At 37.5% G+C, this 52,438-nt stretch overlaps 1 protein-coding gene and 1 non-coding gene across 2 annotated transcripts; both read right to left on the reverse strand.

Moving 5' to 3' along the window:
- Nucleotides 1-14,223: 14,223 nt before the first annotated feature.
- Nucleotides 14,224-14,295, reverse strand: Trnap-agg. Its single transcript has one exon. It is a non-coding gene; the product is annotated as a tRNA-Pro (tRNA).
- Nucleotides 14,296-18,356: 4,061 nt separating this feature from the next.
- On the reverse strand, nucleotides 18,357-21,981 carry LOC6576957 (zinc finger protein Noc). Its single transcript, XM_002002897.4, has 2 exons — nucleotides 21,406-21,981; nucleotides 18,357-20,179 (listed from the first exon to the last, which is right to left on the reverse strand). The coding sequence occupies exons 1-2, from the start codon at nucleotides 21,493-21,495 to the stop codon at nucleotides 18,695-18,697; spliced, it is 1,575 nt and encodes a 524-aa protein (XP_002002933.1). The 5' UTR covers nucleotides 21,496-21,981; the 3' UTR covers nucleotides 18,357-18,694.
- Nucleotides 21,982-52,438: the final 30,457 nt, after the last annotated feature.

The raw sequence follows: 52,438 nt of genomic DNA on the forward strand, positions 1-52,438 counted from the left end.
TGTGGCTCTGGCTCAGGCATTCTGTTTGCCCACAACCAGTAGCAATTGCACCCAGCATAATCTGGGGTATTTACACCTCGTCCCCAACTGCCTCAGGCGAAGATTATTATAGTAGTATGTGCTGCGGGCTTTTAAGCTAGTGCCCTTTTACAAGCTCCATTTAACTCTGTCGCTCACTGCCTCCCTCTCTCCCCTCTACCCACTCTCTTGTTCCTTTTCCAAATCTCTTGTTGGGTATTTGCTCATAGCGCTTACTACAGAGTTCTTAGTTGTGGTCAGTGGCCCAGAGCAGCGTTTGTAGAATGACATCTTTGGGCCTTATACTATTAAAAATATTCCATTTATTACGCTTGGGCAATTCAGTAATAACATAGACTAACCAAATTTAATTAACCAAGAAAAAGACTATACGGAATCACAGTTTGAGGAATTGCTCAGTATCAAATTTTTAGAGAAATTCAAAACACTGCATCCGAATATAAGACGAATATTAATAGTCCTATCTATCTTCATAAGTAGCGCTAGACCTTCTCAGTAATAAATAATAACGCTAACCAAATTTAATTAAATCTACTAGCCAAGGCAAGAAACAGGCTAAATCACAATTTGAAACTGGAATGGCTCAATACTTTATAAATATAATCCCTATTTTTATATATATAAACAATTTTTATTTGTCAAGAAAAAAAATGTCTTTTTTATGCATGACAATAGTGAAAATAAATAAGTAAAAGTTAGGCATAGACATTCTATAATATATTATTTAATTTAATTTTATATAAAATAATTTTTGAAATTAAATAAAATATTTGATTTCGCAAACTTAATAAATAAAAATTATTCATTTTCACTAAATTTAATAAGTATTTCCATATATAAATATATTCCACATTTTAATTTAAGACTTTTTAGGTTTCATGTATTTTTTGTAGATATTACACGTTGTATATTTATTTATATTTTGTGTTATGTAAAAGACACAAATTACAGGTGGATTATGAGATTATGGTATTATTTATATTATTATTAAATTATATCATTATCTAATTGCCGTTGGAATGAGTAAATATGTTAAAAAATTATTATTAGCTAATCTATCTAGCATGTTGACTACAGATTTAATATTTGCTTTTTGATGTAGAACTACTGTGGAATTTTACCTGTCATGATTTTATATCATCAGCATAAATATTTTGTAGCTTACTTATAATTTGCTTTTGTGAAATTTTTTTTGCATAAATAGCTTCTTATTTTCATGCATAAAAGTTTTTGGATAGTAGATGCCTAAAAAAAATATGATGACTGATTATTAATTTGTTGGATTTATTTAAAAATAATACACTTTCCGCATTCCTCTTAATTAAACTAGGCCAAGTCATGTAATTTAAAGGATTAAAAAACTCTTTAAAAAAAACTAAAATAAATTCCTTAAAATATTTGTAATTTGAAATATAAGTAGATAAGATTTATTAATATATTATTTAATGTAAAATTAATTATTTAATATTCAGCATATTATTTGAACATTTTTTAATAAATATATAATATGTATTTTAATAATTTTTTAAATAATTTTTTTATTAAAAATATAAGTTAATAAATAAGATTTATTAAAATATTATATTATGTAAAATTTACATGTAATATTCTTGAATTAAATAGAATATCTTTCAATCAATATAGAATATGTATATTATTAATTTAAAAATTCCTTAAAGTAATTAATATTTCAAGATAACAAATGAGATTTATGAAAATATTATTTAATATTAAATAATCGGCAATTGAATTAAAAATCTTTCAAATAATATACAAGAATATGCCAAACAGCTGACAGCCTGGCTACATAAAAGCACCATCATTCTATGGCTGTGAATGAATCTAGGAACCAACAATTTCTGAATTTTTTCGCAATGGCCTCCAGAACATCGCTATATCATTCGATTTTCCAAATATGGCTGGATATGCCCACAGCGCCCATCGTTAATTGAAAAGCCATTGAAATCCAGCGCGTTTTGCTCGCTCCCAGTACGAAATGGACCTTTTATCGTTTATTTATTGCCGCGTTTCTTTTCTTTTTTTTCCATTTCGTAATTTTGATTGATGACTGACTTAATGTCAATTTTTTGCCGCCGTTGCCGTTGCCGTTGTTGCTGTTGCTGTTGTCCAATGATAAATTAATAAAAACAGACGACTTTGTTTATTCTCTAGCCCCAGTCGCAGTCGCAGTCGGCGTCCCAGTCCCAGTTTCAGTTCCAGTCCCAGCCCAGGCTTCAGCGTCAGCTCCAGTGTTGGCTTTTTTTCGGCTCTTGTGTAACTGTGTGTAGTCGTCCCCCCTTTCGTATATAATTTGCTGTCATAAATCGTGGAGAACGTCGCTGTCGCTGTCGTCGTCGTCGTCGTCGTCTGTGGCGGCCATCTTTTATTGTTTATTGTTTATTGTTTGCTTAACAAATTTTCAATGTATTTTTGTGCCCACACAATTTGCTTGCGTGCCTCCAACGACGCGTCGCTCGCTCCCCGGGCCATAAATCAAATTCCGACAGCGCATTGTCATTTAATCAATAATTTATAAACAATTTCGCATTGCACGTAGCCCGACGAAATAAGTATACACATATACAATATTTATATATATGTATATATATACATATAAATTAAAACGTGGTGCGTGCATTTTCGCTTGCCATTCAACTAAATGGGAGCCTTAACCCATTTTAATGAGCACTGATTGAAATTAAGTATATAAATCATTTGAATATATACAATTATACAATTATACACATATACAAATTATCGAATCCAAAGGGAAAACCCTTGTTAATACTAACGAGGGAAAGCCCACTGATGATGCCCTAGTCAATATGTAAGTGGATATTGCGATTATTCATTATTTATTTACAAAGACAGACTTTTGTGCTCTGCTCAATTTCAGCTGCGAATCTCTCAAATGGAATTTTCAATAAGGCTGCAATTTGCCATTACAAATATCGATTGAATGATTATATGACATGATGTATATGAGAATTTATCAAGACATATTGGCCTCAGAGGAATGCGTTTATTTATTATTTTATTTAGAATATGCTTTAATCATCAATCGGGAGGCATTTTAATGTTAATAGCTTTTTCTGCATCTCTCAATCACTCAGTCAGTTGTCAATTATTCACTAAGCCTATCGGACTAAGCTTATTAATTTAATTTTATTTTTTTTTTAATTCGGCATTCAGTTTTTCAATCAGTCAATCAGCTATTACCTGTCTTCATTCGTAGATTAACAAGTAGTCAATCATTCTTCTTCAACCATATAATTATAATTTAATTTAATATAATTTAATCAATGCGCTCTAGCCAATTGTATGCCAATCAAACAGTCAATCAGTTTCTCTATATTGTTCAGTCAGTCAGTTATTCGTACTATCACTGTTAGTCTGTCAGTTGGTCATTCAATCAATTCCTTTCAATCTGTTTTATCGGCCAATCACTCAAACTTTAATCTAACAGTCAATCAGCTTTCTAATCTTTATCTTTCTTATCTTCTAGTCAATCAGCTCATCAATCTATCAGTCAATTAGTCAGCTACTCATGCAGTTATTTATTTAGTCTAACAGTCAATAGTCAGTCAGTTTTTTTTTTGGTTTTTTTTTTTTTTTTTTTTTTAGTCAGTCAATCAGTCTAAGTCAATCATTTAAAAAGTCAATCAGTCTTTCAGTAAATCTGTATTTTATTTGCACAGTCAGCCAGCTGACGAGTCTGCCAGTCAATCTGCCATCGTGCTAACTATCAATCAGCCTGGATATCTGGATATTTCTCTTTTCATATGATAAGACCTGCGATACCCCTAGAACGTTCCGTCGCTCAGCCATCACTCGAGCTCGCAAATCGATCATTCAATTTGAAATTTGCTAAGCTTCTTTCGTGTAGTGTGGGCCATACTGTCAACAATTCAAATTTTTTGTCGGGATCCACACGGGGCCTACGCTGCACTTGGGGCCGTCGAAAAGTACGTGTCAACTGACCGAAGAAGAGCCAAAGCGGAAAAAAATGGAATGTCAAAATCCCGCAAGCGCCCAGGAGCTTTTGTCAGCTTTTAGAAAGCAGTTAAGGGTGGACAGTAGCTGGAATTGGTGAGGGCTGAGTGAGAGGGCGGGGGGAGGGGCACCTCGTTGGAGGTGCTGACGGCGACGTTGACGTTGACGTCGACGCAGACGTCGGCGGCGCTTTTTGATTTTACTTCGCTGCTAGCGCAAAATCACTTTTGACGTTTTTTCTTGTGTCCGTTGGGGATTTTGTTGTTGCTGTTGTTTACATTTTTTTGTATTTCATTTTTGTCTTTTGCCTTTTCAGTTTCTGTTGCTGTTTCTGCTTCTTTACTTCAATTTTTTGTTCGCTTCGTTGCTGCTTGAAGCGCGCGCCTCGTTTCGTTTTCATTATCCGAAGCGCGTCCAAATTCATTTCAAGTTTTGCCGCCGACGTCGAGTAGAGGCGTCTTTAGCTGTCCAACTGTTGGCTTTTGCTCGCCAGTCGCGTTAAGTCCAACATAAGTCGGCCTAAGCGTTTAAAAGCCTAAACGAATGCAGAGACACATGAGTGCCTCTCTCTCTCTCTCTCTCTGTCTCGCGCTCGCTCTTTCTGGTCAGCAAAGCCAAGAAACAACAAAAATACAAAATACATAATAATCATCAGCATCTGGCGAGCGCGAAGGCGGCCGAGGGGCAGAGCACTTGGAGCGTGGGCCATGACAAGCAACGTCCAGAGCCACAGTCAGAGCCAGCTGTCAAGGCGGCTTTGTATTTTGTATTTTGCGCTCAAAACTTATACCAACTTGACAGTTGGAAGACAGTAGTATTTATAACGTCGGCCGTTGGCTGTCGTCCGCTATGCCTGCCCCGCCCTCCCCCCTGGGAGCCACGCCAGCTCGGCAAATAAAACAAAAATGAGACAAGACTGACAGCGGCTCAGCGAAAGAGTTAATACTGTGATTAAATGACCAGAAGAGTGCCACTGTCAGACAGATGGCCGATGGTGGGCGGCTTAAATGTTTGACAGCTTGATGCCAGCTCCGACTACGTTGCCGTCAATCGAGAGCCAAGAGGCGAGAGCTGAGGGCCTCTTGCCAGCCACTCTCTCTCTCTCTCTCTCTCTCTCTCTCTCTGTCTCTCTCTCTCTCCGGAGAGCTTGTTGAGCCTACACACGGAGACAGTCAGCGCAGCCATATTGATAGCAGCAAAAGTTTCCGCTCGCTAACGATACAATCAATAAGCCGTCATGAAGACACGTCAATCAAAGTAGTGCTAAAAACTAAAAAACTAAAAAAAAAATTATAATAATAAAAAATTTTAAAGATATATCAACAAGCCAGATGAATAAAGAATTTAAAGCTTTGTTTACAAATTTATTATTTTATTTTGTTCTCTTTATTTATACATAGTATATTACAATATATTGTTTCATCTATTGTATTATTTTGGTGTATATTATTTCATATACATATATTATTTTATATTGTTTACAACTACAAGTCATTGTCAAAACTAATAATAATAATCTAAATAATACGCTTAATTTTTGAAATGGTATATAGTATATATTCATATAAATATTTAATTTCTAAATATCAATTATAGAAACTGAAGATATAATACAGAGTACTTTGACATGCTGTAATTAATATTGAGAATGAAAAAATTGAATTGTGTCAGAAGAAAGAATTCGCAATCAGAATATTCTAGACAGTCTCGAGATCGTTGATGAAAAGATTCCAGAGCCTTAGAAAAACTTGTTAATATGCTATGCAATATTTATAAAAATGCTATTTACATATGTGGTCAAGGCAAATACTAAAACCAACAGCTAAATGTGAAATCTCTGTTGAATCTGATTAACAACGGCTTCACCTTATGGGTTATGGAGCTGTTAGCACTTAGCCAATAACTCAAAGCAGAGATGAGATACTTAGAATATACATATTTCTAGAAAATATGCCAGATCGCTTAACTTCTAGGTGTTTACTGTTCCTAATTGCATTATATTATTTCAATTTGCTTTGCTCATAAGCAAGTCTTGTCTTACTAAAAGGCCTCAAATAAATATACGATTATAGACTTTATCAATTTACACACTTTGATTAGCAGCTTTTAGCACCTCTGTGCTTATGGGACTAAAATATGCAAATGACCAATAAATAAAAAAAAATATATATACATTTGTAATAATAATATTTACTTTGCATTAAGTAATTAATAACAACAGAGCTAATATATACATAAATCGGAAAGAATTATCACGAAACGATAAAAATGCCAATAAAGATAAATATCTCGACGTGCTGTGTATGCCTAGAGTTCTGCTCCATATATAAGCAATTGGATGGATAAAAGCTGATCCCTGCTTTGACTTGCTTCTGGTATAAGTTTTCCCTTAAGAAGAAGTTAAGCTGCTAGAGGCGGCTTATGCCATAAATTCATGGGTTTAGGGGGGTTATGGGATGTGTGTGCGTGTGTGTGAGTGTGTGTGTCATAAAGTCTATGATAAATCGCTGGGATCTGCAAACAACAATCAGGCAGCTTAAATAGAATGCTGCAGTGATAATCGTGTGCCAGCCGGCAATCAACGTCAACGTCAACAAACAGATCTTGCAAATCTCAAGATCACAATCAACCGACCGGGTTATCTAAATGGCAGCCCAACGGAGCCCAAAGCAAACTAACCAAATGTCTGTATGAACTGCTCTAAAATTAGACAACCAGCCAGCCAGCCAGTCAGCTAGCCAGTCAGCCAGCTGTCAGGGCAGCACGTTCACGAGACTGGAGATGAAAAGAGTCTCGGGACACGGGAGTCGGAGTGGAAGAGGGTCGGAACATCGGAACTCGCGCGTTACGGCAATGTTTTCCTCCACAAATCCATGCAGATGCAAAGCTGTTTATTATCTTTGCCTCTACACTAAGTTGATAGTATATGGTATTACTTAAATTTACTATAGCGCTTGTCACTTGTTTTCAAATGTTTCAAAAGAAAACACACGCCGAGACTGATGGGACACTTGTCAGGGGGCTTTTGCAATGCGTTGCCGTTGTCTGTTTATCTTGAAAATGCCTCAAATGCTACGGACGGAGTCTATTTTTAAATGAGATAGCTCTTTACTTAGCGATGAGTATTACACATTTTGTTGACGAGGACAGCTTATTAGTTGAGCTCTCGAATCGGCAGTCAAACAAATTTTTAATTGCCCACACAAATTATCGCTGGGGTCTTACACCCGAAAATGGCATCGTAAAATTCTATAAAATATAATGCCATAGCTGGCGGACGACAGGCGCGATCTTAAGCCCTCCGAGTATGTGGCACATTAGCGTCATAAATTTCAATTTTAATTGCCATCGTATTTAGATTAGAGAGAGAGAGAGAGAGAGAGGTGTGTGTGAGGAGAGGGAAAGGGAGATAGGGAGAGAGACTACTGAATGGACGCATCTCTATTAAAACCTCTGCCATTAGAATCTATTCCCGAATGGCACCGAGAACAGTTCCATTACTGCCCTCCAGCCGGTGGCACGACAAAGTGTCAACGCAAACAAAGAAGAGAGGGGGGCTTCACCAGAATTTATTAACGAATATGCAATGCGCTTTCTTTACACAGAATCTTTAAAGTTTTTTGACAAATTAGTTTCAGTTTATCTATAAAAATTACAATTCTTCCAAGATTAAAGTCGCTTACTTCATTTAGTAAATCCCATAACCAACTGAAGTCCGAGTCTTAATCAAATAGTATTTCTTATCAAGATTCTATTGTTTCATCAAGCTGTCAAATTGAATAGAAAATCCTATAATGCCACATAAAGCACGCAGAGTATCACAGATCTTGGGACAGAACATAACAAAATCGTGTCGAAGTGTTTAATAAATAACAAATCACCCAAAAGACCTCAGAGACAGGCAGCAACAACACGGAGAGAACTCGAGTATTCAGTAATAAACAAAAACAGGCCGCGGCCAGCGATTGAAATTTATGTGACTTGATCTGTTTTCAAGTGGGACGGACGTCTTATCAGTGGGTATTCCAGTACAGATTTACAATTAATTGCGAGCAATTGTGAACAGACGTTCCTCAAGCATACACACACACATGCGCATACATGCACACACAATCAGTCAGTATGTGTCGATACGTTGTTTTATTCAGGTTCATAATTAATGAAATATCTTTGTGCAAATCATTTGGGAAACTACTCAACTTCATTAGCAGATCGTAAATAATGTCAGAAAGCGCAAGGCCTGAAATTTATGTGGCTGGCTAACTATGCATGCTGAATAATTTACAAAATTTTGGAAAAAATAAAAATAAATAAATAAATAAATATATGGAAAGAAAGTCGAGCACAAAAGATACAAAGCAAAAATTAAAAATAAAAACAAAAAAGAAAATCCAACACAGAAACAATAGAATTTTAACAAGAAATATAATTTATAGCCACTTAAGTCATAAATTTATTTTTAATTTCGCCCAATTCACATTTACAACGCGCAGCGCAAACAACATCGCTCAACCTCGCCAAGCCCCACATTTGAATACCCTATAACGGAGGTTGAAGTCCCAATCAGGTAGATTGATCTGGAACCAGATAAACTAAATGAATCTTTTATTATACGCACAACAATTGCCAGAGGTGAATCGCCTTGTGATTAGCTAACATTATCATATTGTTATTATTATAATTATATTTTCTGTTGTGGATATTATTATGGTGATACTTATCTAAATTGCTATTGTTGTTATATCTGTTAATATCAATATATATATCTCATTATTACTATTATTATAATGTATCAACATCATTATCATAATTAATATTAATATTATTAATTACATATATATAACTAAAATAATTATGCATATAGAGTGATAAATACGCAGTACTTAAAATTATTGAATTGTTTTATATGATTATTATCAATATTATTATTGTAGCTAATATTCTAATTATTTATATTATTATTATTAGTATAATACATAATTATTATAATTAATTTCTAATAATAATACTACCTTTATTATAATCTTTTTTTTTATATATATATATATATATCACCATTATTGTACTCATTTTCCGGTCAAGTATAAATTTACGACTTACAGTTTGGTTCATTAGCCTAATTTGTTTATAATTTTGTTAGTACACAACTTTTTATTTTTTCACATTAAATTCCATTATATATTTTTTGTGTCCAAATATTTTACTCAATCTCAGAGCTCAGTGTTTATTGTCATCATAAATTAATTTTTATGACATATACATATTTCGAGAAAATAAAAAATATTTTTGTTGCAAAATATATACATCTACCTAAACAGTATAACTCAAAATTGTTATGCAAAAAATATCCCTAGACAAGTTAAGCTATATGATTTTATGCCTTTAAAAAACGGGAAAAATGCTTTTTCATCGGTTTTTTAGTGGATTAATTGGATTTAAAAGTGGGGTATTAGTTCTAATTTTTGCTTAAGTTTGCTTCGGTCTGCCTTTCTATCTCAACTGAAAGGCGACAATTCGAACTTTTATTAATCTAAAAATTATTACAAAAAATAACAAAAATAGCTTTAGCTTAGAAATCTTCTAGTAAGAGCAAGGGCAATCGGGCTTCGTAGTTGTACAGTGAAACTTCTATTTCTTGGCTTGAGATAGTTTGCGTTGGGGCTACAAAAGAAATGAAATACTGAAAGACCAAGATTTACGTCTTTTTGGCTGTTTATTTTTCTTTGCCGCTTTCATGAATCTTCAAGTTTATTATTGTTGTCTGTTTTGTTGTTGCTGCTGCTGCTGTTGCTGTTGCTTCTGGTAGCAACAAATTTAACACCCAGACAGTAGTAAATAAGCGGGTTATAAAAGGCAACTAATTACAAGTTGCAGCCGCCAGCTCTCATATGCTAAAAGCTTAAATTTGAATATGTACTATATGAGAGAGAGAGAGAGAGATATGTATTTGTATTTATATATATTGGTCTATGGATATGGAATACCTTCCCTCGTTTAAATGTATGTAAATGTTTTGTTTTTCGGGGACCCTTTTTCTTTATTGTCTTAATGAACAAAGGCGACGGCTTCTAGATGAGACAAATGTATCTCGTTTGAGCGCAAAACACAAATGTTTAAAACAATAATAAATTATCATTGTTGTTGCTGCTGCCTGTTGTTGTTGTTCCCTTGCCTTTTATCGCTTGATAATCGCTGGTCATTAGTCATTTTGGCCTCAACCTAAAGTATTGTATGTTTTCTATATAGCAATACATCTGACTCTGACTCTGTTGCTGTTATTGTTGTTGTTGTTGTTGTTGTTGTTGTTGTTGTCGTTGCCACGCCAAAAAGAGTAATGTGAGCAACAACGGTGGCAGCAGCAGCTGCTGCTGCTTTTGCTGTTGCTGTTGCTGTTGCTTGTTATGTCTGTCTCTTCATTTGGTCCGCAGCACCAGCAGCAGCAACAACAACATGAGCTGGCTCAACGTTTAATAAATCGTGTACTGTCGCCTTTTATTGTTGCGGCGATGTTTCAAATTTTATTTATTTATCTGCTGCCGCTGAATTGGCTTAATAATGTGGCCAACAACAGGCAGCGACAACGACAGCAATAGCAACAACAGCCGCAGCGGGTCAAGCACATATTTAGCTACTTCTGGCGATATAACACTTTGGCTATCGGCTATCTTGACAGTGCATGAAATATTTATGCTCTTTAGATTATTTGGGGTGTATTAGGCCGGCACCAACGAAACCAAAAAGTATTCGCCACCATATATATATATGTGTATATATACATACACTTTTATACTTGTATATCATTATACAGCTACCGAATTTTGTATATGCATCTGTATCTGTATCTGTATCTGTATCTGTATCTGTATCTGTATCTGTATCTGTATCTGTATCTGTATCTGTATCTGTATCTGTATCTGTATCTGTATCTGTATCTGTATCTGTATCTGTATCTGTATCTGTATCTGTATCTGTATCTGTATCTGTATCTGTATCTGTATCTGTATCTGTATCTGTATCTGTATCTGTATCTGTATCTGTATCTGTATCTGTATCTGTATCTGTATCTGTATCTGTATCTGTATCTGTATCTGTATCTGTATCTGTATCTGAGTGTTTGTATCTGAGTATTTGTATCTGAGTATTTGTATCTGAGTATTTGTATCTGAGTATCTACATCTGAGTATCTACATCTGAATCTGAGTATCTGCATCTGAGTATCTGCATCTGAGTATCTGCATCTAAGTATCTGCATGTAAGTATCTGCATCTGAGTATGTGCATCTGAGTATCTATATCTGAATATTTGTATCTGAGTATTTGTATCTGAGTATTTGTATCTGAATATTTGTATCTGAGCGTCTATATATCTATATCCATATCTATACTGATTATTAGCCAACTCATTGTTTATAGTATATTTTTAGTTAATCAGTCACATCAAAATCAATTCTAAAACTGACCCGATTTCCAAAGAGCTGTATAAATTACAAAACCATTTAATGCAAAGTAAGCCTATCGAATCTAAATCCCTTAAGGAACTGCATAAGCCCCCGAGGCCTTGCGCTGCCATATTATTTATGATGGCTAAATGTGTGGACAGGCAGGCTGGCAGTCAAAGCAAAACAATTTACCCACTGACCAGCAGCGATACGGGCTTATATATTTATCGACAATCCCTATCTGTGCATCTATCAATAATATATTACGGAGGCAGTTCCAAAAAACTGTCGACGGCTCCTTTGAAGTGTATGCTAGAGCCGCCAACTTGGCCGAAAGTATTTCTCGCCTGAGGTGGGTGGGTTGTGGGTGCCAGCCGTGGCAATAATCACAGCTGCTGAAGTATTTATGTCGCCGTAAAGGCCTTGCAGAGCCCTAAATTTTCCTGCCTTACCCACAGCCAAATATATCTTAATGTGTGTATAAATTAATGTTATATTTTATTCCGTGTTACGTGACAAAGGCTGCACTCGCCCTTATCGGCATATACCTATATATACATATAAATATTATATTATTCAGATATTCAATGCGGATTTTTATGCACAGGAAACCAAGTATCTCTATCTCTCAGATACCTCGCTGTGGTAAATATATGAAAATAAATGCCTGCCAAGTGCTTGTTGACAGTCGCCGCTGTTGCCGTGTCAGCTACAAATGTCACTTGACAAAAAAGAGACAAAAATGAATATTAACATCGGCATTAAACATCGAGCGACCGCCCATACGAACGCCAGCTCCGATGCTAGCCAAAAGGGAAAGTGTCAAGCGAAACATTATAAAAATGACACGAGGAAGCCATAAATATTAAAAACAACAACAGCAGCAGCAGCAGCAACAATGTCACAACATCTTCACAGCGGGGGTGTCTCTCTCAAGAATTACACAGAAAAATGATCAAGGAGTTGACAGCGGCGGCAGCATCGCCAGCATCGCCACTTGAGCAACAACTAAAAGATACAAATGTATCCGCTAGTCGATTAGCTGCATGCCCTGCGTCTGGCTGCTGCACGCAAGATTGACGCCCCTCCAGGAGGGCAAACACGAACATTTTAATGACTTTGACGTAATTTATAACAAAGCTGTTAATTAGCTGCGACGACTATGCTGACATCACTCATCATCTGGCCGTATAATTTATGGAGGGCTCAGGCTCCGAACAGGGGCAACAGCTGTCAATTGAGCCAAGGATATATGTCCTTGGTTACATTTATATAATCATAGAAATGGGATTGTGTTTCGAGAAGAATGCGAGTTAGATGAGCCAAGCCAAGCTGGAGCTATGGCAAAAGTAAATATGAATATGAAAAGCAATTGGGTAGGAAGTGATTTAATCCAGTTCTTTATAATGAATTACTTAATTCATTTAATGATCATTAGCAGTAAGACATTTTATTATTATTGTATATTATTTAAAATTAACAAAAACATTGGCAGCAATTCAGAAGAATATAATATATGATATAGACAGACTTTCCTATAGCTTTTTCATGGAATCTAACTCTATTTCCGTTGCCCATTTCATAGACATCAACAGTTATATATTACTGTGATATTGTCCAGTTGAACATTTGATATATGAATTGATTTGGATCATTTATGTGGGTCGCTCGACTCGTGACAAGAATGTCTAATTCCGACAGCAAGTGTATACAAATAGCAAATGTATTTTAAATCGCTCAAGAGGCGGGCTTATCACTTACATAAGCAACAATTTGAACCCGAAGAGTCAGTCGCTAATCTAAAGCGACACCTCATAAATCAGCCTGGCAGACCGCGAGTAAATCATCAGATCTTAAATGTCAAGCTGTCGCCATGACGCTATATCAATTCGATTCAGCTGTACTAAAAATCACGGCAAGGCATTGTCAACAATCAAGTTTTATATGATCGTCGCCACGATTTATATGATCGCAATGGAGCGAATCAAATGCACGATTAAACACGTTTTTTCCAAGCTCATCGATTGAGTACTCTTCTAACAGCAATACAATAAATTTCGATATTTTTCAACACCATCTATATGAATCCATTTCTTAAAGTAAAGAAAGTTCTGTCTACATAACATAATAGATATTATCTCTTATGAAATTTTAGAGGGTATTTGCCATTCGTTCAGCTCCCGAGCATTGCATGTTTGTTGTGATTATAAATTATGGTCAGCTCCTCGCACTGTTTAATCGTAACATCTATATGCGAGCGAGCCAATAAAATAGATTTTATAGCCATATAGCCATAAGTTAGAGCGCATATATGACTTGTTAGTATGGGGCTGCCATAAATAATGTTCCTAATGCCGGGGCATAAAGAAGAATATCAAAATATCTTTTCAAAATCACAGCCGATCGATTATGGTTAATTTCATGGTGGCCATAAAGCACTACGGGGTCTGGGCCATGCATTTGTGATTCCATTCTATATTGTTGAATCACAAGACTCGCAATCGTACAGTTAAGAATCCAGTGCAAATTGTCCATAAATCGAGTCACATTTTCGATGAAGTGAAATTTATTTTCGGTAATCGTTAAGTGTGTGTGTCAGAAATAGAACTCAAGTTATTGATTGTTTTGATTTTATAGTAAATATATTTGTTGTCACTTTATAGTTGAGATATTAGCTTTATCAATAATTATTAAAAAATATTTAATTAAAAATAAATAATATAATTAATTTTAATAAAAATTGAGTTTGCCTTGGGCTCGTCCGGGATTTGAACCCGGGACCTCCCGCACCCTAAGCGGAAATCATACCCCTAGACCAACGAGCCAGTTGATCGGAGCCAAGCAACTTAAATATAAAAGCAGCGCGAAGAGAGATCACAAGACATGCAGCCAAAAAGAAGTGCAAGAGAGGCCCCACAGTGGGAGCGAGAGAGCCAAAGAGCGCGGCAACACCAACTCTACGCGCCACTCTTCACTCCAATGCACCGATAGACAGCAACAAGCAGCTGAGCAGAGCAGAGCAAAGCAAAGCAAGTTTATTTATAGCACAAAAAGTTGCCATGCCGTTTGTCTAGCGTTTGTTGTGTTGTTGTTGTTGTTGTTTTTGTTGTTGCTGCTGCTGCTCTTGAGTGTTGACAACAAAACAAATTGTTTAACATGGACAACACAACAATACAAAAGAAATATGATGCATGTAAATAAATTCAATTTGGAACAACACAAAATCAAAATGGAAGACAGCGCACAAGCAACAACAACAACAATGATAAAATCAACAACAGTAAAGATACGTCAGCAATAAAAACACGATCAACAGATCTTTCAACAGAAATTGAACAATCAAAAAAATTATTACTGTAAATCAGAGCAAGAAAAAAAAAAGTCAAGCAGAGATCCAAAAAATAAACCCAATGCTGAAGTCGAATAGTAGATACACTTTTTAGAGTTAAGGTATTTAGAGGGAGGGCGAGTTGTATGAGAGCTGATAATATATCTATTTAATAGAGAAATAAATTAAATCTCAATAGCAAACTTAATGAAGAAATTAATATACTTTTGATAGGGTGAAATGAAACAACAGAAAATAAAATAAAAATAAAATTGTCCAATTACTATATGTACATATCTGTATAGGGGCAATCGAAAGAGCCATAGTAAAATCAATTGAAAAATCGTAGCTCGTTGCTCGTCTGACAGCTGATGGCGATAATTTTAAATCAAATCAATTGAATATTGTCACAATTAATTTACTTAACAGATATGTAAGCCCGACTGGGCTGGCGAATGATAATTGCGGCCAAGTGGCATTTCATTTGTACTTTTTTATTATTTTTAATTCTTTTTTTTTTTATATATATATATATATATATATATATATATATATATATATATATATATATATATATATATATATATATTTTTTTTTTTTTTTTTTTATTTCCTGTGAGCTGCTCATTGAATGTCAATTGGTTAAATGTATTCGATTTTATTGATTTTTAATTTCAGCCTGGGTGTTTTATGGCTGTCGCTGAGAGTTTGTCAAACGCTTGCGCAAATGCCGCGCCCACTTCAACGTTACGCCTCCCCCCGCACCCCGCTGCGTCCACCTGCTGAGCCTCGATCAGCCGCAGCTCATGAAATTCAAATGTTATGGGCTCAAAAATTGTTGCAACTGGCATACGAAATATAAAATACGATTAGACGAAACGCAGCATCGATTTCTGATTGCGATTTGACTTTTAAATTCAAGACGATCGCCTACAGATCGAGCGCCAATCGAGAGCTATAATGGATGGCGAATCATCCATTCCAATCAACAGCTGTCGGCCGCAGCTTAGTTCATTGGATTGCAAATGCTTTGATTCGGCGTGATTTAGCTAGGAATTATCTCGGACAGTCAGAAAAGCCATTGATTAACAAGCGATTCAGCATGTGCAATCGATATGCGGAGTATAATACAGAATTATGTTAAATACACAGATCTTGATGTGAATTTATGACAGTCGCAATGGGTGAGCATGTTATTAATGGGTCTATCGAAGGCGGAGGTCAACAATGAGACAACTTCGAAGCTTGTTCTACGGATAAATTATAAAAGATATAGTGAATTTCCAATTAGCTACGCGCTTATACCTAATGATTTCATTTTCTACGGAGGAGGTTTATGTGGTACATTTTTAATATGATGTTGCAATATAATCTAAAGAAGCAAAGGCCTTTGTGCTTATAGTAATGCCCTAAGTAATCAGATGCCTTTTTAAATATTTTTAGAATTGCTTGGTTATGGGAAAATCATTTTAGATCCGCAAGTTAAGGACAGATGAAATTGAAGAAAATTGATCATGACTTCCCATCTCACAAAATAGTACTAAAATTAGACAAATTGGTTTCAATTAAAAAGGTTCTTTTATATTTTACTACATTGCTTGAACCTGTCATACATGTATGTATATAATATAGAGTATATTTAGTTAATATACAATATATATGGGGTATATATAATATATGTGCACCAGGTATTTCTATATACATATATGGTATTTAGAGTAAATATAGTACACTTATTATATAAATGCTTATTCAGTATTCTTGCTATTCTATTGTTATTCAAAAATATCATCCTAGTCATTGAGCACAATCAATATATGGTAAATATAAATATCATATATTTCGTTAAATTCCATTAATTATCTATCAAAAGTATTTGGAAAGTTCTTAAGCCAGTGACCTCGATTCGCAATACCTCTTAAGTAATTTACTTTATAGTAAGCGGTATTTGTTTACTTTTCAATTACATTAAAGCTTGCCAGATAAGGAAATTAGCTGTCTTTAGCTCCAGCCACATATTATACGGAAAAATAAACGCTATCAATCAATCAATCATGCAAAATGCCACAGTGCAATCAAACCTATTTGACTTTTAATACTTAATTAATATTCAACTTAAATATTATATATGATATGTAATTTATAATATTTATAGAGAATAATATATATCAAACATATTAGAATATTGCCTTTCCTATTATAGTTTTTATGGTGAATGAAGTGCTATAAAATGTGAATTACAATTTCATATACTTATTTAATTCGGACTTCTGCAGAATTCTGGTTGTATATGAACACAATTTAAGTTATTTTATACGCTCTAGAAATTCTAAACTTCCAGATAGTTTTATGAAGTAATTAGAAACATCTGAGTTTCCTAGAGAATTCTTGAGAAATAGACGAATTTTCACATATAAACTGAAATGTATTGACGTATATTTCCAGTTGTTATATGGTTTATGCTTTCTTTGAAACTACATCATTGCCATTGAGAATATTGGATTGCTGCTATTGCTGTCTAATTTAGCTGAATATTTCTTAGATGATATCTACATTTTAATTCAATTAAACTAAAGTCAGAATGACGATGCTTTATCAGCCTTAGAGAGTGATCAAAATAATCAGAGGTGATCTTGATAAATTTACTGTCACAGAATATGGAATATACTATTTATAAGAACAAACAAAAAAGACGAACAACTTTTGTTTTCATTTTTTCGACAAATCCTTATATATATTCACATATATAAGTATGTGATCATGGCTATGTATATAAATAAAAATAAAATATATTCATACAAATTAATGCAGCTTGACTTTTCCGCAATAATTTCTGAAATATCTGGGATATTAATGAAATAAAAATGATATTTTTCAGTTGCTTGAAGATACTTCATTGATGGATGCACATACAGTCGGTGCCAAAAGTACGCGCACACATCATTCAAGTGCGGATTGTCAGACGCAGAAGCAACAAGTCTATAAACAAATAAATAAATTGAGATAAATGAAATTTTGTATATTAATATACAAAGTTTTACTCCCTCAATTTTTCATTGTGAATTTTATTTATTTACTGCGCACTTTAAGTGTCGTTTTATTGTGAACTATATATATATATATATATATGTATATATATATATATATATTTTTTTTTTTTTTAAAGATTGATATTCGTTCGTGTAAAGAAATAACAAGAATTGATTTTTTTTGTATTTTTGTAATATAATTTTTTATTATATGTATATATTATATGATAAATGACTTAAGAGCTTATTGAATTTGTAATCGTATTATTATCCATAGTTATATGCGAATGGCTAAGAACTAGGTTAGGCTCTAAACAAGTACTAAAATTAAACAAAGCTTAACTATCGCTAAGGTGTGTAAACAAAACCTGATAAACATACGATTTTCATACGATACGATCCATATGCATGGATCGCATTTAGTTAGAACTGGAAGTCAGAGAAAACTTTGGTTGAACTTTGAGAACAAACTTTGATGTCTTAAAATATATATCAAATAATTAAATTAATTAACAAAACAAAACATTTGATTTGATTTGACAGAATTCCTTCAATTTTTCACTCCTCGAGAATATCTATATACATATATGTATGTATTTGCTGAATGTATATATTTAATTAAGTTGTTGCTTTTGGATTCTTTGTTGTTGTCGTAGTGGTTGTTGTTGTTGTTGTTGTTGTTGTATCTGTGGGTTAATCCGAAACTTAAATGTAAGTAGCGCCTCGACAAATCTACAGTTTAGTATCACAGAACAGCGAACGCCGCTGCCAGCGTCTTTGACATCCCAAAGCGAAGCTGTGGCTCGCCTCACCCTCCCTCTGCTCCTTCTCTCTCTCTTCTCTATCGCTTTTTGGTTTCTCCAGCTTCTTATTGATGAGCTGCGCCCATGCGCTGCCCGTACATGGCATACGGAGAGTAGTAGGGGCCCAGAGCAGCTGCAGCGGCCGCGGCGGCCGGGTTGAAGGCGCCGGCAGCGCCAAAGGGCGAGGGGGCGCCGCCCATGGCGCCCGGTGGCTTGCCGTACGGATGATAGCGGGCCGCAGCAGCGGCGGCGGACATAGGGCTGAGCGGGGGCGTTGGGTAGCCAGCGCGGAGGGCCGAGGGCGGAAAGAGTGTGCCGAGCAGGGACTGGGCCTGCGACTGGGCGAGCGCGGCGGCAGCGGCGGCCGGATCGGAGAGGTTGCCCGTGTGGGTGCGCAGATGGGTGAAGAGCTCGTCGGAGGTCTGGAAACGCTTGCCGCAGTAGGCGTCACCCACCACCCAGCTGCAGACGTAGGGCGCCGATCGGGCAGCGGCCGCATTGGCAGCAGCGGCAGCCGCCGCCTGGGAGTAGGGATGCGCCTGCGGGAGTCCGGCGCTGGCCATGGCCATGCCGTACTTCTGGTGCTCGCACTGGGTGCAGCCGGCCGGGCAGGGGGCGCCCATCAGCATCTGTTGCGTGTGTGCGGAGTAGGGGCAGCCGGGGCAGTACGGATCCTTGCAGACGGGCACGATGGCCTCGCCGCCGGCGGGCGTCTTGATGCGCTGGTAACTGATGTACGGATTGGGCTGTCCGGCCGGGCCGGCTCCGGCTCCCGGATAGCCGCCATTGGCTGCTGCGGCCAGCATCGCCGCATGATGGTGCGAGAAGCCGCCGGCGAACGGCGGCCGGAAGGCGGGATTCGCATGCTGCTCCATGCCGGGCGGACAGCAGAGCGCCGACAACGGATTCAGACCGTACGGACCGGCCGCCTTGTAGGCGGCTGCAGCGGCAGCTGCCGCAGCGGCCATGCTGCTCATCTCCTTGGGATGCTGGGCGGTGCCGTTGGCATTGTTCAGCACTTCCATGCCGGAGCGCACGATCGGGCTGGCGCCGCGCTGAGAGCTGCCGGCGGGTGACACGGTCTTCCGGCTGGCGTCGTGTGGCGTGGTGGCTAGAGGCTCCGGCTTGTCTGTGGGCGTGGCATTTGACTTGTTGCGCGACGGCACGCGCTCCTGGGCGCCCGTGGAGCTCTTGGAGCTGGGCCGCGGCAGCTCCTCGCTGGCGCTGCTCTTGAAGCTGTTCTGGTTCTGTTGGCTGAGCACGTTCGTCTCGTACGGCTTGAAGGCCAGCTTCACCTCGCTGCCAAGCGTGGTGCTTCCAATGGTGCTGCTGATGGGCGTGCTCGACTTGGGCGACTTGGCCTGGCTGGGCGACTTGGCCGTGCCCATGTCGGCGCTGCTCGACGAGCTCGACGAGGTGGACGACGAGGAGCAGCTGCCCGACTTCTTGCTCTTGTCCACGGCCAGCAGCGGCTTCACTGCCGACGAATCGGCTCCAATCTGTGAGCAGGTCTGGGCCAGCAAAGCCAGCGGACTTTTCTTGGCATCCATCTGCAGAGAAACGAGAGGAGAGGAGGAAAACTTTTCATTAGTTTTAGAATTTTAGAACTTTCCTAAAATTATAAATGAAATCTTGTGATAAACATTTGATATCTTGAACAAATAAATTAATTTTTATAATTTTTAATGTTTATGTTTAAATCTATCTATAAATGAAATTTTGTCTTTTTGGCCAACAAAATTGCGTTGCACAAAATTGCATACTTTACTTTTTATTATTTCATTAAATATTTAAAGTTTTTTTTCGTTTATATTTTGTTATGTAAATTTTTCTAGGTATTTTTAAATGTTTTTATATATTATAATATTTTATTTAATAATACAATTAAGCAATTATGCAACTTTAATTTTAGTATTTTCTGTTGTTTGTACAAAAATTGTTTGTTAAATTAATATTCCTTAATAAATAACACATTTTAGTACAAGCAACTGCAGAATATATTTAAAATTTGTATAAATATAATGAAGCAAAGCAAAACATTTTAATTTTTGTTAATTTATATATAATTTATGTTAACAAATTATTTCAGGCATATATTCATTTTTTTTCTTTCATATAATTATTTATTTATTGCAATAGATTGTGCTACAATTTGCTTCTTAAAATTTTGTTTAAAAATAATTTGTTTGAGCATGGAACATTTTTTTCATTTATCTGGCAAAAGAAAATAAAATACATTTGTTGGGAAGACAAAAACTAATTTGAAATTTGAGGTCATGTTCATTTTAAATTTATTGCTGCTAAATTATTATTTTGTTTTCAACTGTTTCAATTACTCAGAGACAAATGCCACAAATTATCAAAAATATTTTTTTTTTTTTTTTCATTAAAAATTCATATTTCAGCTGAAACTCGAATTCGGTTTTAAACACGAAAATGTTTTATGACTCTTTCTGTTCTAATTAACTTTTGTTATTACGTTAACAAATTTTTTTTTATTTGTTATTAAAAATCATCCCATTTATATATTTTTTTAATTTTTTTTTTTTTTCGTTTAAAGCATTTAAATGAAATTCCCAGCAATTTTTAATTTTGCTATATTCACATTTTTTTGCAAAGTTTCAATTGTAATTTTTTTGTTGAATAATATTTTTACTCATTCATCAAAGTGTTTTTTGTTGAATACAAATATGTTAACAGCAAAAATGCATTTTTTTATTTTTGCTCCATATTTTTTTCTGAGCTCAACTTTGATGTGTTAACAAATAATACTAACCGTTGTTGGCAATGGAGCCAGATAATCCGGTTGTAGGTATTGGTTGTTGCCGATGGTGACAACACCACCGCCGCCTTCCAAGACAACCATTGCGGAGCTGTTGGCGATTGTCCTAATAGAGTAATCCACAGAGGATGCTGAACAAGATCTGTCAGCGGCTGGCTGATGTGTGTTGGGGTAATCCAAGTGAAATGCGACGGCAAAACTTGATTTTTGAAATTTTCTTTTTCAGATTGGGTTGTTTCTTGGATTATTTCTTTGAAATAATTCCGTATATTTTTCACAATTTACTTTTTTTGAATTTCTTGTTAATTTCAGAAATTGCTTGCGTTCACTGTTTTGACAAGTGGCCAAGTGGCGTATCTTTCACTTTTTGTTGTGGCTGTTCAAGCACTTTACACGCCGAACGTTCTGACAGCCGTGCGATCTATCAGATACAAATACTTATGCAGAGAGGCAGATACACAGATACACAAGTGTTGTTTCTGGTAGAGTTTGCTTTTTGCTTTCCGTTTTAGGCTTTTTTCCGAACACGTCTGAACGCATCGAAGGCTGAACTCGAACTGAATTGTCTGAATGTGCCGTTCGGTGACTCGCGTTAGAGTGAAGCGAAAATCCGCTCTCAGCAATGTGTGTGCTCACGCTGCAGACTGCAGCTCTCTTTGCTCTCTGGCTGCGGTGCGCTCAAAACCGGTAAGCAGCGCTGCACAGCGCTTGAGCGTGTTGGTGCAAGGAGAGGCGAGCGTGCTGTGCGAGCGAGCTGCACTGTGTGTAATTTTCAAATATGGCGTACTTTTTGCCCAATCACATCGCATGCGCCATGCAATGGAAGCCGTAAAGTGGCCTAGCAGGTTTTTTGTTTTTGTTTTTGTACAATCAGTCAGCTGCATTAGCATGTGTGGCTCACTGGCTCAGTGGCTGTTTGCAACACGGCAACACTCGATGTGAGAGCAACAGTTGAGCGCGAGAGCGGCGCTCTTTCAGTTTTTTTCGTGCTGGTAGCTGTAGCTGTGGCCGTAGCCGCGGAAGTTCGCCTTTGACGCGCACATTAATTTTATCTTCACACATATGTCACGCGCCTCAGCAGCTCACACTCAATCTAGCTAGCGCTACCGCTTGCTCTCCCGCTCGCTCTCCCACTCAGTCGGCTGTCAACACCAGGCCATTCGACGCTCAGTCTCATTGTCTTCGCCGAGATTTGTTTCTCAGTCACTCAACACTTAACCACTCTTCTTTTTATGCAATCGCCTCTGCTGCTCGCTCGCTCGCTTTAATGTCATATATAAAAATTAATTTGTTTGCCGCTCTCTCCATTGCTCCATGGCAAGCGGAGCTCTGAGCGCAGAGCGCTGCCGAGTGTGCTTACCCACAATTCCCACTTCGACGACTCCGCACGCTGATTCTCACTTCACTCTGACTGTGACTCGAGCATTGTTTAGCGTTTTTCGATTAACTTCTGGATTCTGTTTTGTGGTTTGTTTTCCACAAGAGCTTCTGTTTGTTGTTTAAGTGGAAATCGTTGTTTTGTCGCCGTGTCAAAGTTGTACCAAACAATTTTTCACATGTTTTGTTCGCTAGTAATCGTCTCTTGTACATACATACACATAAATGTGTAGGTTTATGCATGCACATGTGTCTGTGTGTGTCTTAATTAAGCTTCGCCATAAGTGCACACAAGTTGCACTGTGTGCGCGAGCGAAAGAGGAAGAATGTCAGAGGGTCATGTGAGGGGGGAAGAGATCAATTGCACATGTGCTTGGCATTGCCACATGATGAACTTTGGGCTTTTTAATAGTTTAGTGGTTGCTCAAGTTCATGTATTTTTAATAATACAACCTACTGAGTAGCTGTTAATGGTTTCGCTCATACTAAACTAGGCTTCAATTAAAATTACTCTCTGTTTACTACTTTTTCGGCTATGCGAGGTCTTTAATATAATATAATATAGTATAACTTTATATAATAAATTAAATATTATGCAATATAAAATTAATAATAGTATTATGTAAGTAATTTTAATATATTTGGTTTAAAACTGGATTCCTTTATTTCCAAAAATGGGATTTAAATGGAATTTCAATGTAAGAGAATTTCCTATGGATGAGATTAGGCTGGACATCTGTAAGATCTGTAAGATTACATAATCTTCGAGTGCTGCACACAGATAATGCAACTTAAGTAACTAGAGATTTTAGAAAATCAGCTAAAGATGAAGATGTAGATAAAGATTTCGCCCGATAAACCGATTACAGGTATTTACGCAATCGCACAAATACCTAACGGCTCAGCAGGTAGATCAATGCAGCTCTATTTACTAGAGTCTTGGGCCAAGGGCAAGGCCTTTCGCAGAAAATGATGGATTTATTAGGGAAAAGCGTGTTGCTTCACAAATGCGGCTTAGACGTAATTTGCGGCTTTTTGGCCAAGAACAAGAAGGTGATGGCAGTTGGCAGTTGGTTGTTTTCAGTCCGGACTCATTTGAGTTAAATGCCAAAATAAATATGCATTGTATACAAGTGAGTGAGTAAGTAAAGGGAGAGAGAGAGAGAGAGGGAGAGCATGAGCGAGTGCGTTGCACGTAAGTAATTCATATTTTTACGGCTACTTTGTCAGCGTCATAAATTTTGCGGGGCATGTGAATTATTTACTAGCAATGCGAACGCAAATGGCAACCGAGATGCTTCTACTACTACTACATACAGCTACCGAAGGGTGGGGAAGAGGTACGTGGATGGGGAGGGGGGAAGGGGGCGTCAGGCGTCGGGGTTGCCATATAAATAACACAAAATATTATAAATTACACGCAGGGATGTAAAAACGCTGAGCAGAAGCGAAAAAATTTGTAGCCGCGAAAACATTTATGTATATAAGTATCTCTCTGTGTGTGTGTGTGTGTATGTGTGTGTGTATGTGTGTGTGGAGAGAATATATAAAGGAGGCAGAGCACATAAAATTAACCACATATTTCTTCATTTTTATGGCATTTATTATCACAGAAATGTTTGTGTGATAAAAGCGAAGCACAGCGCAAAAGGCGAACGATGAACGATGGCTGCGACGGCGACGACGACGACGACGACGCCGACGATGGCGCAAAAGGCAGCCATAAAAATGCAGCCATTTACCTTTTGATTTATGCACAGCAACAACAACAACAATAACCACGACAGCAGCACAGTTAAGAACGGTCGTTGGGGCGGCGGGGGCGTGGCACGCATATTGCCATCATGAAAATAAAAAATAACTGCAAAACAAGCAGCGCGAAAATAATGCAATAAATTTGACATTATCTGCGTTAATATAAAGGTAGTACGACCCTATCGAGGTCGCCAGAAAACTCCACCAGGATGTCATAAGACCCGAATCATGCGAATCATACAAATCATAGCTGTTAAATAGTTGATTCTGCTGATATTGATGGAAAAAAGAAACTTGAAAAATCAACTGAAAAACAAACTGCAATAAATTGAGTAGAGCCCATATGTGATTCAGCCACACACACACACACACATGTATACTAACAATAACTCACATAAAAAGGATATACAACATCCTGCATGCCCTCTGGGTGGCTAGAGAGAGAGAGAGAGAGAGAGAGAAAGGGAAGCAACGCGAAAAGGACAGCAAAGGTAGAGCTACCGAAAGACCGACTGTCGATAATTTATTGACAACAATTTATCTCGCAATAGTAACGAGCAGGAAAAACATACACATAAACACACACACACACACGAGCACAGAACGAAGAAAAATAGCCCCTGGCTTTGGTGACATTGAAATTTAACAACAAAAGATTCTTTAGAATAATTTCGATGTTGTCTGTTTTTTTTTTTTGGTCTTGTTTTTTGCAAAACTGCGAAATAACCCCACGTGGAACCCCTAGAAATACCCAATCGGGGGTAGATTAATAAACCAAATTAATGGCTGCATTGTCACAAAACGAAACAAAGCAAAATTTGGGCTAAAAAAAATGTGTGACACGTGCAGAAAGACCGAAAGACAAATTGACTATATAAATTTTATTGCCTTTGGTATTGGGTATTAATTGATTGCAAAAAAAAAAAAAAAGAAAAAGGGAGTTGCCTAAGGCACATGGGACAGGGCTGACAAACAGGAAAAGCCGGGAAAGCGAAATTAATGAAAAATCTATGTTATGTAAGGCTGAAGTAGACCTTGAGGTATTTCAAGGGCTTTAACATGATATGCGAATATTTATCGATAAGATATATATAATATATCATAAATTATGTATTTCAACTACCAGGTTCCTAACATAAAGGTCCTCAAATGACTTGATATTTAATTTATGCGATAACATAATTATTTGGGGGGAAAAACAAAGAAAATATAAAATCCTACTTCTTAGCCTAAACTTTTAAATTATTGTAAAATACTATTAACAAAAATCTATAGTTATAAAAAAAAAGGGTAAAATATTTTATTTTTAATACGTAATATGTCAAATTTTTATAGGTTAATAAAATATAAAATATTTAGTATTTAACAATAGATATATTATATTATTGAATATTTTCATATATTATACTTATACTGAATATTAAGAGTATTATTTAATACTATTATATAATATATATTCAATCTTTGAAGATCTCATAAATGCGCTCTTTTGAACATTTTTACCAGGTAGATATATTTAATGTACAAATGTTTTACTTTCATCAAGAATTTTCTATTAGCATATATATAGAAGGAATTAATTTACATAAAACTTCAAAATTCATATTATCAAAATTATATATTATATTTAAAACTTGTATAAAACTTTTCTCTATAAATCAGCGCCACTCAGAGTAATATACCTTCGACTTTCCTCTGTTCGAAAAGAGAAAGTCGAGCATGAGAAATAGAAGCATAATATTTTAAGGAATGACAACTAAATAAACGACAACTGCAGTTCGAGCAGCGCATAAAAATCTCTGAGAGCAACAAAATCAAGAAGAAAAGAGGAAGAAGGGGCAGAAGCAGAGAAAACAATTGCATAAACATATCCTTTTTTGTTCGGGAATCGCATTCAGCTGCGTAAATATTTATGAGCGAACATAAAAATGTTTACGACCTTCGCAATTTAATAGCCCAAAGCAGGTCCCCGGCGACGAACCCGGACTTCGATTCCGACTGGCGCTACACGGCGTAGCTAGACGGAGACAGAGATAGAGAGAGTGGGAGAGGGAATACCGCTGTTGTCGTCTCTTGTGTTGTTGATAAAGAGCACATAAATTATGGTCTATACATCATGAATATCTATCGATGCCACGTATCGTCCGAGTCTGAGCTCGAGTCGAAGCCGGTGCCGTAGCCGGAGACCGTCGAGGTCGTTTATGGCCCGCAGAGACGTAGTCGCATGTTTATTGATTTGCTTTCGACGGCGTTGCTAATTTCTGCCACAATATGGAAACTCAAAGGACTTTGTCCCTCGCGAGGATATTGCGCAGCGGCAACAACTGCCAAATGCGGTCAATCAAGGACTGGCTGCAAGGCGGGCCAACAGCCGGGCTGACACATGGGCGGGCAAGAACAGACTGACAGTCAGGCAGCCAGGCATTGTCCTTGATTTATGGTGCTCATTAATTTCGCTGCCACCAGAGCTGACACTTCTGCGTATGTCACTCCCCTCACACACTGAGCGAGTGAAAGAGAGAGAGGGAGCGGGAGAGGTCGAGCGACAAATAATTTTATTGACGGTCTGTGTTTGGTTTTTAATTGTCCTTCAAGTTGTTCAGCTGCCTGAGCGCAGCACGTGATAATTGCTCATTTTATGACGCATTTGTCAAAGTATCTCGAGCTATGCCTCTAGCTCTCCCTCTCCCTCTCCTCCTCACGCTCGCTTTGTCTCTTACCCTCTCTAGCTGACTCGTCTCGGCTGGCCTTGTCACGCGTCATTTATTTGCCTGCTTGGCCGTGACAGTTGTTGATTGCGATTTTCCGGTGCGCTTTGTCACTTTTCGGCTCTATCAAATTTGTTCAGGAAATAGTTGCTTAGCAAGTATGTCCTGCGGCAGGCAATGCCTGTTTTCAGAACTGCTAAGAACTGCTACCTCCCTCTCTCCCTTGAAATCTCTCTCCATCGATTAAATAAAAGTGTTATAGATGAGTAGAAGGTTTACTCTCCTCTACCCATTCGATCCATATACTTAACATATGGTTTTGGTCGGATCCTTCTATATAAAATTGAATCAAAATAAAGCAAACTCTTCCTACATGGAGTGTCAATCTGAGTCGATTCTATTGACAACTCTATTAGCGTACACAAAGTATATAATATAGCATGGCGTACAGAATTGTCCATTTGGAAACCCTATATCTTTTGACAGAAAAGTTAGATAACTTAATGACATACTGCGGCGGTCCAAGCAGTCTATGTATAGTATAAGCTAAATTTAGAAAAAACAGATTACGTTAATACCCTAGACATCCATGAAAGCTGATGTAAACGTTTATAGGACTAACTCCTTTCCAAACAAAATGATACACGAAATAAAGAACCCAGAGATGAAAGCAACGAAGCAGCGAGCGAGACGGGCCAGGCGGTAATTGTAGCTCTGTTGAAATGACAGGCTGACAGCGGAATTCACACTTCATTTAAGACAACTCACAGCTCTCAGCTCTCAGCGCGCAGCTCTCGCACGGTTCGCATCCCGATCCCAGACGCATTGCCGATCCCAGTTCACGGCCCCGCCGAGTGCTAATGTAGCGCATAATAATTTTGTACTAAATTAAATAGTGCGTGGGTCGGTCCGTCCGGTGGCTCTGTCTGTCTTTTCGTCTGCATCTTCGTCTCAGTCTCTTAACGTGTTCGTCCGCGAATCGCTGAATCGTTTCTCATGCACGCCGCGACGCCGACAGCGACGCAGCCACTTGAAACGTGAAAGGATATAATTTAGTTTTTATTGCACGTTGTTAAGGTTTTTGCTGTTCCTGCTGCTTCTGCTGTTGCTGTCCGAATAGTTGGACTGACCATGGCTAAGTACACAGGCGAGTGAGGACTCATCAGTTATGCATGGCATGTTTGTTTTTTAAAGGGTCCTTTACGACTCTACTTCACTCCACTCTACTCTACTCTACTCTACTCTACTCTCGGTTCGCAGCTCTCCGTCCGGTGCTCATTCGCTTTTTGTGTTAATTTATTGATGTGCCGCTTAGCGTCACGTGTCCGAGCAACGTCTCCTAGGACAAGGAGGCTCGCGAGGCACCATTCCAGCCGAGCCCGGCTCTCTTTGATGTTTCATAAATCACAGCTGTTTCCATTTTATATATACACATAACATTCATGGCTGATGTTCTCTTTTACGACTAACAAAAATAAGTTGAATTTTTAGCAGCTGTGTCTTGCTTTAGCTGGTGTTTACTGTACTCAGCAATGCACAGGTATTTTGTTTTTACTGAATTTTATTAATTTTACAGCGAGTCTATGTCTGCTTGGGACGTTCAGCGGATATTACAAAAAGCGATTTATCTGATGTAATAAAAAATAATTACAATAAAATATTCTAAATGAATTATATTGTATATAAATTTATAATAATAATAAACAAATTGTAATATACTTTATTTATAACTAAAATAAAAAGCTTAATGAAAATAATATTAAATAAAAAATTATAAAAAATAATAAGTTAAATTAATGTCTAGTTATTACAAAGAAATAATTATATAAATAATATTTAATATTTAAATAAAATCAAAATAACAAAAAAAATTAATTAATGAATAAATTAATGAATAAATAAATAGAATATGTGATTTGGCTATTAAATAGAAATAAATTTATTAAATTTAATTAAAAAAATATATATATTGCTTAATAAATAATAAGAAAATGTTATTTTATTTCTTTGTTTTGTTTTGTTTTTTTTTTTTTTTTTTTTTTTTTTTTTTTTTTAATTAATATAAGTATATTGTCAAATATATATCTGCAATTTGTAATCATACAAACGCAAAGCTTAATAATAAAATGATTATATTTTCGTATGACCTCAGCATAAAATGTAGGCTAAACTAATGTAGATTTAAATGTCATACTCGATTGAGATATTAATTGATTGCAGTTGATATAAGTGCTAAAGGCAACAATGCAGGCAAGTCCTTTGGAGTTGTTGTAATTTTCGAAAAACTAATTGAGTGGGTCGACGATTTATTATCAGGTCAACACTTGAGCATCCCGGACCGGGGACTGGGAGCCTTGTTTACGCTGACTGACTACCTAGAACTCAATTTAGTTTTCTACACCACAGCAACAACAACTAAGGCATTAACGATGGAGCTGGAGCAACACTTGAGGACACTTGAATGCAGCTCCAATTATGGAAAAACTGCCGGCAGCTCAGCTCAGCTCAGCTCATCTGGGCGATTCATAATGAAAACATTTAACCTGTCGTCAGCAACATCAGCACGAGAATCATTTCAGCAGCAGCAGCATCAGCAGCAGCAGCTTCCCCCTCCAGCCCCCGCGGCACTCATAATCAACTTTAAATGTCAGGCAGCGTCGAGAGCAATTTTGTGGTACCTTCTTCTCGTTTTCAATTATGTGGCAGCGCTATGATCCTTCGAGGAAGTGGTTGGAGAGTCGACAACCAGCCAGCAGCCAACCACTTGAGCAAAACAATTCAACAAAAACTTGAATTGACAGCAACAGCCAGAGCTGCGAGTCTGAGACGAGCCGTGCCAAGCCGAGCCAAGTTGAGTCGAGTCGAGTCGAGTTGAGGCGAGTTGAGTTGAGTTGAGTGTATAATACACCTTTTCTTTTACGATGCGGTCTTGGACCTGGACGGCGACGTCGACTGAGAGTGCGGCTCCTTGTTGTCATTAATGAGACGTCTTCTTCAGCCCGCGCAGTCATTTCCACTTCAAGTTGTCAGGCCGAACACACAGTCCCTCGTCATATTTGGAAATTTGTGGCAGCTTGTGTTTTCGACATTTCGGGCATTATGTCGCGCCTACTTTTCACTCTCGGACTAAACGGAGGACGTCGCGTCGTTCCGTGTCGTTTCTTTGATCTCACGCTTCGCTTCTAATTTGATTATAAACGCACACCTCACACTCAATGACGCCGTGTCTTGCGCTCAACTCTCAACTCTCTGTACACTCCATCTAAGCGTCTTCATTTTCAGCCTCAATGCTTGCCTGCCAGCACTTCCAGTCCACTCGGCTCTGCTGTATTTTCTTTCCCTTCCACGGCCCTGATGACTACGCGCCGCGGCACACTCAATGACGCGTTGAAATTGCCATAAAAAAGGACATGAAGACATAGACAGAATGAGAGAGATAGAGAGAGAGAGAGAGGCTGAGCGAGACTGAGAGAGGGAAATCTTGGGCCAAGGGTTACGTGCTGACAGCATTTTAAATGAAATGAAAACGATGCTTTCACTCCCGTAGCAGGAAGCGGGGGAGTCATTTTGCTAAACTAAGCAGAAGTAATGTCGCTGAACTACACGAGCAGCGGGTTTTTAAGGGCACCATCTTCTCGACCGGCTGCGTTCGTGAGGTGAGGCTAATGCGATAACTTGCTTAGGGGACTATTGATTTTAACGACTGTCTCGAGACGAGACTTTGCATGAAAGCATGTAGTTTTCAAGAAGATAATAGCTCTATATATGAAAGGAAAAGTAGTTGGGGTTGTTCTCTCTACTCGACTCGATAATACTCTGAGAATAATCATGGCATATAGTACTAAGTATAGCTAATTTTCTGATTTAACCTTTTCTCTCATATAGTATAGACCCAAGTATAGCTAGTTCTCTGGTCTAATCTTTCCCATTCTCTCAGTCTAACATTTCTGTTTCTGCCTCTACTCGACTCGATAATACTCTGGGAATAATCATGGAATATAGAACTAAGTAAAGCTAGTTTTCGTGTTCCCACTCATATTACTATTTCTGCCCCTACTCGACTCGATAATATTCTGTGAGTAGTGCATGTAGAAGCCACTCATTTAACCTTTCCGCCATTCATTCTCACACTAGCTAATTAGCAATGTGAGCTTGTGTAACAAATGTCGGAAAATGTAAAACCCGTCTGTCACAAAAATGTTTGTATTGGTACAGAGAAAAGAAAAAAGGGTTCAACTTGGGAGAGCAGCGCAATCAGCGTGAGCAACTTATTAATGTCTCGAATTACGTACAAATTTCGGAAATTCGGTTATTTTGTGGGTAATCAGTCAATTTCAAACAAACAACAAACCCACAGAGAAAGGGTCACACTTCCGGTTATAGGCAAGCTGAACGTTGCCCATGGCTACGACATGTCGGAAGTTTGTCTAGTGCTCGGTTGCCCTCGACAACAAGAGAACCCAAAATAAAATTTTAGTCACCAGATATTCTTGCATTATGTTTCCAAAACGAAAGCTATGAGGCGAACCATTGGGGTGAAATAATGTTGTCATAAATCACTTTTCCAAATTAAAGTAGACAGGTTTTCTTGGCGGGAATGATAATGCGAATAATAGTCGTAATGTCTCTGTATACGAAGCTTGGGTAAGTTTGTAAAAAGAGTTCAAATATACTCGAAAATTAATGAAATAGTTCATATATAAGAAATATATATATTAATAAATTATAAATAAGTAAAATTGAAAAAATAATATAAAATAAATTAAAAATTGTATATATATACATATAAATCTCAAAGAAAAAATAAATAAATAAATAAATAAAAAATATTCTTGCATTTTTGCTCGTCATATATTAAGTATAAATTAATTTTTTAGTCGTTACCAGTAGTTTTGGAGCCTATTCAATGCAAATAAAAAATCAACTCATTTAGTTTTATATATTTGCATAAATTAAATAAAATAGTTAGTAAAAAGACTTTAAAATATTTAAACCTTTTTTCTGATTCATTTTCCTTAATTGCAAGAATAGCGCACTGATTCTGTGCTCAGAATTTCTACTATAATTAGATTACTATAAATATCATATAAAAGATAACTACATTACGATCTATACCACATTGTTAAACCTTTCAATTTTCTTATCAATTATATAGCCAGCAAATGGTCCATAAAATTTCAAACTAATTTAAAGATTCTACCCGATTTGTTGTCCACACATCTGAACAGACATTTCAAAAGTATGGGCCTAGATGGACTAGTCTGGAATGGAAATAAAAATAGATAAGCTGTCTGCATTTTGCTTAGCTTCTGAGCCATAAATTTGCTTTTAACCAGTTAGGAAAAATATCATAAAATACAAAATGAAGTACGCTCGACATGTCTCGGACGCTGTGAAATTTATGTGACAATTTTGCGGAGAATAAATGGCCGGACACAGAGAATCGGGAGCAGCATCAAGAAGGTTGTTGTTTTTCTGTGAGTCTCCAAAGGTTGTCTTCCTTCCTTCCACCCTTCGTTTCATTCTATTTTCCTTTCTATTTTTTTTTTTTTAGTAGCTAAAAATTAGTTGGGTTAAAAGGCACGCACACGGTCCGAAAAGGAGTCGTCCAGGAGCAGGTCCTGCCGGCAGCCAGTCCGCAATGCCCACAAAGTGGGTGCCCACTAAAACTAACGAACTAACCTGAAAGTGAATTGGACAGAGAGCGAGTGAGAGAGACTGAGAGAGAGAGAGAGGGGAGAGTGGGCAGAGCTTGTGGCTTGGGGGCAACTTCAGCACTTGGTCGTTGTCGGTCATGTTGCATAAATCTCATTTGGGCTTTATTTACTCACAAAATGTTCCTCGCTCAGATTGCTATTGTTTTTGTTCGTGCCCGCCCAGAGCGGGGGGCGTGGTGGTCGGGGGCTGCCCTGGCAAATAAATTCATTTAGTGGCATTTAGTGCCCCCATTCACCTTATTGTTCGGGGTGCCCTGGCCAGGACTCGTCGTCGTTTGCTCTGTGCGCTGTGTGCATTTTATGGCAGTTTCTGCGCTTTTGTGGCCAAACATGAAGTGAAAATTACACACACACACACACACACACACACACACACACACACACGTAAACACACATGTGGAATATGTGGCGCAATTGTTTTGCCTGGATAGTGGGAGACGGCAGACCTGTGTGTGAGTGTGTGTGTGTGTGGGATATATGTGGCGGGATTTGGCTTTAGTCGGCAGTTAATTTTCATATTTTCTAGCCACACTCATACCGCACCGCCCGCCCGCCCGCTTGCCCACTTCGTGTGTTTGTGGACATTTTGTCGTAAATAAATATAACAATTTATTTAGATTGCAATGACAGGCGGATGCTATTAAAAGCGCAATTTATGTGTCCTTCTGGGGGAGTGATGTCCTACAGCGAGTGCTGCCCGGCTGAGCTTTATGATGTCGCCGACCGCCACCAGATGCACTGCCCGCTCCCAGCCACCAACTTATGTCAGGCCACTGCCAATGAACGAGCGTCTATAAAATATTTCCATGTGCAGCCAGCCAGCGCCCACCCGCAATGAAACACGAAGCAGAGCATCATACGCAACTTTATGGAGTCGAAAATATTTGCACACACAGATCAGGCCAATTGGATGCATTTTAAATAAATTAAATATCTCTTTCACTCTCCCTCTCTCTATCTCCCTCTCTATCTGGCATTTATAATTACATTGGCAATATGGATATCAACATCAATATTCATTTAAATTGCTGCTAAAGAAATTCTAACAAGCTGAAGCCAATAAATTAGGAGGAAAGTCGATTTTAATCGACTGCAAAATGCCCTCTATAAAGCTGGGAGACAGTCTGAAAATGTGACTTTGCTGCTGTGACTTAGGCAGTGATTTTGAATGCTCTAGGTACTATGATAGTTATTAATCATTGTGACTGTGACTGTTACTGCGACTGTGACTTTTTACATTTTGCAGAAAATGCATAGCAATAAATTCGGTGACTCTTCGTACAAGTTCCATCCAAATTCTTCTTCTCAGTCAGGTTTTACAAATATATATCTATCCATAATATTTTACATATTATATTCCATTCTATCGTGCAGAGATTCGCTGTTCAATCTTGATTCGAAGTCAAATACAAATCCATTTATATCTCCACACTCTTCTAGTATCCAAAAGACAATCAACTGCTATCAATTTTTTATGCTTTGTCACTCGCAATCAATGAGCATAGCCAAATTTACAATACACCTTTTCGCATAGGGTATACGAAATAGAGTAGAATTTATTAGTATTACAGAAACATGGCAGAGCAAATAATGTGCAGCAAATTTATGAGTAGAAATACTTTTGGTGCATTATGAAAAAAATGTGAGGAAAAACTCAATCAAAGGCATGGTTAAGAGAAAGCTGGCAAAATTTTCTGTTTCATCGTGATTTTTTACGATTATTACATTTATTACTTTTTTTTTTTTTTTCTTGCGGCAAGAATGCGAAATTTACGAGCGTTCAAGTAAATTTTAATGCGCTGTAAACGCTGCAAAGATCCAGAAAACGAAGAAAAATGTGCGATAAAAACATGAAAAGAAAAATTTTCATGTTCCTAAATGCGATATTTGGGCTGCTCATATACCCTCAAAGAGAGAGAGAGAGAGAGCGAGAGAGAGGGAGACTGTTATATAAATCAGCAGTGAGCATTTTGTGGCATAAAGTTAAAAATTGTTCCGAAGAAGAAGAAGAAGCCGTCAAGAGACCCTCTGCTAGGCAAACGGTCAAGCTGCTCCGAAATTTGTAGAAAATATGTCAAAAATATGCAAATGCGACTCGAAATGCCTTTCGCCATGCTACACGATGTGTGAGATTGTGTTGTTGCTCTTGCTCTTTCAGTTGCTGTTGCTGTTGCTGTTGGGAAAGCATCTCTTAGGGTCTAAGAATTTGTCGTACCATTTAAATGCAAATTAATGGTCAGTTAAACTGTCAGACTCGTCCATCGAGCATCGTTCGTCGTCCTTGTCTCGTCTCGCCCCTTTGGTGGTGGCATTTCCAGCAGTCCGTCAGAGGCTGTTGGTGTTAATTTGCTGTTAAATCTGGCCGGCGAGCAGCTGTAATTAATTGCCTGTGTTTAATTTGGGTTAATTTTATTTATGGCCGCTCGTCATTCGCATTCTAGAACTTACCCAGCACAGTCAGCAGCCAGCAGCCAGCAGCCACAGCTAGGATCCACTCAGCCACAGTGCCAGTAAATGCAATCATAAAGTGTCAGGCCGCAGGTTCAGCAGCTGCGTCTCAGCATCCCTCCCCACACTCCCCTCCTGACCCACAGCCGGTTCCTATTTTGCTGGAGTCTTTTGTAGCTCTGAACAGTTGCATGTGACGCAGCAACTGACAGGACACTTTTGACAGCACAGACAGCAAGGACTAAGCTTCTGCTAATGTCAACAGCAAACAGTGAAAACTGAACAGGAGAAAAAGTTGAAAAAAAAAACAAAAAAAAAAACAACAAAACAAATAGAAGAAGTCTGATTGAGCTCTGGATGAAGCTCGAATGCTCTATAAAGGTCGCAGCCATTGAAGATAAGAAAAACCTAAAGTTGAATGATGTACACGATTGAATTTTCGAATAGTATGATTTAAAACTAAATTAATATTATTGTATTAAATGATATAGATCAGATATATTAAAATATATATTAATTGAACTAAGGCGAAAAAAGACAGATAGATAGTATAGATCTCTATATAGCAAGATGCTGCATAGGTAAGCCTCTAAAATTATGAGAAAGAAAGTAATTTATCAAATTAATTTGATAAATTATATATATACTTTATATGTGAATGAATATAATTAAGGTATAATGCATATATGTGGATGAATAGAAAAGCTAAATTAAAATGCTCTTCTTTCTATTTAAAAATAACGAGATGCTTACTTTATACATAGAATAGAATGCAATGTAAAGAGTTCATTTGTTTGTTTTTCCCATTTTAGAGAACTCTATTGAAAACTGGCTTTTCATATAAACAGTAGTACTACAAGTTAGAAGCTAAAAAATAAATAAAAATTGTAAATTTAAAAAAGTTAATAAACTTTTGTAAATTAAAACGAAAAACGTATCAACAGTAACTTATTTTATTATATTTGACAGATAGGAAGAGGACATATATAATAGAATATATAAATCTTTACTCCATACATAAATTATATTATTTCCAGTTTCCTTTTATATAATACACAGATAATATTAAATAGCAAATATTTATGTTTCGCTGAATAAACTCACATATTCTCTGCAAGTCTCACAGCTCGTTCAATTCATCCTTCGGCTTATAGAGCACAATGGAGAAGGAAAGAGAGAGAGAGAGAGAGAGAGAGAGAAATGTGGAAACAAAAGACAGCAAGAAGCAACAGTGACTGTCACAGTGGCTCTGGCAGCTCTCTGACACTGACAGTTGTCAACTGCTGTTGTTTCTTGGTTTATTCTTTTGGTAGTCCGCTCTATTCTCCTGCCCGTGGGACGTATTGCCTGGCTCTGCTGCTCCTGTTACTGCTGCTGCTGCTGCTGTTTTTGATGGTATCTTTTTTTCTTTTTGTCATATTTTTAAAAATTGCTATCTTGATTTTTCATTAATGTGCGCATTGTTTTCGCCGCATCCTGCTCACTGACATTTGACATTTGCAGTATTATTGCTTATTACTCCAATACCATAGAAGGAATAGAAATTTACGAATTTGTATGAAAATTTAACAATGTTCAGACATTGCTAAATAATCTAGAAAATTTGATTACTATATAATCATTGATAAGTAAATGATATAATAGTTAAAGGTCATCCACATAATAAAGACCTAGAATATATATTTTATGGGATTTACCACGCCCACTTCCACTTTTACAAAAACTAAACAATTGTGTTTTCTTTCAATAAATTCAGAATGTAATAATATCAATTGCTGAATAGGAAACAGTTATTCCTCAATTATTAATTTTCTTAATTAGATATGTAGAGCTTCAATATATCCCATTAGGCATCCGGTTGTGCCCAGACATTTTGTTATTTCAATCTACACGTACGATAAGCATCAACCATTTTAGAGTGATGATGAATGTTTAGCGGAGCTCGAGCCACCACAAAACTCAAGTCTTTTGCATAATGATGAAGGAAAGCTAATGGCCCTACATCTGGAAACATGGCCACCATAATACTTTGTATGTAAATTTCGCAAATAAAACAATTTCTTTAATGAGCCACAGGCACTCCAGAAGCAGAAGTCGAAGCAGAAGCGGGACCTTAACTATCACATAAAGTAGCAAAATGAATTAGGCCCCGGTCGGATGGGCCCCTATCGGCGATACCTTCACATACTTCCATTCCCGTCCATGGCCAGAGACAGCGCGGAAGTAATTGAGTTAAATATGCACAAGATGACAGCATTAATTATGAGCAGCGCGAAGGGAAGATGAAAAGAGTTAAATGTGGTTTTCACTTGTGGCAAGCGGAGCCAACGTTGAGCAGACTTCAACTTCCACTTCGACTGCAAGAGCGACTGCAGACGAGCAGCCGGTCCAATAAAAGGCTTATAAATAAGTCAGCAGATCGCCATATATCCGCTTCATGGGAACCGGCAACTGGCTAGCCCGCACTTGAGTCGGAGCCATATAAGGGTTGTGCGATGCGATAAGTACCCCAAGATGAACGCAACAAATTTGATAATGAACTATGAAATTTAGATAATGAAAAATGTCTACCCCATTGGCATTGTTTGGCTCCGGCTCTGACATCTGACAGCCACCAAAAATTTATTTGCTGTCATAAAAATTAAAATAACAATTATTGTCATTTACCTAAAGAGCAAACGGCGCTGCGAAACGACGAAACTGCGAAACGGCGAGACTGCTAAGCGAACATCTATCTCTCCCCTCTTCCGAAAGTGCTTTGCATCAGCTCAACAAATAGCCAAGGAAACATATTTCATCTTTCAGCTGTCAGAAACTGCTATCAAGATGCAAATCGTGCAAATGAATGAACATAATTTAGACATTCAGAAGTTTTGGTACATTATTTATTTTTTAATTTGCTGGCTTTTCTTGTGAATAATGTAATAAAGCTGAACATTTTTGATAAATATTTCATTCATTTAAATTCTTATTCTATATAAAATGTTAAATACAGATTTATTTGTACGAATTTGGGACTCTAGATCGAGTTCAGAGTAAAGTTCTTTTAGATAATATTACTTGGATATGTGCACATAAAATAAATATCATTAATTTATATTGTATTTGACTAATTACAAATTTTGCAGTTAAAAAATAATAATAATAATAATAATAATATTAAATGATTATAGAATAATATATGCAATAATAATAGTTTATAGCTATATAAAATATCATACTTGAAGTCATTATATATTTTTGATTTTCAATTATTTTTTAATCCTAAAAAAAAAAAATTAAATAAATACATATAAATTAAAGATAAATATAAAAATAAATAAATAAAACAATAATGAGTAATCTCTATTTCCATTTATTGAAAATGAATAATTTGATTGAATAATATAATAACACAATACATATTGAATAATGATTTAGTTTTAGTTCTTCGAAACATTTTTATTAATTTTCTAATTCACAAAAAATAAACATTCAATTTTATTAAATTGAAAAAGGATTAACAGCAAAAAGATAAATAGGTTTACTTTTATGAGCAAATATTTTTATCACTTTCTTTTAATTTAGAACATAAAGAAATTAATTTGATATTAAATTAGGAATTAAAGTTCACGAATTTAGCTGTCTGTCTGTCTCGTACGATTTATTTTATATTTTAAATGTATCGTTGTTTCCATCCACAACAGAGCCAATGTGGTGCAAAATAGTTTTTAAGCATCTGAATATTAATTCATATAGTATTGTGTGTCGCACCGTTTTTGTCTTAAAGATTACAATAATGAATCGAAACTGTAAATTTCCATATATTGTATTCGAATATTATTTTAAATCCTGTTGATAGTCAATATATGGTTAGAGATGTAAATATCTGCCGTACGGTCTACATCCTAGATTCTACAATTGATTTTGATTTCCATCCGCATTAGATGTTTCCTTTAGACAGGAGCTGACAGAAGCAGTTTTCAATTAAAATTTGCCTGCAAATCTGAATGACATATATTGATTGGTGCAATTAAAGCACGTCTAGAATAGTTAAACACAAAAAAAAAAAAAAAAAAAAAAAAAAACATTGCTGTCAGGCGATTGGCTGGCGAGGCCTTGTTAGACCGCACTTGAATTAAAACTTTCACATCGGTGTCTTAGCCAATTTATCACCATAAACGCGGCAATTTATTTGATTCGAGCAATTTGTAAAATTTTAATGTGCTTCAGAATGAAATAAATCTCCGACTGTGCATTGAGTGCTGCTGCTGCTGCTGCTGCTGCGGCTGCTGTTGGGCCCACAGAAACGGGGGCACGTCCAGTGAAATAAATTAGGCACAGCTGTGCGGCAAATGGATGCGGGAGGCGCTCGGGGAGCTTGGCCTATCCCGTCGACGTGGACGTGTGCCCAATTTGGGAGTGCGTGCCCCTCCATGCCGACTGCGAGCACATAAACATAAATAAGTAAGACAAATAAAGTGACTTGACACGGAAGTTTGGCAAAGCAACAGAAGCATCGCATAGGCTCCACACCCACACACACACCCACACCCACGCCCACAATTCACTCCCAACCCCAGCCAGGGTTCAATTGATTCCACTGGCCAAAGTTCAATTGCAGACATCACCAGGGGAATACGGCCCTACATGGCAAATGGTGCGGGAAAATTTCACTGCCCTGCACTTGTTCCTGTCAATTGGCATTTATTCGCTGTGATTTGCGGGGGCCGAGCAGCATGTCAAACACAAATTGACAGCTGACAGCAGACAGCTACCTGAAGCGAGCGCTCCATAGTTAACTAACTGACGTCATGCATTTCCCAAGTTTTTAGCAGGTGTTGACTGTGCTTCCGACTTGCATTGCCATGATTCTTACCTTTGCCTGTGGCCCCAGCGCAGCGAGCTTGAGTCGTCGAACGACGTTGTCCGCAAGTAGTTCCTTCCGTTTCCATTAACTTGGCAATTCTCATTCCCATTCCCATTCCCATTTACATTCCCATTCCTATTCCCATTCCCGTTGCTGTTACCGTTGGCATTGCTTTAGCTGTTGCTGCCACAATTGCTGTTGTCATTGGCCCCAGACACGACCCATTGAGTGGCACCGAAACCAATTAATTTGTATGAATTGTGAGAGCTCTACATTATTCCGGGCCTGATTAGTTATGCAGCATGGCCATAAACCCGTATTCAAATAAGCGCGAAATATAAATGAAAGGCCATGCCGACACAACGCTGAATAAATAAGAACACAAAGCCGACACGGAAAACCTCTCGAAACTTGGATACTCTTGGCCATCGATGGAACTGAAAATCTTTACAATTTTTGCCAGCTTTTGTTGTTTTGGTTGAAAAATTTGAATATTGAATGGAAAATAAAATGGATGCAGTAATTGAGATGTTAATTATTGAATTAAACTTTAAATAAAAGTGTACAATATAAGCTAAAATAAATAAATAATATACATTTAGAGGTATGAATATTTATGAACATTTAGAGGTATGAATAAATAATATGAATTTTATATTAATTAAAATTAATTTTAAATTCAATGTAAATTATAAAGAAATATGTAATTGTATAGACATAAATTATAATATATACAAATAAAAATCGAAAATAGATAACGAATTTATTAAGATAAATTATAGGTAAATATAAAGGAATATATACGTAAATAATAATTGATGCATATAACTATTATATATAAATTTCTATAATATAATATATATTCCTCTTTATTTATTTATAATTAATTAATAATTAATTAATTAAATTAAAAAATTATACAAATTAATTAAATGAAATAAATAAGATTAATCATAAATAAATAAATAGGAATCTATACGTAAAATTTAAATAATTTATATAAACATTGCATATACATTTTCCATAAAATACAATTTTACTGATGGTCTACATGACAGATCGTTATTTACTGTTGTATATTAGACTATAGTTATACTCTACATATATTTAATATTCACAGCTAACTTTCAACCATCTCCCACATTCAGAGGCGGAGCCACTCTACAATCGATTCCTCTCCCTCAGTTACTTCAAGTTTGATCTACAATTCATGGTAACCACATTGAGAGAGAGCATAGAAAATGACAAGCGCAGAAAAATTATGACTGTCGACCATTTTTGCATATGACTGTGTATAATTTCACAATTAATTATGAGATATGCCATACAAAAAAAAAAAAAAAAAAAGCAAAAATGCCCATAAAGAAGGAGAGCGAGCAAGAAAAAAAACAACGCATATAAAAAGGAAAACTAAACCAGGCGAGGCGGCTGGTAGAGGCGAGGGTACGGTGGAGAGGTTAACCAATGGGCACTACAAATTGCGCACTGCAGTGCGAGGAGTAGAGGGTGAAGAGGTGGAGGAGGAGGAGGAGAAGGAGGAAGCCAACCGGGCCAAGAGCTCTGTATAACTATGACTAAACAAAACGATATGAAATGACACGCTGTCAACGTGGTTGGGCCCACTTCGCTGCGCGAGCCCGTTGCCAGTCGTCAGTTGGCAGTCGGTAGTCGGTAGTCGCCAAATTACAATAATAATAACAATAATAATGAAACAGTAGCAGTCGCACGACAATGCGACAATGCGACAATGCGACAAAGCGACAAAGTGGCAGTCTCTCTGGCTCTACCTCAGCCCCTACCGCGCTGTCGTTGTCACTGTCTCAGTTCCAGTTCCAGTTCCAGTTGCTGGTCCGGTTTTGGGTGTTGGGAGTTATGCCATTGTTGGGCCTACGCGGGGCGAGTCAAACGACGATTAACGCTTGGCTGATTGCTGCTCGAAAAGTGCTGGTCATAAATTACATAATGGAATGAAAAGTGCCTGCCAGCCCCGAGGGGGCGGTCCAGCTAGCCGAGGAACGGTGCGGCTCAGTACGGTGCGGTTCGGTTGGGTACGGGCAAGCGCGGCTTGTGTGGAGTTTACAGTTGTGCAGCGACTCTTGTGTGTGTGGTCAGCCTCGACTCCAACTCCAGCTCCGACTCCAGTTCCAGTTCTAGCTCTAGTTCCGACATGCAATGCGTCATGAAGGTGTAGCTGTAGTTGCTGCCTCGTATTATTAACTAGTTAGCAACATGCAAAGCCAAATGGTTGCGCTTTGGCAAACTAGTTGCCAGTTGGCAGTTTGCTCGTTCATCATCACCATCGTTATCGTCATTATCATCATGATCATCATCATCATCATCATCGAGCGCCTTCATATGTCGCCCATTGCATGTCGCCAGGCATTTATGATTAAGTGCGCTACATATTAACATTATCGTGCGACTTCACCTGGGCTTTCAATGGCCCATTCTGCAGACAGTTTGTATGCTAATTTGCAAGTACCCGCATTCACACTCACATACACTCACACACACACATACACTCACTCACACACATACACACACAATGCTTTATTTTACTGTTATTTTAATTTATGGGCATTTTATGCGAGTGCGCAGCTATGCAGAAGTCGCCCGAGTCTCAAATCCGACCACATAATAATAAAAGCGGAAACTATTGTATTAAGTGTTTGATTTATGTTTTTAGTCAATTGTTTTATTTATGAGCTGGCACTGTGCATTGTTCCATTGCCGCCTTTGTGGCAACCAGTTTAGGCAACTCAACTCAACTCAACTGAACTGAACTGAACTGAACTTCGCTCCGGGGTCGCAACTTAACAATTGAAGTTTATTTGCTTTCTGCTCCCTACTACATGTGTCGGGAATTACTTTGTGAGCTTGGCGTTTTAGCAAATATTCATGGTATGCTTTACAAATAGATTCGAAAGGAATTACAAAAAACTGTCCACTGCAAAAGGATATATTACAAGCATGAGAAACTCTCGGGGTAATTTATTAAACATTATTTGCACTGAACGTAGTCTATCAGAGTTAGGCACTCGAACTTATTTGAAGACACATAAATTTAGTTTGGAAAATGATGTATGGAGCATTTGTATTTATTTTGCATAGATAAAAAATGTTTAATAAATTATTTATTTTTCATTGTATTTATTTATTTAATTTGATTTAAATATTTATTTATTTTTGTTGTTGTTACGTTTGTTAGTTAGCGCAAAACTATATAGACACAATTAACTGCAATTCCATTTTCAGTCAAGTGAAGAGCTATTACTCCAACTTTCCCTTTGTCCCTCAACTAATCATCTTAAAAATATAATTTAATATAATTGATATAGTAAAATATAAAATAATTTTAAAGTGCAATTTAAGCAATCTAATATATAAATTGATGACTAGGCATTTGCCATACACACAAAAGCTTATGTTACAGCTAATTCGTGTTTTTCGCCCACGCTAAAAACTTTATCACTTTGAATCTAATTTTTATTTTTGTGGCTCATCATCATTCATCATCCGAGACAGGCCTCGGCAATTTTCTCACACTTTAAATTGACACATCACAGCGAGAAAATGAGCCCGAAAAATGTCTGATAAATTAGATCCTGATGACTAGACACAAGTACTGCTCGAGACGATATTCGGCTAGCCGGGCAAAATAATGAGCAGAGTGGAAGTCGACTTGGCTGGACTTGGGGATCTGTTAGAGTAAATGGAAACCAATCGGTCATTGTCAAGGTTTGACTTGCACGCACGCACATTTCATCAATTAATTATACAAGTCGAGGAGAAATGCCACTATAGAGAAATATAACCAATGAGAGTGCACAAAATATGAGAGTGTATGGCAAAATATGAATATGTCTGTTTATTTGCGGCTCGTTGTGTTTGTTTGCTCGTTTGTTTGTTTGTATGTGGCAACGTCATCAGAGTAATCATCCTGCTCGACTCTGACGAGCGACTGTCAGTTAAAGTGAGAGACGAGTCCAAATGATTGCCTCCATGACGTGGCAGCTCTCTCTCTCTCTCCACCGTTTACCATCTACCGTCAGCCTATGCCCGACCAACATCAGCGACATCATTTATCATCAACCTGGCTGTCAGTCAAGTCGCTGGCTACAGAAAAAAAATTACCACCGACTCCGCCTCGTCCTCCCTCGACGCAGCCAGGACCAAGGACTGCGCACTCTGATGACTTGCCTGCTGCAGTGTGTTATCCTTGGGTGTGCTGTCAAAAAATTATTATGCCTATTAATTTTACCCATGCGGGTCTCGTCTGCCCCTTTTATGAGTGTGTGTGTGTGTGTGTGTGTGTGTGCGTGTGTTGGTGGTAAATTACACAACAAAAAATTATGTTTGGCTTTTGCCAGCGCCAAATGGGCGTGCCCGGGCTGCCTACCTTCCCCATACCCCTCCCACGCTGGCTCGCTCCCCCAATCGCTCGCTCACTCGCTTAAGACTTATTTCGCCTCATTCATTTGCCAGTAATTTATCCTGTCATGCTGTCATTATGACAAACAAAAAAGACGAAGAGGAAGCGAAGAGAAAAAAATAAATAATCGCTTGATGTTGGAGGGGGGGAGGAAAAAATTATTTATTGAAAATGATTATGCAAGGGGCACCCAGTTGGTGGGTGGCTGGGTGGCTGGATGTTTTGTTAATGATTCGATGACGCCTTGGACTTGACACATCGATCAAAAATCATTATGACTTGTTTCGCTCAGTGCTGTGCAGGGGTACACTAAACGAAAAGCTTGAAAGAGAAACTGCCGAAGCAGCTCTTCAGCCGAACTGCTCTCTATGCTCAGGCTCGCCTACAAGTCTCGAGTCCAATTACAGGGTATCTCGCTGCTTCAGCTGCCTTGTTTTCAATAACTAATCAATCTTGAGTTTGACTTGATGTCTGCGCTGCACGCGATGACTTATTTTGGGTAGTGTTTTTTCGTGCAGCCAGAGAGAGAAGGAGAGAGAGAGAGAGACAGAGAGAGGAACAGCAAAAGTTTTTCACAACTCGCTGTGTAATCGACAACAGTAAAGCAAGTGCCAACTTTTTTGCTGGCGCACATCAATCAGCCCGGGGTGGAAACGTAAGCTCACGTCACTCAACCAGACAGTCCTTCAAATGGATAGATGGATGGATGGCTGCAGAGACAGTGAGTGAGAGAGAGAGAGAGAGAGTGAGCGAGTGAAGGGAGGTATGAACTTTTGGCGTTGACAGCCGGAATACAAAATGCGGGCGAAATATGTCGATACGAATCAAGCGAAAGTTCGACTCTTTTTACGACTGCGGCAAATAATGAATGGAATGGATTGGAATGGAATGGATTGCATTGGAATGGCTGGGAAAATATGAAAAATGTGAGGACGAAAGCCATGCTCTGGCCAGGCACTGAGCGAGCACTGAGCTGAACTATAAATGCCAGACAATAAATAACCGCAACTTAAGCATATTGCGGCTAGGAGTTTCCCATCTAACCCTCTAGCCCTCTGGCTCTCTCTAGCCCTCTCGGCCCCTCTCTGCCACTTAGCTCGCCTTCCTGCTGCTGCACTCACTCTGTGCACTCGCCGCGGCAGCTACTCTCTGTCAGCCATATTTCATTTTCATGCTCCCAATTGTTTTGCTTTTGACAAATGAGCGAGCTAGAGACCCGAAGAACGCTCCAGAGAGACAGCTAGAGAGAGAGAAAGGGGCAGGGAGAGAACTGAGCGAGTGTGTACAAGGCAAGTCATCAAAATAACAAATAACGACGACTACCAAAATTGATTGCATGTCATTAATTTTCATTTCAAATTACGCTTCCACTATGTCTTGGTTGAGCTCGGGGCGGGGCGGGGTCAGAGCTTGAGTCTGCGTCTGAGTCTCAGTCTGGGTGTGTATTCGACTGCTCGTCCTGCCTGGTCTTGGTTTTGGCTTTAGCCTCCAGCTGAAATGCCAGTCAAGCAGTCAATGGGCCACAATCAAAGTCGTGCCAAAGTCAGGCCACTGGTCAAATGTGTTGAGCGACTGCAAAGTGCCAGTTAACCAAAGCCAAAAGACTTTTTATGGAAATTCCTTAATGAGTTTACTAAATGCGTTATAGAGACTTTAGCATAAAGCTGCAATAAGTGAGCTGAATGGAAAATAAAATTAAAATAAATAATAAAACAAAAAAGTGAAAGAAAATAAAGTAAATAAAAAGCTCCAACAATCGAAATGATTAAGAAAAAATATTAAAATAAATAAAATAATTTAAAAAAAGGCTGCAACAACAATTCTGCTGATTAAATAAAAAATTAAAAAAAAATTAACAATAAAATAAACCTAAAAAAATAAAAATAAATAAATAAATAAAAATATTCAACAATTTAACTGAGTAAGAATATACATAGGTAATAGTAATTAAACAAATATAAAATTTAAAATAAAATAAAATAAATAAAACTGCAACAATTTTACTGAATAATATATAAAATTAAATAATAAACAACATAAATAATTCCATATTAAATAAATTTAAAAAAAAAAATGAACTGAATAAAATGTAATATAATAGAAATTAATTATTTACAAAATTTGTATAAATCAATTGAATTAAATAAAAAATAAATAAATCAAATAAAATAATTAAAAAATTAACAAAGTAAAGTATTACAAAAAATAAGAAATAAGTATAATATAATTTTAAAATTAAAATAAATTCATGACAAATAAATACAAATATAAAAGAAAATACTATAGAATCCGTTTGTTTTATTTTTCAATATTAAGTCTTTTTAGATTTCTATTAAAACGGAATTCAATATTATATAGAGTACTCCTTATATCACAATATATATACATATATATATTACCCGTTTGTCCAGCCCACATATTATTGGAATCTGAATCGTATGCAGCTAATCTAACTCATTTGTACAACATTGTAACGATTGCCTGTTTCAATCGAAATTGGTAGCTCGCAATTTTGCTGACCGATTTGTAAATTATGAGCAAAGACGTCAACTGACAACTGCATTTGCAACCAACTGCAACAAACTTAACGGACAGGACAGGATAGGACAGGGCATGGCAGAGCTGCAGCTGCAAATGGATGTGGTTCTACTCAAAGCTGTCCGCTGTTGAAGGAGCTGCAGCCAGCGCCAGAGCTAGAGTCGTTGCAGGAGTCGGTGCTCAGGAGTCGGAGCCCAGTCAGCAGTCAGGAGTTGCGAGCTGCAGCTCGAGTCAGAGAACAGCAGCTAACTGACATTTGACTGTCAGATGCTGTTGGCTCTCATTCGTTAATGTCAGAAGCAAGAGTTAATCTCGCGTGCATTTCAAAACATCAGAGCGACAGCAGAGTGAAGGGGCAAAGCAGAGAGAAAGACAGAGAGAGATGGAGAGTGGGAGGCGGCGCTGCCTCGGCTAGGTACGCACTGCCCAGGAGGATGTATTGTAATCAAGGTTTTGTTGGTTTTGCTTCGGAGTGTGCCCTGGCAAACGAGAAACGAGAAACGAGAAAGAGCAACAGCAACAGCAACTGACTGACTGGCAACCAGCAACAGCAGCAACAGCAGCAACAGCAGCAACAGCAGCAACAGCAGCAGCATCAGCAGCAACGCCAACTGATGGATGCCTGAAAGCCAGCCTGCAAAATGAATGAATGACATGGCAGGCATGTGCGACCGGGTGGCTCTGACACCCACTCCAACTTCAACCCGAACTGCGGCTCGGACTGCAGCTCGAACTTGCAGCTCCGAGAGCTCGGCGAGCGACTCTACGCACGCAATATGTTCAATGATGAGCAAACACACACACACACACACACAGACTGAAGCAGAGTGCAGAGTGGAGGCCAGCCGCGTGATAAGTTGCCTGGCCACTCACTGCACAGGCAGTCAAGCAGGCAACCAACTGGCCAACTGGCCAAGGGAGGCCATCCCAGAGCCGAGCTGAGCCGAGTCTGTCAGCTGCATTTGCATATGGCTCGCACTCTGTGGGCCACGGCATGCAAAATTGCTTTATGAATTATAAACAATGCTCCGGACCGGGCCGAACCGGACTGGACTGGACTGGACCGGGACCGTGCCGGAGCGAGGCTTGTTAGTTGCTTGTCCGCTTCATTGCCACAGCCAGAGCGTATATTTGTACTTGGAGACAGTCATCAAGCCCAGCTACAACTACTATATGTATGTATGTTTCTCTCTCTCTCTCTCTCTCTCTCTCTCTCTGTGTATGTCTATCTTTCTGTGGGGCTCTCAGTGCACTGACAGTGATTATGTCGCCAAGTGACATCCATCAGCAGCTGTGTAATTTATTACCCAGCGCCTGGACGAGATTGCGCCCAGTTTATGTACGTGGCAAATGTGGCTAACGTGTCTCTCTGTGTTTGCGTCACAGCAGAGCAGAGCAGAAGTGCAGAGCAGCAGGCAGACGTTGCTTAATTACAGGTGGCTATCGAGGAATCACTGTAGCTGCTTTGACGAAAGCTTAATGCGCTTAACGCAAGAGCTTAATTAACCGATTTAAAATCGAGTGCACGCACACGTATCTATCTGTATATATAATAAATACATATATCATTTAAAACTCACAACTCTTTGTTAACTAAAGTAATTAAGATTAATCAGACAATATGTGTGTAAACTGTTAATATTGATGCAAGCAATTATTGAAAGCTAAATATTGCCGCATATATTAATATAGCTATAAATCAGAGAATATTTATTAAATTTTAACAAACTTAATTTTATAAAATAATATATAGTATATATATTTCTTGATAATAATGACAGGGAATTTAGCTTTGCATTCCAAGAATGAATTAATTTGTCGATTTATTAATTTTCTTATTTATTAATTTATTGAGTATTTATTTATTTTTTGTTTTTAAATATATTTTATTTATGTAGTATTATTATTTGTTTATTTATTTTTTTAATTAATCAATTTATTCATTTATTTATTTTTTATTAAACAAGTCTTTGATAATTATTTGAGAGGATATTTTAGGATATTTAATAAATTTTAACAAGCATAATTTTATAAAAAAAAAAAAAAAAAAATATATATATATATATATATATATATATATATATATATATATATATATATATATATATATATATATATATATATATATATTACAGACTGCATGAATGTAACTAAATAAATAATTTTTTTTTTTTTTTTAATAAAAATAACAATGAAATTCGCTTTGCATTTCATGAATTAATTCAGCAATTCGTCGATTTATGTATTTAATTCTTAAAATTTATTTTAATTATTTTATTTTTTGTATTTATTTTATTTATTTATAAATTTTTTATTTTATTTGTTTTATTTTATTTCTTTATTAAAAGATAAACAAAGCTTTAAAATTTATATGCAGTTTGAATAGAAAAAGAAATATTTTATTAATATATCACTAATTCGAGGAAGATATTGAGTTTTAAATTCCATCCAACAATTTTTTTTACTAATGAAGCCAATCTTCTATATCACTTTAATTGGAAATATGGATATAATTTTGTTGTTCATATCAAATTATTAATAGAGTAAAATATGTAATCAGATGAGAATGGTCAGGTCGCCAATCAGCAAAGGCTGCTTTTAATTTTATAGTACGTCTGTTGCCGCTTACAAATACAATTCTATGAATAATTCATATAGAAATATGTAGATTTCCAAACTCTGTTTCAAATGTGTTTACTTTGTGACAAATGTTTGATATTATAATATATTTTGTATTCATAAAAGCCCTCGACAAGTCGTCTCAAGATATTTTTACATATGATTCCCTAATGCAATTGCATCATTGTTGATATTCTAATAGAACTTCTGGCTGGGCTCAGGGATCAAAAGAAATGTTTGCAATTTGCTGAAGTTGCCAAAGCATTTCTTACAATTGCTCACAGCCGATACCAAGGGCTGCCAATTTGAGAGGTTTCCTATATCAAAGAGCAGAAAACTCTCACACACACGGAGATTTCTCGCATAAAAATTGTTTAAGTAAAACGCATTTTTGCTTTCAAACAATTTCCGCACTTCTTAAGGCACTCGAGAAGTGCTCAAATAGGATTTCTTGCCGAACGACAACAACAACAAGGGAGAGAGAAAGAGAGAGTGAGAGCAAAAAGAAACGCAATCAAATCGCGAGTGCCGGCAGCTCTCGAGTTAATGATATACACTCACTTCAGGCGCATTATCAGGCACATGCTGAGGACCTTAAAGAGGGTTTTTCATACATCCGCGACAACAAAGCCGCATTGCCCCCGGCCACAGGCAACATTGTGTCGAGTTGGCAGCGCTTTAAAAAAAGATTTCAAATTTCCAATTGCAAAGCAGCCAAAGTCCATTGAAACCCATCCAGGCACTGGCAGCGCGGCAGCCAGGCAGGCACACACGCACCCCTTTAAATGCACACTTGAAATCAAATCAAAAGCATTCCCATGATAGGCGCAGGGGTTACACAAAATAAATAAAAAACAGTATAATAAAAAGAAAGAGTGCTGGCACTTAAGCGCGGTTACCAAAGACTCGACTGACTGACAGCATTCCTTACCCCGGGCCTGGGCTGCCGTGGAGCAGTCGAGTTGCAACTGTGAAAACAATTAAACTCTAGGCATTAACTGAGCGCGCTTTAGTTCCATGTTTGATGTCATAAATCCTCTAACAATGCCCTAATGCTTCAGCTGACTGCCTCTCCCGAAGGTATTTCAAGTGTCGCATTATCTGCGCATTTATCGGCAAGCAACCCCAAAGCCCTAAGTCCAACCCGTAACACCGGCAGATGTGCCCTCAGATTTGTTCTCATTTTTAATGACGTGTCGTCATAGCTGCCTAACCCCTTATCAATATTGCCTCGATGTATATATATCTGCTAATCACAAAGCCATTTAATTTGTATTACGACTTTTGCTGTCTATAAAGAGAGAGATACAGAGAGAGAGAGAGAGAGAGAGAGAGGGAGAGGGAAAGAGATCTGATTGCCACCCGCTTGGTTCGATGATTTCCCACGCCCTGTTATACATCATTTGAGGGCTCAATGTCGGCTGGGCCAATGGCACTTCCGAATCGGCAACGATCAAGAAAGCTTCCTAGAAATCAGCATAGGGCGCACGGCTATACGAAACAATAGTTGGGCTCGGACCTTGAGCGCTCGACAATGTCAACAAGGTGAAAAGAAAAGAAGGCACACCGCATGGTTCCATCGAATTTGGGCTAAGGAGCTCCGAGCTTCAAAGGCAGCGCACCGCCTGCCTTAGGTAAAGAACTAACAATTTCGCTTCATTCATGGCTCGTTCACTAAATCTGCAAAATTTCGGTTCTTTTCATTTCTTTCTTTTGCCCGGTCACCAAATTTCCTCATAAGTTTTGCGGCACTTTTGCTGGGATTCCGCTGAGCCTGTGTGCGACACAAATTAGCTGCAGTAGCAACAGCAACAGCATCGGCATCAGCATCAGGTCCGACAACAAGGGATAATGACCATACAAGCTGTCAAATAAACTAATAATGCCTGAGAAATGGCCAACACTCCCATTGTCAGAGTCACGTTCGTGCTAAGCACCATTGTCGCACGGATTTCCTCTCTTTCCGCAGAAATGTAAACACTATTCCTTTACCTTTTGCCAGTAAATTTTACAATTACACGCATATATGTATATGTACAATATATATGTATGTGTGAGTGTGGGATGAGCTCTATTCTTATACGCTCTATTCTTACTCAGCTGAAGAAATTGACAGACATTTCTCTTACTATGGAAAAATAATTCAAAAGAGGTAATAATTTGACTAGAGACTTGCAAAGAGTTTAGTTTGACTTGGTTTGACTTTTTATTGTAGAAATTGCAAAATTAATAAATTAATTTTTATTTTAATTTTGGTCGCTTCGTTAATTCGTTAAATTTTTCTATGCAAATAACATTTAAACTATCTTAGTAGTAATTTATATATCTTAGTACATTGCTTTTCTTTTTGGGATTGTCTCATTGTATTTGCTTAGTAAGTAATCGAATATTCTAGATCGTATTTTATATCGCTTACAATTTTTATTTATTTTTTTTTTTTTTTAATTTAAGGATTATATATATATATATATATATAAAATAAATATAAAAAACAATAATAATAATAAAAAAAAAAAAGAAACACAAATAAGTAAAGAAATAATTAATAAAAATATTATGACACAGACCTATGTCAAGACTAAGT

Source organism: Drosophila mojavensis, unplaced genomic scaffold (genome assembly GCF_018153725.1).
Source record: "Drosophila mojavensis isolate 15081-1352.22 unplaced genomic scaffold, ASM1815372v1 contig_36, whole genome shotgun sequence".
NCBI lineage: Eukaryota > Metazoa > Arthropoda > Insecta > Diptera > Drosophilidae > Drosophila > Drosophila mojavensis.

Bases quoted from the DNA above. Each gene is read 5' to 3' on its own strand.
- LOC6576957 (XM_002002897.4), bottom strand. From the start codon at position 21,495: ATGGTTGTCTTGGAAGGCGGCGGTGGTGTTGTCACCATCGGCAACAAC. The intron at 20,180-21,405 runs GTTAGTATTATT...GTTTCTCTGCAG, and splicing joins TGGCTCCATTGCCAACAACG to ATGGATGCCAAGAAAAGTCC.